General features: G+C 44.5%; 3 protein-coding genes, 1 non-coding gene and 1 pseudogene across 5 annotated transcripts in view; 2 read left to right on the forward strand and 3 right to left on the reverse strand.

Annotated features, from left to right (window-relative positions):
* Nucleotides 1-16,568: 16,568 nt before the first annotated feature.
* Nucleotides 16,569-43,625, reverse strand: Ttc5 (tetratricopeptide repeat domain 5). Of its 2 annotated transcripts, XM_057786423.1 has the most exons (10): nucleotides 43,538-43,625; nucleotides 38,640-38,772; nucleotides 32,062-32,273; nucleotides 31,699-31,849; nucleotides 29,504-29,595; nucleotides 27,903-27,959; nucleotides 26,414-26,560; nucleotides 26,095-26,309; nucleotides 19,237-19,381; nucleotides 16,569-17,174 (listed from the first exon to the last, which is right to left on the reverse strand). In XM_057786423.1, exons 1-10 carry the CDS (start codon nucleotides 43,589-43,591, stop codon nucleotides 17,055-17,057), a joined length of 1,326 nt encoding a protein of 441 aa, XP_057642406.1. In that variant the 5' UTR covers nucleotides 43,592-43,625; the 3' UTR covers nucleotides 16,569-17,054. The 2 variants fall into 2 exon arrangements, with proteins under 2 accessions (XP_057642406.1, XP_057642407.1); XM_057786424.1 differs by lacking the exons at nucleotides 29,504-29,595; nucleotides 38,640-38,772; nucleotides 43,538-43,625 and having other exon boundaries at nucleotides 32,062-32,105.
* On the forward strand, nucleotides 35,972-37,610 carry LOC130885044 (leucine-rich repeat flightless-interacting protein 2-like; annotated as a pseudogene).
* Nucleotides 43,626-47,093: 3,468 nt separating the features above from the next.
* Ccnb1ip1 (cyclin B1 interacting protein 1) lies at nucleotides 47,094-53,271 on the reverse strand. The gene is made up of 3 exons (XM_057786835.1): nucleotides 52,975-53,271; nucleotides 49,742-50,075; nucleotides 47,094-47,293 (listed from the first exon to the last, which is right to left on the reverse strand). Exons 1-3 carry the CDS (start codon nucleotides 53,269-53,271, stop codon nucleotides 47,094-47,096), a joined length of 831 nt encoding a protein of 276 aa, XP_057642818.1.
* A 6,297-nt stretch (nucleotides 53,272-59,568) lies between these two features.
* Nucleotides 59,569-59,645, reverse strand: LOC130885407 (small nucleolar RNA SNORD126). The gene has a single exon (XR_009058168.1). It is a non-coding gene; the product is annotated as a small nucleolar RNA SNORD126 (small nucleolar RNA).
* An 11,295-nt stretch (nucleotides 59,646-70,940) lies between these two features.
* Nucleotides 70,941-71,721, forward strand: part of Parp2 (poly(ADP-ribose) polymerase 2) — a 12,795-nt gene continuing 12,014 nt past the window's right edge. The window contains exon 1 of the mRNA XM_057786297.1: nucleotides 70,941-71,016. Within this exon, the coding sequence (XP_057642280.1) occupies nucleotides 70,977-71,016 (40 nt within the window). The 5' untranslated portion in view covers nucleotides 70,941-70,976. The remainder of the gene's footprint in view (nucleotides 71,017-71,721) is intronic.

Here is a 71,721-nt window from a genome sequence, read left to right on the forward strand (position 1 = left end):
CAGCTCTAGCTGACCAGACACCACAGATTCTCAACACAAACTTCACACACAACACCCCAGTACAATCTTTGCTTCCCACAAAAACTTCAGAAGCTAGGCCTACATTGCTCTCAATGTGCTTATCTTTCAGGTTCCCAAAGAAGAGTCTACTGAGATCTGAGCACCATAATCCTCCTATAAACACATGATCAGTCAGGTCTCTCCTAACAATAACCTACAACCTAGTACCAACTGACTTAGTTAGGGTTTCTAATACACTGTGACCAAAAGAAATTTGAGGAGGAAATGGTTTATTTCAGCATACAACTTACCATCCACCATGAAGGAACATTAGGGCAGAAACTCAAGGCAGGGACCTGGAGGCGAGAACTGAAAGAGAGGTCATTGAAATGATGCTTACTGTCTTAGTAGTCCCCATAGCTTTCTTATACAAGCCCAGAGCCACCTACCCAGGGGTAGCAATACCTACAATGGACCAAGCATCAATTCCATTCAATCACTAATTAAGAAAATGTTCCTCCAGATTGTCCCATGGGTCAGTCTAGCAGGGGCATTTTCTCCATTGATGTCTTCTCTTCCCAAATGACCCTAGCCTTTGTCAAGTTGGTGAAGAAACCAGTCAGCACAGGCATCAATGGTGTTATCAAATGTTGAGTCTTCCATGCCACAATACTGACCTGCCAAGCAAGATGTTCTCCATGGGCACAACCGTGATATGAATGTTAGGGGTAACCAACCATTTCTTAACTGAAGCCTGCCCCACAGGAGGATGCTCATTCCTGGTATTGTATGAGGCCATCGGCCACAGTGGGAACCTATGACTGTGCTTTCGTCATTAGAGTCACCAATTCTGGCTTGGCCTGAGCTGAAGTATCTAAAAGTCTAGAGAGTTCCTCGGGGTGTTAAGGACAACCATGTGGGGCCACATCTCTGTTCCCTTGACACTAACATTTCTGGGGGGAACTCATACCTGGATCCATCCTGCAGAGTTGATGAGTTGTTTATCACTTGCTAGAAGAACTTACATCTTACCTCTGTTCTTTTGCTTCTGTTTTGTTTTTTGTTGTTGTTGTTGTTGTTGTTTTCTGAATAGATATACTTAATGCTTGATAAATGCCACTGGTACTAAAGATAGAGACCCTCTAGACTCAGCCATGCCATGTTCCTGGGTCAAATGAAACAGGATGTGGATTTCCAGGGTGCTATCATCAGAAGGATTGATCTCCAGATGACCTAAGCCATTCTCTTACCTCCCAGAGAGAACTGAGACACAGCGAGAAAGTTATACCCGCATAGCAGCGCATTCAGGGTCCAAAAGCAATAAACTGGAAATAAGCGCCTCAGCCGCTTCTCGCAATCCGAAATCTTAAAAGTTCTCTCTCTTGGGCTGGCTTAGCAGTGAAGAGCTCTGGCTGCTCTCTCACAGGACCCAGATTCAGCTTGCAGCATCTGACCATCTGTAAATCCAGTCCCAGGGGACCTAATACCCCTTCTAGCCCCCATGGACACCTGACCCAAAAGTGATTCACAGCATGCATGCAGGCAGAACACCACTCACACAAAATAAAAACATAAAAAAGAGCTTCTTTCCCTGCCTGTCTTCTTCACTCTCCATAAAGACAAATTCTGCCAGCTTCTGTTTCTAGAACACTCTGAAAAAGAAGCTGACTTCTATTACTTATAAGGCCAGAATAGATGAATGCAGACCTCAGTTGCTGTACATATCTATGCCTTTAAACTTTATGCTGGTGCTGGACAGGCAGATAGTGCCTGACCACGAAATCTATATTTTTTATTCCTTTCCTTATTCCTTTAGAAAAAAAATGGAAAACACAACTTAGTCTAAGTATCAATGAAAAGGATGAAAGTTTTGGTCTAAAGTCACAGTTAGGAAGACATTTTCACCAGTAAAGACACGCCTCTTCTTCCTGCTCTTCATAAAGTCTTCAGGAAGGCTTGGCCTTAAGTCTACATGACAAACACCACCTTTCTGACATTTTGTGCTAGAAATCTTGTCGCAACTCAAGGAAACAGGCTAGAAGCTTCTTCACAGCTGGTGTTCCAGGAACACCTAGGGTTCACGGACCTTGTCGTTTGTGTCTATGACGGTTTTCCCCACATGTTGTTCTGTGTCCAAACTTACAGCCAGCTCAGACTTTCTTATTATGTGCCGTTGTTTTCATGTGTTTGTGTTGTAATATGAGCGGCAGGGCTGCCTCCCTGGCACCCGGCCGCCCGCATGGCTAGCTTATGCCCCGAAATAATTACACCGGAATTGCATTCTTTTAATCACTGCCTGGCCCATTAGTTCCAGCCTCGTATTGGCTAGCTCTTACATATTGATCTAACCCATTTTTAATATTCTGTGTAGCACCATGAGCTGGCTTACCAGGGAAGATCTTAACCTGCATCTGTCTGGAGTGGGAGAATCATGGCGACTTACTGATTCTTTCTCCCAGCATTCTGTTCTGTCTACTCCACCCACCTAAGGGTTGGCCTAACAAATGGGCCTATGCAGTTTCTTTATTAATTAACCAATGAAAGCAACAGATTAATACAAGACCCACCTCCATCATTTTTGGAGGGGTGTTTGGAATTAAAGTGCACATGTGCATATTTGTAAATGTGTTTTCATGATATGTTAAAGTGCACAGTGCATATCTGAAAATGCGTTTTTCACGATATGTTAAGCAGCCGGATAAGTACAAAGTGCATTATAAACATGGGTACCCAACTTCTTAAAACCTGTTGCAACAATATGTTTGTGCCTAGTGTCTCATAAAACCTTAAAACACTATTTACACAAATATGTAAATTCCTAGTGTTATAAGATAAAGCTGTCATTAAGCTATTAAAATCTTTTCTTCTTTGAAGTTTTATACACATATTTTTATTCTTTTTTAATTAAAATTTCCACCTGCTCCCTGTTTCCCATTTCCCTCCCCCTCCTCTCCTATATTGCCCCCTCCCCCCGCTCCCCTCCCCCTATCCCCACTCCTCTTCTCCTCCCCCCACTCCATTCCCCCTCCCTCTTGATACTGAAGAGCAGTCCAAATTCCCTGCCCTGCGGTAAGACCAAGGTCCTCCCACTTCTATCTAGGTCCAGGAAGGTGAGCGTCCAAACAGGCTAAGCTCCCACAAAGCCAGTTCATGTATTAGGATCGAAACCTAGTGCCACTGTCCTTGGCTTCTCATCAGCCTTCATTGTTCGTCATGTTCAAAGAGTCCAGTTTCAACCCATGCTTATTCAGTCCCAGTCCAGCTGGCCTTGTGGGCTCCCAATAGATCAGTTCCACTGTCACAGTGGGTGGGTGCACCCCTCGTGGTCCTGATTTCCTTGCTCATGTTTTCCCTCCTTCTGCTCCTCATTTGGACCTTAAGAGCTCAGACCATTGCTCCAAATTGAGTCTCTATCTCGATCCATCGCCAGATGAAGGTTCTAAGGTGATATGTAAGATATTCATCAGTATAGGATAGGGTCATTTCAGGTTCCCTCTCCTCAGTTGCCCAAGGTACCAGCTGGGGACATCTCCCTGGACACCTGCGAACCCCTCTAGAGTCAAGTCTCTTGCCAACCCTAAGATGGCTCCCTTAGTTAGGATACATACTTCGCTGCTCCCGTATCCACCCTTCCTATATCCCAACCATCCACCCCAAGATCCAGTAATATCACTCTTGGGATTATACTCAAGAGATGCCTTATCATATGACAAAAGTATCTGTTCAACTATGTTCATAGCAGCATTGTTTGTAATAGCCAGAACCTGGAAACAACCTAGATGCCCTTCAATGGAGGAATGGATGAAGAAAGTGTGGAATATATACATATTAGAGTACTACTCAGCAGTAAAAAACAATGACTTCTCGAATTTTGCGTGCAAATGGATGGAAATAGAAAACACTATCCTGAGTGAAGTAAGCCAGACCCAAAAAGAGGACCATGGGATGTACTCACTCATAATTGGTTTCTAGCCATAAATAAAGGACATTGAGCCTATAATTTGTGATCCTAGAGAAGCTAAATAAGAAAGTGAACCCAAAGAAAATCGTATAGTCATCTGCCTGGATAGGGGAAGTAGACAAGATTGCCAGGCAAAAACTGGGAACTTGCGGGTGAGGTGGCATGGGGCTAAGGGGAAATGGGGTGAGAAACATGAGAAGGGGAGGATGGGGGGAGCTTGGGGGAATAATTAAAATTTTTAATGTCACTAATAAACGGTGGCTCCCTACAATCTGCACTTCCATATTCTTTATATCGTGCTGTATTTGCAGAATGTGCAAAATTTTGCTGGGTTATTCCTCAGTGATCAAATGTCTACTCCTAGTTCTGATAATACAAGTAAAGACTGGGCAGCAGTGGCCCACACCTTTAGTCCCAGCACTGGGAAGGCAGAGGCAGGTGGATCTCTGTGAGTCTGAGGCCAGCCTGGTCCACAGAGAGAGTTTCAGGACAGCTAATACTACACAGAGAAAACCTGCCGAACAAGAAAGAATACAGGTGAAGATAATATTAGGTATTTCTGGTATGTTTTCTCAGACCCCGGATTCATCAATATTGACTTGCAGGGATTCATACTTAAACTCTTCTGATATGAACTAGAGCACCTACCTCCTCAATCTGCCGCCTTTGCTTCTTTAAAACATAGTTTGCTGTTTTAATAGCAAATATTATCCTTCTGTGCTGCATCTATTTTTAAAACATCAAGCTACATCCATGTTGTTAAAACTCCAACCAGAAACCTGGCACTAGAATCCACAATGATGACCCCAGCTAAGACCCTAAGCAACAGAGGAGAGGGTGCCCGATCTGGCCTTGCCCTGTAGTCAGATTGATGAATATCTTAAATATCACCATAGAACCTTCATCTAGCAACAGATGGAAGCAGAGGCAAAGATCCACAGTGGAGCACTGGGCTGAGCTCCCAAAGTCCAGTTGAAGAGTGGGAGGAGTGAGCAAGGAGGTCAAGACCATGAAGGGGACACCCACTGACACAGTCTACCTGAGCTACTGGGAGCTCACCAACTCCAGCTGGACAGGGAAGGAACCAGCACAGGATCAAACTAGTCCCTCTGAATGTGGGTGACAGTTACACGGCTGGGGCAGACGGAGGGGCCACTGGCAGTGGCACCAGGGTTTATCCCTACTTGTACGGGATGTTTGGGATCCTATTCTCTTTGGATGGATACCTTGCTCAGCCTAGATATAGTAGGGAGGGCCTTGGACCTTCTGCAAAGCAGTGTGCCTTACCCTCTCTGTGGAATGGCTGGGGGTGGGGGGGTAAGTGGAGGGAATGGGAGGAGGGGAGGGAGTGGGAATTGGGATTGGTGTGTAAAATGAAGAAAAAAAGATAATCCGGTGCTGCAGTGAGGATTGTTTTTGGAAACACTTGCTCCTGTTGAAAGAGCAGATTCTGGAAGAAGTCTGCGGTGTAGAAGGAGAGCAGGGACAGATTTGCAAAATCCTTGGCATGTTTAAGTCTGCAGAGCCAGCCTTACAGAAGGTCACGTGACGCTGGTGTGTGTAGCAGATGGCCTCAGTGAGACCAGGAGTGGTAGGGGTGGTTACAGGTGGGTGGGACAGGGAGGGAGGGAGGCTTCGTATCAAGGACCAGTGATGATGTTTTGATTATTTATTTCCTGCTACTGAAATTTGAATCTGAATGAGATGCCCCTATTTCTGATTATGTTGATACTGTAAAACGACAGATTCATAAAGTATGAATCTACAGCCTCCCTGCCCTCCTGCCTCCAGTCCTAGAACCTGTCACCACTGTGTGATCCAGCCCTGGCTCTGGCTGTGGCCAACAGAGCCCAGTGAAGGGTTCCATGTCTTCAGGCTTCCTTTCTTTGTCTTTTCCGACTCTGTTGCCAGCGTTTGCTGATTTCTGGTGTATACTCTGTAGTCTCAGTCGGTGTTTCATTTCATTTCATGGGAATAAAAAGTATGTTGTACATGCTTCCCAAGAATTGTCTTGCAAGTTAAGGCTTCCCACTTTACTATAAGAATATAAATAAAAACTTATTTTATCCTTAAAAATAAAACATAAAAAAGTCACAGGTCCAAAGCCATTACACACCTGGGTATGTTGTTGTATGAGAGGTCATTTATTTGTTCCTGGCTTCCCAGACCCAGAATAATCACTCAGAAACTATATCATTTGAATCACTGCTTGGCCAATAGCTTAAGCATATTTTTAGCTAGCTCTTACATATTAATTTAACCCATTTCTAGTAATCTGTGTATCACCACGAGACTATGACTTACCAGGTAAAGTTCTGGCGTCTGTCTCCATCAGGGCTACATGGCTTCTCCCTAAATTCTGCCTTCTTTCTCCCAGTATTCAGTTTAGTTTTCCCTGCCTACCTCTATTCCACCCTATCACAGGCCTAAAACAGTTTTTTTTTTTTTAATTAACCAACGGTATTCACAGCATACAAAGGGGAATCCCACATCAGGTATGTGACATCTTTTGTGACCAAAACACAAAACTATCTAAGGGGATTAACTTTAAAGAAATCTGTAACAACCCTATTACAGTGTATCTGTACTCTCCTTACACCTTCCCTACAACAGCCTCTGAAACAGGGGTTCTCAACCTTCCTAACGCTGTGACCCTTTAACACAGTTTCTCACATTGTGGTGACCCCCAGCCAGTAAATTGTTTTCACTGCTGCGTCATAGCTGTGATTTTTCTACTGTCATAAATCGTATTGTAAGTACTTGTTTTCCAATGGTCTTAGGTGACCCAAGGGAAAAGGTTGTTAGACCCCCAAAGGGATCAGGAACCACGAGTTGTGAACTGCTGATCTAGAATGATTTTTCTACTATCATAAATCGTATTATAAGTACTTGTTTTCCAATGGTATTAGGTGAGCCAAGATAAAAGGTTGTTAGACCCCCCCCCCCAAAGGGATCAGGAACCACGGTTTGAGAACTGCTGATCTAGAATGATCGTTGAACATTGATGAAACTATGTAGAGACAGGCAGATCTGTTCAAGGTCAGCCTGGTCTACAAAGCAAGTTCCAAGATAGCCAGGGCTGTTACACAGAGAAATCCTGTCTCGAAAGAGAGAGGGAGATAGATAGAGAGAGAGAGAGAGAGAGAGAGAGAGAGAGAGAGAGAGAGAGAGAATCATAATAGAAGTTTGTGTCTTTTAAGAATATAATTCAAGAATCAACCAGCAAATATTTTGTACTCTGTGACTACAACTTCATATTCTATGAGAATATAAAGTGGTGAAGGATTAGGAAGGAGAAATGGCTAAGCAGGTGGGACGCAAAAGATTTTAGACAGTGAAACCATGTTTTGTGCCACTGCAGTCATGAAACCTTTCAGCACACATTTATAATGCCCATAAAATATCCATGAAGGGCATAAATTGCAGACTTGAAGTGACCAAGCTCTGTCAGTATTATTAAAAATGATCCACTCTGGTACTGGATGCCAATTGGAGAGGCTGGGAATTCAGCAGGAAGGTAGACACACAGGAATACTATATTCCATTCCATGTTGCTGTGACTCTAAACCTGCTCTAAAACATAAAGTCTATTTTAAAAACATGTTAATATAATCAAATTATTGGCCAAAGCTTCAAAACTCCTATTCACTCTTCTCTGGGCAATGACAAACAGAAGTCAGTAAAGTTCCTCACAAGGTCTTTGCCAACAGAAGCGACATATGGGCCACAATGCCAAGGCTCAGAGATTTGCCTTTCCACCTACTCATTTCTCCCGCCATTCAACTTGCTCACTGTGAACACCTCAGTCGGAATCCATCTCCCCTCTCTGCTAACAAGAACAAAACCACATGTGCAGTTGGCAATCGCTGAAAGAGCCTGGCAGCATTCAAGCTGCCCCTGAAGACAACACCCAAAGGAATCCTCTTCTCTCAGGCCCAATCCAAAGTTGTTTTAACAAATTAGAAAAGAAACTTAATGCAGAAAGTGGCATCAGAAGAACCCAGGGTCCCCAGGCACAAGTCTGGAGCTCCCTACAGCAGTTCTGCTTGCTTGGCACAGGAGTGGGGGACCCCAGAGAACTAATTAGAGGAGGAAATGAGGGTGAAGAGAGTAAAGTGATTATAGTAACTCCCAATTAAAAGTGCACTGGGTCCCACAGCACTGAGGAACAGTGACTCACACAATTGCATCAGTATTGACTCCCTAAACAGAAAGAGAAAGCAATGGACCCGGGGGGGGGGGGGGCATACTTTGGCAAGCTTCCAATTCCTCTTCCAAGTGAAGCCACGTTTGGCAATTAAGATAAAAACGATTAGCCAGGGTCTCAGTTTCCTATTGCTGTGGTAAACACAGTAGCCAAAAGCGATGTGCAGAGGGCAGGGTCTACTCCAGTAACTCTCAGGCCAACCCCATCACTGAGCAGAAGCCATGGAGGGACACTGCTTACTGGCTTGCTCCCCTAACTTGCTCAGCCCGCTTTCTTATGCCACCCAGGATCACATGTCCAGGGGTGGTGCCACCCCAACCAGCTGGGTCCTCTCACATCAATCATTGATCAAGAAAATGCTCCAAAGACTTGCCTACAGGACAAACTTATAGAGGCATTTTCTCAGTGATACATTTAGGTTTCTGTCAAATTGCCAAAAACCAACCTAGAGTAGTCATAAAGAAAACTCCATCATGTAATAAGAGAGATGTTTTTCATTGGCTCCATGTAAATTTATTGAGAACTTCTGTCACATAGGCATCCAGGAACTATGACTCCAAAGATGAGAATACTTCAAAAGGCCCACAGCCCAAAGGAGCAAGCAGATGATAAAAATAGTTACTGGTGCTCCAAGAGGATGGAGCGGCATCAAAATCTCCAGCACGTCAGCAGCCACCATCCCATACTGTCCAAGCTGGAAACTGGGAAGCCGCCTGGGATGATTGCTTCAGCACCAAAACCAAGTCTGCCGTCAGACACACTGATTTCATCTCCTATATCTCTGGCTGTGAATCCAGCCTTCATCAGTTGAGCCACGTCTGCAGCCACTGGATTCTGTCTTCTAAACACCCCATGGACTCCCTTCCATTCTCAGCACAGTGGCTCAGCATTTCCCATCCTTTCCCTATAGCTAAAACTTTCTCCAATTTTTTAAAGATTTCTTTTTATTTGTGTGTAGATCTGTGTTTATGTGCATGCCTATGCTGTGGAGGCCAGAAGAGGGAGTCGAGTGCCCTGGAGCTGGAGTTACAGGTGGATGTGAGGATCTGGGGTCTGCAAGCATAGAACAAGCCGTAACCAGCCCTACTTCTCCTTTCTAACAATGATGAGCACTATCTGTTGTAAACCAATGAGCAGCAAAGCCAGGCTCTGCAGCCTTAACTGTTCCAAAGGCTAGGACTTCTGTTGTTTTGTTGCAGTTGATGGGGGTTGGACCCAGGCGCTCACACTTACTAAGGGAGAACACTGCCATTGCTCCACATCCCCAGCCCCTGGGGCTTTCTTGTATAGACTAGTTAAAGTGGCAAGGATACATTTCCAATAAGTAATATGCTAATGCAGCATGACTCAAACATTTTAAACTTCAGCTTGCCCAGCAGTGAGGGAGCCTTACAGGAAGAATGAGGCAACACAAGAAGAGAAAAGGCTGCTGGGCAGTCAGGGAATACAAAAAGCAGGAAGAAAGCTGGCCCACGACTAACTGACACTTATCAAATTAGGCCCCTCTCCTCCAAGAGGCTGGGAGACAGGGAACCTCAGGAGAGACAGGCAAGCAGCAGACTCCTGCCACAGTCTTGAGTTTTCTCAGTGGGACTTTCAAGGAGACTGGCAAACAGCAGACACAATCTTTCCTCACATGCATATCCGGCATTTTATGTCACATGCATATATGGGGAGAGGTATGGATGTACGTATCAATACTAGAGAGGAATTGCAGAAGGAATCTGAGTGGGGAGGAGAGAGAATACATGGGATATGGCAGCTAGAGAGACGGTTCAGTGGCTGTACAAATAGGGGTAACAGACCCAGAAGCTAGACATATACTAATTGAATCTTTGGCTTTTGAGAATGCCAACTTAGAACACTAAAAGATACTTGGGCCTTTAAAGGTCAGATCAGCACCAATCGATAAATGGATCTTGCATACAATGAATGTTGAGACACTTGGGTAGAAGCAATTTCCAATGATATGAGGGAACATCAAAATACCAAATGTTTTAATTGTGGTAGAATAGGATATCTGAGAAGGGATTGTACACAGGAATTCCTAGGAATAATGTCTCCTCTGGGAATGGCAAGAATAGGAAGACTCAGCCTTCGGGTATATGTAGGAGGTGTGGCAAAGGCTGACATTGGACCAATGACCAATAGGTCAACAGAAGACAGACAAGGCAACCCAATATCATGGAGAAACTCCTTGGGGGCATCTCACAGGCCTCCATGACAAATGTGGTTCAATCATTCCCAGTTACATGTCTCACCAGGAGAATTAAAAAATCCAGTGCCTACTGAAAAAAAAAAAAAAAAAAACATACTGGTCTGGATGATAGAATAGATGTGGAGGACAAATCAAACACTCCAGTAGGACATAGGAAACGTATATTCTGGAAGACTTCTATAAATGATCAAAGACCAAAGCTAAGAGTGTGTATAAATGGCATTTTTTATTGAAGTCTTATTAGACACAGGTGCAGATGTAAGTATCACTACTCCAGAATCTTGGCATCCAAATTGGCCTCTTCAAGAGGTAGATGTTCAGATCCTAGGAGTTGGAACTCTATCTCAAGTGAAACAAAGTATGGGATGGGTTGAATGTATAGGGCCAGAAGAACAGAGAGGGAGGCTGAGGCCATATGTAGCTAATATTGCAGTGAATTTGTGGGGTTGTGACCTATTGCAGCAATGGAATACCTAGATTAATATTCCTGCAGCCCAAAAAACTTATGTTTCTGGGGAAGATATTAGAAGACATTATAAACAACGGTCACCAGCCTTTCAGGCTGTACAAGAACACAAAGCAATTGGCAAACCTTCAGAGGTAGTAATGGCGCTGTCTTTAAAACGGTTAACTGAGAAAATGGGTTAAACAATGGCCTGTAACAGAAGAAAAGCTGCAGGCTTTAGAACAGCTCACCATATTAAAGAATCTATCAGCCCTTGGAATTCTCCTGTATGTATTGTTAAAAAAAATCTGGAAAATGGAGAATGGTGACAGATCTTAGAGCTATCAACGAGGTTATTCAACCTATGGGCCCTCTACAATCTGGAATTCCTCTGCCTTCTCTGTTACCAAAAGCATGACCTCTCATTGTTATTGACTTAAGAGATTGTTTCTTCAATATACCTTTACAATAAAAGGATAGAGAAAAATTTGTCTTCACAGTTCCTACTTAAAATAATTCTCAGCCTACTAGGAGATATCAGTGGACCATTCTCCCACAGGGAATGCTCAATAGACCCGCCCTTTGCCAATACTTTGTCAGTCAGCCATTGGAAATAATATGTAAGCAATTTCCTAAGTCTATAATCTACTATTACATGAATGACATTTTGTTATCTGATTCAAATGCAGATACTTTAGAAAGAATGTTTGAAAAAGTAAAGAAAGTTTTGCCTAAATGGGGATTACAAATTGCTCCTAAAAAGATTCAAAGAGGAGATTCTGTTAATTATCTAGGCTACAGAATAGGTTTACAGAAAATTATAACACAAAAAGGCACAAATTAGGAGAAACCAGTTGCGGACACTTAATGACTTTCAAAGATTTTTCAGAGACATTTCCAGTCTATGACGAGCTTGGGATAACACCTGATCTAATAATTCATTTAAACAAAACCTTAGATGGTGATAAAGACTTGAATAGTCCCAGAGAATTAACAGCTGAAGCAGAAAAGGAATTGACAATTGTTAGAGAGAAATTACAGGAGGCACATGTGGATAGGGTAAATCCAAATCTTAATTGTATTCTAGTCATATTGCTTCCAGAATTTCTCCTACAGGAATTTTAATGCAGAGGAATAATATTATCTTAAAATGGATATTTTTACCCATATAAACCAAATAAAAAATTAAAAACTTATGTGGAAAGTCTCTGAATTAATTATAAAAGGTAAATTGAGACTTTGTCAATTAGCATTATAATGCCTTTTACTACTGATAAGATAAAAAAGTTATAGGAAGACAATGAACCATGGCAAAGAGCTTGTGCTAATTTTTTGGGAGAAATTAATAGCAATTATCCCAAAAGTGATAGACTCAATCTTATAAAGAGAACTTCTTGGATTCCTCCCTGAATTGTACATGATGCACCAATAACTGGACTCAGTACATTCTATACTGATGCAGATAAATCAGGGAAGAAGGCTACAAATCGAAAGAATTAAGTAAAGTGGAACAAAGCCCTTATAATCCTGTCCAGTAGGCAGAATTATGTGTTATTCTTATGGTACTAATGGATTTTAAAGAACCTCTCAATATAGTTACTAATTCACAATATGCAAAAGAGTTGTCTTGCATATTGAAACTACTGAATTTATAGCAGATGATACAGAATTGACTTCATTATTTATTCAGGTGCAAGACATAAGCAGGAATAGGCTTTGTCCTATATACATAACACACATCTGATCCCATATGGGTCTACCAGGTTCTCTAGCACAAGGTAATGCAGAAATTGAACAATTATTGATTGGAAGTGTGTTTCAGACCTCAGAATTTCATAAAAAACATCATGTCAATAGCAAAGGTTTAAAGAAAGAGTTTTCTATTACATGACTACAAGCTAAGGAGATTATAAAGAGATGTCCTTGCTCTTTCTATAACCAAACACCACTACCTACAGGGACTAACCCAAAGGTTACTCAAAGAAATGAGATCTGGCAAATGGATGTGTTCCACTTTACAGAATTTGGAAAATTAAAATATATGCACCATACCATAGACATATATTCAGGCCTTCAATGGGCAACTGCTTTAAGTTCAGAAAAGGCTGACCCAGTAAATCACACATCTATTAGAAGTTATGGCATCATGGGTGTACCTGCATAAATAAAGACAATGATCCAGCAAATATATCTATGAAAATAAAATTTTTTGTGTAGTATAATATAAAGCATATTACAGGTATACCAAATAATCTTACAGGTCAGAGAGTTATAGAAAGGTCAAATCGTACTATAAAGGATATGCTAAACAAACAGAAAGGGACAGAAAATATCCCCAGAAATAGATTGCATAAAGCTTTACTAACCTTGAATTTTCTTAACACTAATGAGAAAGGAACAACAGCGGCAGAGAGACATTGGATAATGAAAAAAACCTCTGAATTGAATCAACCAGTATATTTCAAGGATGTGTTGACCTCACAATGGAAATCAGATGTGCTATGTAGGGGAAGGGGTTTTGCTCTTGTTTCCACAGAAGAAAAACTATGGATACCATCAAAACCATCAAAACTAATAAAGATTCACTTTGAAAAAGAGAAACCTCTTGAGAAAGAGAAATGACAGCTCATCCACAATGGTGACAACCATACAGGTGGTAAGGAAACTATATCAGGTTGGGGCAGGGTTCTGCTCGTCTTTACAGGAAAATTCACATCGAGAAAATTCACATCGAGAAAAAGGAGTATGACTTATGAGGACAGGTGATCAAAATAAATACATTTAAATATATATTTATGAATATATAGAGCTGGCTTTAAAGTTGTACAATGGCTCTGTACTTCTCTAAATCCAAGCATGTTGTTAAAAGGAACATTAAGAGTTTCTGTCTCCTGTGAGGATCCATCTGGTATGGGACAGAAGGAAGACTTTAGGAAAAATTTTACTTTCTCCATGTCGATTTTGTCGATATCGTATTCTTCATTGAATGTATGTCTATATGAATAATGTTTAAGTTTTCCAGGATGAACAATAGAGTTTCCTACAGAACCTTTTACTGCAGTAATCTCTGAAGTTTCCAGGAAGAAGATGGGGCCCCACAGCAACAACTCCACCTGGTTGAGATGACGTCATGATCCTGATAGCGCTACTGTAAGACTGGTTTTTGGGTACCAGCTGCTGAAATAATGCACATTCTAATGACATTCTGGGAAAAACCCTATCAACTGCTCGGAAATCATTTGCAACTATACTAGACAGTAATCTTGAAATTTAACCATCACTTTACTTTTGCAGGATTCCATAAAGAGAACATCGCCCCCATGACAGCGGGAAGCAATTCTAGAGGACGATATCCCTGCTCTCAAAAGACTTTGTTCTCATTTAGGGTTTGCTGATTATTACTTGTATCAGGTAGAGAGTTGTGGTGGAAACTATGTATTTCAAAAAAGGGGGGGTATAATAATAGTGGGTAATAGAGTGAATACTTGTGAGCTATTATTCATGGATAATTTACATTGGTATAGTTTTTTTGTATATTGATACAAGTTCAAATTATATGTTATTTCTGTTTACAATACTTATACATAAATGCAAAGTTATTTTGTCATATTGTATACATGCATGTTTCTACCTTTGTTTAGGACATTTTGTATATTGCTATAACTTTAGGATATATTTTCATATTGCATTATCTATTATTCTTACCTCTGATCAAGATACTTACATTGTTTACATTTTGAGGTCATTGTCCTTATTTGCTACACATTTATTTACAGATTATTTAATATTCTGAGATGAAGTCTTAGTCCTTAAGTTATACAGGTATTAAATATTATAGGTCAATAGTTGTTCATGTTTGTTATACATAGTCAGATTAATTAGGTTCTTTAGATACATAAATATTGTATTCTGTCTAGATAGGTAATCTTCAACCACTTCAAGGATCTGCAGAACATGGTATTTAAATAACTTAGGGTTCTGTTGACATGAGACATCTACTCCCAAGAGAATGCTGAGCACTGAAGGCACTACACTCAGAGAGTTTTTTTTTTTTCTTGGCACAATTGGCCTTTGGGCAAGGAACTGCCCATGCCTCAACCACTGACAAAGTACATGGAATCTGGACTGGATAAACAGGAGACAAGGAAAAGGACTGCCAAACCTTGCCAAGACAGGTTCTGAAAAAATTTCCTGCCTCTGAAAATGGTCTGTCAGTTACACTAGGCCTTAGCCAAAGTTGGATGCTTCAATGCTGCAAATGAAACTTTGGGTGATTGCCCAGGTAGCCATCACCGCCTGGCTTTGTCTCCATCATATACTGCTCGACTCTTAAGTAATATTATCTCACTTCTCAGGCTTTTGATGGGGTTGAAGATTAGACAGTCGTAATTACCTTCCTTTTATGATTTAGCCAAGCTTATTTCCGATGCAAGACTTAAGACTTTTTGGAATAGAATGTTTATTAAAAAATTTGTCATGTGTTCCTTGCTTGATATTGTTTATGTTGATTGTAATTTTATACTTGATATTTGTTCCTATTGTATATAGTTTTGTATTGGATTGCACTTGTTTAGACAAAAGGGGGAGGTGATGGGGAAGCTTTGTTAACCAATTATCTTTGAGAGGTGGGACCAAGTTAGGGCGTGGCTTTCTGGACCCAGAGAAAAACGGTTGCATGGCCCAGGTGCACTCTCTGTGGCTCCCTTGCAGCACGGCTGAGCTTGGACTTCTTGTTCCTGTTTTGTGAGCTTTCCCCTTATAATAAATAAAAATATAATTGTTTATCTTTTAGCTAGCCTGGTTATTTCCCAAATCAAGCTAACTTCTACAGTTAATGAATAAAGAAACTGTCTTGGCCTGCTGATAGGGCAGAGTAGAACTAGGTGGGGAAAACTGGACTGAATGCTGGGAGAAAGGAGGTAGAGTCAGGGAGAAGCCATGGAGCCACCACCCAGAGACAGACATACCAAAACTTTGCTGGTAGGCCACAACCTCGTGGTGATGCACAGATTAATGAAGATGGGTTAAGATGTAAGAATTAGTCAATAAGAAGCTAGAGCTATCGGCCAAACAGTGTTGCAAATAATATGGTTTCTGTGTGATTATTTCAGGGCTGTGCAGCCAGGAACAAACAAGCAGTCCTCCTTACAAGGAAGAGAGGAAGGGAGGGAAGGAAGGACGAAAGAACATACAAACAAACAAACAAATGAAGATACAACAGTGCCAAGAGAGCTTGCTCTCAAACATGAGAACCCGTGTTCAAATCCCCACCATCCATGTAACAGCCTGGCACAGACGCATGTGCCTGGAACTCTAGCACTGAATTGGTAGACACGGGTAGATCTGAATAGTCTGATGGCCCAAGTAGCCAAAATAGCAAGTTTTGGGTTCAGCGAGAGACACTACCTCAAGGCAATAAAGCAGGGGAAGATGTCCACACCCTTCTCTGGCTTCTTCCTCTTCACTCACGCATAATCATGTGTCACACATACATCTGCACGTCCAGCTGCACATATGTCAAACAGCACACACACACAAAATAAAAAATAAAAATTTTAAGCCTGGGTAGTTGGTTCAGCAGTTAAGATTCGCATAAAGGATCTGAGTTCAGTCCCCAGCACCAGCGGCTCTCAATGGCCTGTCCAACAGACTTTAGAGATCTTAAAACCAAGAACCCTTAGAACCCTTATAAAAGGAGAAAATAAGGAGACAAAACTATAATGTAAATTTTTTCCCAAACAATTTTAATTTTGTTCCAGCCCTAAAGAAGAGAAATAACTTTTTGAGACAGGGTCTCACTAATGTAGTCCTAGCTAGCCTGGAACTCCCTATGCAGGATCAGGCTGGCCTTGAACTCACAGAGATCTACCTTCCTCTGCCTCCCACCACACCCATCAGAACTTAAATCTAAAAATTAAAAAAAAAAAAAGCTCGAAAATGAAGCCATAAAAAAGTTGAGTCCCTCGGCAATAAATAGTAAACATATATACATACATATGAGACTCAGAAAGGAGGCAAGAACAGGGGTCTTGGGAACTGCCAAAACACCTCAGGACTTGGGGAAAGTCTCCCCTAACAGGGTCCATCAGTGCTCGTTCTTCCTGTAGTCAGCACAGCTGAAGAGGCAGGGGAATAAACATGTGTGGTAATGGCTCTGAAAAGGGCTGAAATACCACAGGGAGAAGAAAGAGAAGTCTCTGTTCACAGCACTCCCTCCACCAGGTCATTCACACTGTGGCCTCGAAGCCACGGTGGCGGTGGCTTGGCTGCTGGAGTTCTGTGGCTTTCCGTTCACCACCAACAGGAGGGGCGTTTCCACGCGAACACTGGAGAAGGAGTAGTTCTAGAAAAGACAGACCAGGTCAGCAAAGCAGCCTATGCCGTCTACCCCACCCCCAGGCATGTGTGCCCCTTAGCTCTGTCTTACACTGGAGAAAACTGAATCAACAAAGGAGACAGCTTGAGACAGACAGGGCATCAATAATGTGATTACAAGAATATGACAGAAAGAGTGAACTGTCTGCACTGCCTGAGAAAAGGGACCATCAGCTCTCTGAGAATCTGCCCTTCTCTTTCTAGACAGAGATAGTAGCCAGCCAGAACCACTATTTGGGAATTTGCTAGCCTGTAAAGCCCCATATTAACCTGCCAAATACAAATTAAGTGATGGAGGAAGGTCATTGGTTAAATAATAAAGAAACTGCTTGGCCCTCATAGGTTAGAACATAGGTGGGTGGAGTAAACAGAACAGAATGCGGGGAGGAAGAGGAAGTGAGCTTAGATGCCATTTCCTCTCCTCTCTGGGGCAGATGCAATGAAGCAAGCCGCCAGGTCAGACATGCTGAATCTTTCCCGGTAAGACTGATGCTACACAGATTATTAGAGATGGGTTGATCGGGATATGAGAACTAGCCAGTAAGGGCTAGAGCTAATGGGCCAAGCAGTGTTTAAAAGAATACGGTTTGTGTGTTGTTATTTCGGGGCATAAGCTAGCCAGGCAGCCATGAGCCGGGCTGTGGGAAGAGGCCCACAGCTCCTACTACAATTAAGAATACTTCTTTTATGTTAATGAGGAACGAACTATGTGAAGGAATTTTGTTTTTTGAGACAGGGTTTCTCTGTAGCTTTGGAGCCTGTCCTGGAACTTGCTCTGTAGACCAGGCTGACCTCGAACTCACAGAGATCCACCTGCCTCTGCCCCCCTAGTGCTGAGATTAAAGGTGTGTGCCACCACCGCCCAGCTATGTAAAAGAATTTAAGCCTTGTCCTAATAACAGGAAAGGTACCAGCTCCGAAGAATGCTGAGCTGTATGCCCTACTGGAGACACCTCCTCAGGAAACAGTTGATTGACATTGTGGAACACACTCTTTTAAGCCACAGGAAAATTCTCACAAGTATTATTTTTTTTACAAAGTCCCAACAAGAATACGGGCAAGTATAGGGGGTATTAAAAGCAATTCATATGTGAACATAATAAATAAACTTATAGTAAAATGCATGTAAAAATCAAATGAATACATTTTTGGTGCTATTATCTTCCAACCAGTTTGTCACTAACTATGTTTCAGTGTTCAGAAGAAAATTACAGGGCTGGAGATGTACAGCAGGTAAAGCTCTCACTGCTCTTCCAGAGGAAACAACATCAGGCAGCTCACAGCTGTCTACAACTCCAGTTCCAGGGCCTCCAAGGGTACCAAGCACATGCATGATGCAATACATACATGTAGGCAAAGCATCCATCCACATTAAAATACAGTAATAAATGATATATATATATATATTAGTCAGGCGTGGTGGCACACACCTGTAACCCCAGCACTCGGGAGGCAGAGGCAGAACCTCTGTGAGTTCAGCTTAGTCTATATAGTGAGTTCTAGGAAGCCAGGGCTATGTAGAGAGATCCTGTCTCAAAAAAAAAAAAAAAAACTAATAAACTGAGATGTGTTCACTGGTTATCACTAGAATACCCAGGAGATATTTCAGCCCATTCTTTAATTCCTTTTTGCATACGAGTAGTTTCCTTTACAGTAAACACAGATATATCTGTGTGTAATCTATTTGCATATTTATATATGTAAATAGATGTATATGTTTATATATACATATTTATGTGTAAGTACAAATACATATTACACATGCAAGCATACATGTGTGTAAATAACACACATGAAAGCACACATATGTGTAAATAATATACACATATATACGGGTAAAGCATATATCATATACATGTAAATAACATACATATCACACATGTGTAGATAATATATACAAACTATACACATGCATTACTTTTACTTCTAATGGTTTTTTTTTGGGGGGGAGTTGGAGACAGGGCTTCTACTTCTGTTTTAAAAAGAATTCCAGGGCCTGTGAGTTACACCAATTCCTGGACATCACTCACCTTTCCCTTGTGCTGAATTTGGTGATGCCGCAGGTTGGGCTCCGGAATGGCGACGGAGTCCCCAATGAGCACGCCCCAGCTCTGCACCACATTATACACCATCACCGCATAGCAAGGCCCGTCTGAGTCTACCAGGCCAAATGTGCTTCCAGGTTGATGTGGGATAGAGAGGAGAGAAAAACATTTCAAGGTTTGTGGGCCGGAAAGAATAGAAACAGTGGTTTTAAAATAGAGCAAAATAATGAATGCGTTCATGGTCACTTACTTAGAAAAATCTACAAGTCCTATTATCCACTACACACATGCGAATCCTCATTTATCTTAGGTTTTATGCCTTTAGGAAACAATAACAAGGCTCAATAATCACTTCCCTCCACTATGAACTCAGGACACGTATGCACTGAGGTCATTCAATAAACATTAATAATGAACTGACCCAAAACCCTGCAGCTGAATCATTCTTCCTGGTCTATCAATTTAACTAACACATACTTAACCAAACCCTCTGCAGTCACTATCAATGTAGGTTGAGTTCACAAACTTTGATTACTACATATCAAGCACTGTTAGCAGTAAGATCCTAATCCAGCCATAAATGACCCATAAATAATCTAGCAGGAGTCAGATAACACCACCGCTTGTGTTGGTTAGTAGCTGGGTGGGAAGAGGCTTGATGCCTCTGGGACACACCTACAATTCCAGTGTGCAGAAAGCTCAGCTAAGAAGATCCCGAGTTCAAGGTCAGCTTGAAAAATATAGAATTTACAATCAACCTGGACTATGTAGTAAAACCACATTCCAAAAAGCAAAAGGGAAAATAAGGAAATATGGGGAGAAAAATGGAAAACCAGCTGGTTAAAACAGGAAAGCTAAACTCAGTGTGGTAGCACAAGTGATCCCAGCATTGGTGAGTTGGAGGCAGGATCCTGAAGGTCAGTTAGACTCTGTCTAACAAGACTGGGTGGTTCGGTGATTCACGTGCTTGCTGCGCCAGCATGAGGACTAGAATTCAGAGCCTCAGAATCACACGATTGTGAGGTCTACACTGCCCACTGGTAACTCCAGCCAAGGAACACGCTGATAAACATCTAGACTAGCTACAACAGTCAGCTCAGGGTTCAATCAAGAAACCTGTCCCCGTGAATAAGGTGGCGGGCAACTGAGGAAGACATTTAACACCAACCTCAACACCCTACACACACATGCATGCGCACACATGCACACACACACACACACACACACAAACACCCCCCCCCCCCACATACCTATAAAGAAACTTACACACCAAGAGACATATGCACAACAAGGCAGGGGAACTGGGAAGACACCTCAGCTGACACAGAGCTGACCACGCAAGCATAAAGACCTGAATTCAGGCCCTTAACCATTTACGTATGCTGGGGAGTGGAAGAGAGGAGGGTCCCAGGGCCTTTCTGGCCTGCTGGTCTTGTTCTGCACATGAACTGCAGATTCAGTGTGAGAGCCTGTCTAAGAATGCCAGGGCTGGGGGCATGCACCTTTGATCTTGGGACTCAGGAGACAGATACAGGAGGATCCCTGTGAGTTCCAGGCCAGCCAAAGATACATGGTGAGTGTCTGTCTTAAAAAAATGAAGGAAGGGAGGGGAGGGGAAGGGAGAGAGAAGGGGAAAGGAAGAGAGAAGAAGAGAAGGGAGGGGAGGGGAGGGGAGGGGGAGGGGAGGGGAGGGGAGGGGAGCTGGAGAGATACCTCAGCCATTAAGAACACTTGTTTTTGTCATTTGATGTGGCATCTCTTGGGTATATTCCCAATAGTGGTATTACTGGATCTTGGGGTAGGTTGATCCCAAATTTCCTGAGAAATCGCCACACTGATTTCCAAAGTGGTTGCACAAGTTTGCATTCCCACCAGCAATGAATGAGTGTGCCTCTTTCTCCACAACCTCTCCAGCAAAGGCTATCATTGGTGTTCTTGATTTTAGCCATTCTGACAGGTGTAAGATGGTATCTCAAAGTTGTTTTAATTTGCATTTCCCTTATCGCTAAGGAGGTTGAGCATGACCTTAGGTGTCTTTTGGCCATTTGAATTTCTTCTAGCAGCATTGTTTGTAATAGCCAAAACCTGGAAACAACCTAGATGCCCTTCAATGGAGGAATGGATGAAGAAAGTGTGGAATATATACATATTAGAGTACTACTCAGCAGTAAAAAACAATGACTTCTCGAATTTTGCGTGCAAATGGATGGAAATAGAAAACACTATCCTGAGTGAGGTATCCCAGACTCAAAAAGAGGAACATGGGATGTACTCACTCATAATCGGTTTCTAGCCATAAAATAAAAGACATTAAGCATATAATGTGTGATCCTATAGAAGCTAAATAAGAAAGTGAACCCAAAGAAAATCATATAGTCATCCGCATGGAGAGGGGGAAGTAGACAAGATTCCAGGGCAAAAACTGGGAACTTGCGGGTGAGGTGGCATGGGGCAAAGGGGAAATGGGATGAGAAATATGAGAAGGGGAGGATGGGAGGAGCTCGGAGGATTGGGATGGTTGGGATATAGGAAGGATGGATACGGGAGCAGCGAAGTATATATCCTATCTAAGGGAGCCATCTTAGGGTTGGCAAGAGACTTGACTCTTGAGGGGTTCGCAGGTGTCCAGGAATATGTCCCCAGCTGGTACCTTGGGCAACTAAGGAGAGGGAACCTGAAATGACCCTATCCTATACTGATGAATATCTTGCATATCACCTTAGAACCTTCATCTGGCGATGGATCGAGGTAGAGACAGAGTCTCAATTTGGAGCAACGGTCTGAGCTCTTAAGGTCCAAATGAGGAGCAGAAGGAGGGAGAACATGAGCAAAAAATCAGGACCACGAGGGATGCACCCACCCACTGTGACAGTGGAACTGATTTATTGGGAGCCCACCAAGGCCAGCTGGTCTGGGACTGAATAAGCATGGGTTGATTCCGGACTCTCTGAGCATGGCGGTCAATGAAGACTGATGAGAAGCCAAGGACAATGGCACTAGGTTTCGATCCTAATACATGAACTGGCTTTGTGGGAGCTTAGCCTGTTTGGACGCTCACCTTTCTGGACGTAGATAGAAGGACCTTGGTCTTCCCGCAGGGCAGGGAATTTGGACTGCTCTTCAGTATCGAGAGGGAGGGGGAATGGAGTGGGGGGAGGAGAAGAGGAGTGGGGATAGGGGGAGGGAAGTGGGGGGAGGGCAATATTTGGGAGGAGGGGAGGGAAATGGGAAATGGGGAGCAGGTGGAAATTTTAATTAAAAAAGAATAAAAATAAATAAATAAGTAAAAAAAAAAAAAAAAAAAAGAACACTTGTTTTTGCAGACGACCTGGGTTCAGTTCCCAGCACCCACAAGGTAGCTCACAGCCATCAGAAACTCTAACTCCAGATCTGATGCCCTCTTCTGACCTCTGAGAGCACTAAGCACACACACGCCGGAACACGTGCAGGGCAGAGAACTGGCGTGGTCCTCCCAATTGCTGCACCCCTCCTAGCTGAAACACGTCCTCCAAGAGGGAAGGGAAGGCTCCCCAGCCTCAAAGTGTCACATGTGCAGGAGACTGTGAAAGGCGGAAGCGTCTGAGGGCCACTGCCGTCACTGTAAAGGGAGTGAACAGTGCGGGGTGGACCAAGCACACTCCGAACGGGCGTTTCCTCTGAATGCTGCTGCTGCACAGCCAGCGCCAGCCACCTCAGGGTGGTCACGCCTGTTCCTGTAAGCAATCCCTCACCCATGCTCCTGTTTCTGAGTGCAACAGAACAGAAACTCGTTGGTTCATGAAACTGGACATTGGAGCGATCGCTATTTTGGTCGGTCCTGTGCTCCCTTTCTGGTGTAAGTAGACATAAATGTTGTGTCTTGCTAGAAAAGAAAATCTGTCACACAAGTACCAACTCCAAAAAGTCGTCCTCTGACCTTCACATGCATGCCATAGCATATATGCACGTATGATCACATGTACACACATAATAATAAGTTATAAAACGGGGGGCTAATTTAAAAGAGAAATGAGGCCCAGCATTCTGGTGCACATCCAACACTTGAGAGGCAGAGGTAGGTGGCCCTCGTGAGGGCACAGTCAGCCTGCTCTCACAGTGAGCTCCGGGACAGCCGCGGCTGGCACAGAGAGATCTGCCTCCAAAAGGAAGATGGTAACTGAGGATGCTACAGAGCCACATAGCGGGAGCATGGGCACAGCGGTAGTCCACTTCATAGATTGCAGGCCTGTGGTCCAGCACCTGGGAAGCAAAGACGGGGGTGGGGATGGGGGTTATCACTGTAGGGCTGAGGCTAGCCCAAATAAACAAACTACTGCAGTAGAAAAAAGAAACTCAACCAGGGACCAAGAAGTGTGTGAAAAACCAAGCAAGCACAGTACTCACCAAATCCTGGTTTTCAGGATCTAACATTTTCCTGGGCTGGGAAGATGGTTCAGTGAGTAAAGCACCTGCCACTGTGGCTGCCAATCCGAGTTCAAACCCCAGGATGCACACGGTGGGAGAGAGAAACACATGCTCCATGGCCTGTGCACACCCACACATGCTTCTCGGCCTGTGCACACCCACACAAGCTCCACGGCATGTGAACACCCACACAAGCTCCACAGCATGTGCAGACCCACACGTGCTCCTCGGCCTGTGCACACCCACACAAGCTCCACGGCATGTGCACACCCACACGTGCTCCTCGGCCTGTGCACACCCACACAAGCTCTACGGCATGTGCACACCTACACAAGCTCCACGGCATGTGCACACCCACACAAGCTCCTAGGCCTGTGCACACCCACACAAGCTCCACGGCATGTGCACACCCACACAAGCTCCACAGCATGTGCACACCCACACGTGCTCCTTGGCCTGTGCACACCCACACAAGCTCCACGGCATGTGCACACCCACACAAGCTCCACAGCCTGTGCACACCCACACGTGCTCCTCGGCCTGTGCACACCCACACGTGCTCCTCGGCCTGTGCACACCTACACGTGCTCCTCGGCCTGTGCACACCCACACGTGCTCCTCGGCCTGTGCACACCCACACGTGCTCCTAGGCCTGTGCACACCTACACGTGCTCTTCGGCCTGTGCACACCCGCACGTGCTCTTCGGCCTGGGCACACCCACACGTGCTCTTCGGCCTGGGCACACCCACACGTGCTGCACAGCATATGCACGCCCACACATGTTCCTTGGCCTGTGCACGCCTACACATGTTCCACGGCCTGTGCACACCCACACATGCTCCTCGGCCTGTGCACACCCACACTTGCACATGAGTTATAAATGCCTTTAAATTCTTTCTAAGTAAATAGCCTAACTCTCTCCTTTGCTGGGCTGTGTCCTTTATATTTTTTTTTCTCACTCCATAAACACTTATGCCAAAACCCAAATAAATAAACAATAAATACAAACCCTCTGCTCAAAAAGTTCCCTGCCTGAAAAGACAATTCTTGAACTACAGATAGGAGACTACAGAGTCGGTCTTGTTCTGCCACACAAAACAAAGTGGCAGTAAGCCAGGAAACAAGCTGTGTGTTTATAGATATGAATACAGATAGAGATGTAGATAGGTATAGAAAGAAAGGACGGAAGAGGAGAAAGAGAGAGACCCTGAAAGCAAAAGATCCCAACCATGCCCCTACTCTAACCCAAAGCTCACTTCCTACAACTATCTAGAAACAGAATCTAAATTTGTCTTTCTTCAACTCTATGATTCTGAACACTCAAAGAAGAGGGAGAATTTTAAAGTTTCTCCATCTTACTTTAAAAACAACATGCCAAGGGGGTTGGAGAAATGACTTATGGAGCAAGAGAGCTTGTTGATCTTGTAGAGGTCCCAGGTTCATTTCCCAGGATCCACATGGTTGCTCACAACCATCCATAACTCCAGTTCCAGAGAATCTGAAGCCTTCTGAACTTCACACACAGCACAGAGACGTGCACACACTCACACACAGCACAGATATGTACACACTCACACACAGCACAGACATGCACACTCACACACAGCACACAGATGTGCACACACACAGCACAGATATGTACACACTCACACACAGCACAGACATGCACACTCACACACAGCACACAGATATGTACACACTCACACACAGCACAGACATGCACACTCACACACAGCACACAGACGTGCACACACTCACACAGCACAGATGTGCACACATTCACACAGCACAGATATGTACACACTCACACACAGCACACAGACATGCACACTCACACACAGCACACAGACATGCACACTCACACACAGCACACAGACATGCACTCACACACAGCACAGATATGTACACACTCACACACAGCACACAGACATGCACACTCACACACAGCACACAGACATGCACACAAACACTCATGCACATTTTTTTAAAATGACCTGTGAGTTTCAGGTATGAATTTAGGAACTGACAAAGCAGCGAACTCAGGGGAAAACAACAGGCAGTGGCAGAACCCACAAATGCCTCTACCGTGAGACTGCTGGAGGCCAGCAAGGTAGCTCAGTGGGTTAAATCTCCTGCTGCCAAGTCTGGTGGCCACATCTGATGGGACCCACACGCTGGAAGAAACGGTCCTTCTCTGAATGCCACATGAAGACAGGTACACGTGCACTGTCACACACATACATAAGATAAATAAATATAACAGAACTGTACTACTGTAAAATAACAATAATAATAATAAAAGAGATCGCTTGCTATCTCCTAGACAGGCCTGCACATGGAGCAGGTCCCATTAGCAGTGAAAGTCGACGATGTGTATAATCTCTTTACCAGACAGGAAGTGAGAACAATTAGTTAATGGGGAAGGAAATGAAACTCACAAGGGGACTTTCTCCTCTGCGGTCAGGCTGAACACCACCTTCCCCAGGACCACAGCACCGCTGTTCACCCCGGGCTGCAGCGAGCTCAGGGGCTTGCACTCCAAGGTCACCTTCTGCCCAGTGGCTGACTGATAGCGCCCATCACCACAAGGGCCCAGATGGGCTGGACGCAAGCTTCCCAGCATGCTCTGGAGCTTTTTGGGTTTTGTCTTTCCCTGTAATAGAAGGGGAAATAGACCAGCTGAAGCTGGCACACTGGCCGAATCACCTGCCCACTACCACCTAAACGTACTCCTTTTGTATGTAACTGGCAGCTCACCTTGCTCTCCAGGAGGCTGGTTAGCCTAGTGAGGAATTCCATGAGTTGTTGCTCTCGTTGCCGGGGCTCTGGCCACGCAGGGTCCAGTGCAGCCGCCTGGGAGAAACCCTCAAGGGCCTCCCCGTAATTCTCTTCATATTTATGTAACTGTAGGAAAGTAACCCAGATTATCAGGATAGACAAACAACCTACACGGAAGAAACATTACAGTGGAGAACTGTACACTCTCAGTCAGGTTCCCGTCAGACGACAACTGTATACTCTCAGTCAGGTTCCCGTCAGACGACAACTGTACACTCTCAGTCAGGTTCCCGTCAGAGGACAACTGTATACTCTCAGTCAGGTTCCCGTCAGAGGACAACTGTATACTCTCAGTCAGGTTCCCGTCAAAGGACAACTGTACACTCTCAGTCAGGTTCCCGTCAGAGGACAACTGTATACTCTCAGTCAGGTTCCCGTCAGAGGACAACTGTATACTCTAAGTCATGTTCCCGTCAGAAGATAACTGTATACTCTAAGTCATGTTCCCGTCAGAAGATAACTGTACACTCTCAGTCAGGTTCCCGTCAGAGGACAACTGTATACTCTCAGTCAGGTTCCTGTTGTGGACAACTGTATACTCTCAGTCATGTTCCTGTTGTGGACAACTGTATACTCTCAGTCATGTTCCCGTCAGAAGATAACTGTACACTCTCAGTCAGGTTCCCGTCAGAGGACAACTGTATACTCTCAGTCAGGTTCCCGTCAGAGGACAACTGTATACTCTCAGTCATGTTCCCTTCAGAGGACAACTGTATACTCTCAGTCATGTTCCTGTCAGAGGACAACTGTATACTCTCAGTCATGTTCCCGTCAGAAGATAACTGTATACTCTCAGTCATGTTCCCGTCAGAAGACAACTGTATACTCTCAGTCATGTTCCCGTCAGAGGACAACTGTATACTCTCAGTCATGCTCCCATGCTATACTGGGCCCTGTTCTTCTGGGCCAAGGTGAAGACAGTGCAAAGACAAACTCATTTCCAGGACACAACTCACAAGTTCTGAAACTGTGGAGCATGCTGGGTCATGTCATTCTATTCATACTTAAAACCGGAACTCTCCTAGGCCACCTCCCCATCCGCCTCAGTCCCTTCCTTCCCTCACGTGACTCCTGGGGTCACACTGAGGTCGGACTCAGCTAGCTCTTCCTAAGCAGAATCGGGCTTTCCTCTCATGGCCTGTGCCCAGCCTTGTCCCTGTGTAACTCAGTCAGTTACCTCAGAAGCTAAGGCTCGGCTGTCTTTTTTTAAGACATTTTATTTTATAAGTGTTTTGCCTGTGTGTATGTGTGTGTGCCATGGGTATGCTCGGGTTCCCTAGAACTGAAGTTAGAGCCGCACAGGGCTAGGCACCAAACCAGGTCCTCTGTCAGAGCCTCCCGGCCATCTCTGCGGGCCCTGTGTGTCCTTTGTATTTTACCTGCAGATAACCCCACCCCCAGGTCTTACCGTCGCCCTGTTGAGATGAAGGTCAGGATTGCTAGATGCTTTCCTGTCAACCTTCTCCTGTAACGGGATTAAAAAGATCAATGACATCCTGACTCAATTTTAAGGGCGCCCGAGCTCAATACATTGCGGACTTCATCTCCTCAGAAGAGACTGAGGTTCTTCCAAGCCGAAATGCTATCTGCACCCATGTTGCTGCTTAGCTCATCGGTAACTAAGCGTATGGAGCACCACTCCCTTTTGAAGCCTCGGAGATACAAAGCTGACTGAATGTGTACAACTTTAACACATACTAACCCACACAGTATTACAAAAATAGATAAAAGATAAAAGTATGAACAAATTCTGACTTTTCAGAATTAAGTCATAACACAGGTACAAACGAGGAAAGGCTAAGGCATGACTCTGAGGCAGTCATGGTGCTGTCCAGCTCCTTCAGAGACACAGTAAGTCACTTCTGACTCTGAAGGAAGGACTCAGCTCTGACATCGCAGAGAAACGCGGGGGAAACCACAATGCTGATGTTTCTAACTATGTTCACTACTTAGGCACAGCATAAGCAAATCAACACAAACTAAGACCACTCAAACAGCTGTTTCAAAGATGTTTTTAAATGCAGAAGACCAAGTTAAGAATCAAAAACAACTATGTGCCGGGCAGTGGAGGCACACACCTTTATTCTTAGCTCTTGGGAGGCCACAGCAGGTAGATCTCTGTGAATCTGAGGCCACCCTGATCTATAGAGAGAGTTCCAGGACAGCCAGGGCTACACAGAGAACCCCTAACTAGAAAAACTAAACAAAAACAATACGGCAGAGGACAAACACAGAATTCTGAAGGCATGTTCCTGAAAATGTAAACATTCACAAAACTTTACAATTAGCATAGAAGGCCGGACATCTATAACACCAGCCCCTCAAGGCAGAGACAGGGGTCTCAAGTTTGAGGCCAGTCGGGTTTCACATTGAGACCCAGTTTATAAAATAATAAATGCACAGTTTGGGGTAAACCTCTGGGCAGTCTCTGCATCATGGGTCTGAACTAACAATAACTGCTTTCTTTCTCTCCAGAAGGGGCAGAGAGCTGAGGAAGGTCAACAGCCACTGTGTAAAGAACCTGAACGCAAAGGATGGGATGAACAGGAAGGCTACATAAACAGCACTCTGAAAGTCAGAGTGAGCCTTCTAACAGGGAAGAGAGGGCATTCTAAGCCTCAGAGAGCCAACCCCCAAGCGAGTGTCCTCAGCATAGCACAGCTTAGAACACAGAGCATGTGTGAGCTCCACTGTGTGGCTCCCTGCAAACATGAAGCCTAACCGCGGGAGACCCGAAGCCACTATCTAATCTTCGGAGCTTCCCTTCCCTTTAACATTACGCAAGTATTATTCTACTAAGCTTTTTGCCCTACTAAGAAGAGATGAGCATGCCAGAACAGGCTCCATGCTTCCACTACAGATGCCTGTAAGAAACCGAGGAAACTCAAGGCCCCATCCCTAACATCTAAAGTCCCCATGCAGACATGTGAGCTGCGAGCCATCTCTGCCAGCACTACTCCTGATTCAGTCGCTGCCTCTGCGTCCGCCCTGGGCATCCCAAGTACTTACTGCTTGAGCATAGGCACTGAGGGCTTGCTGGGAGATCTTAGGGTTCTGGCCAGTATTGAAATAAAGAGAAAGGTATGCGTTCCCCAGGATATCTGCAAGAGCAACAGCAGTGCACCATCTCAGAGCCCAGTCCAAGATGCAGCCAGCAGCTCTCGGGAGTCTGCATGTTTAACGTGTTTGTTAGCATGCATTATTGCATCTAATAATCCATATATGCATAGAATATGTTTTATTGTATGTATGTCCTTCATTATCCCTCTCCTATCCCACTTCCACGTCCATTGATCCCCCTTCTTTCCTATCAACACCTCTTCTTCAATCTGCTTATTTTAACCTACTGGGGTATGGGAACCTTACCAGTGGTCACAACACAGAAGAAAATGTCTCTCCCTTCACCAACAACCATTAACTACTATACATGCTCAGGGAGGGGTAGGGGCCTGTAAGGTTTTGTGCTTCCAAACTTTTCTTTAAAAAAAATTCACTTAGCCGGGCGGTGGTGGCACACGCCTTTAATCCCAGCACTCGGGAGGCAGAGGCAGGCGGATCTCTGTGAGTTCAAGGCCAGCCTGGTCTACAAGAGCTAGTTCCAGGACAGGAACCAAAAGCTACAGAGAAACCCTGTCTCGAAAATCCAAAAAAAAAAAAAAAATTACTTATTTTTACTGTCTGTGCATGCGAGTTTCGCCTGTGTGAATGTCAATGCACTACACCACGCAACACGTGGAGGTCAGAGGACATCAGATCCTGCGCAACCGGAGCTACAGATAGTTGTGAGTTGTAATACAGGTGCTGGGAATTGAACCTGGATCCTTTCAAAGACCAACCAGTGCTCTTAACCACTAAGCCATGTTGCCAGCCATTTCCCCCCTAAGTCAGGATCTCATCAATGTGGCCCTGGTTGGCCTCAAACTAGCAAAGATCCACCTGCCTCTACCTCCTGAGCACGGAGACTCAGAAGTCTCATTTCTGAAAAGCCTTACCTCTCACCCAAACCAGGTATTACACTGTATTGATTAGTTCAAATTCCACTGAGATAAACTGAAACTTGAACTCCCAATGATTTTACAAAATCCCTGTGTGCTAGTTTTAGTTGGGGGAAAGGGTGGTGCTTATGTTGATTTTTTGTTTGTTTGGTTTGGGGGAAATCACTTGACAGAAGCTAGGGTCATCTGAAAGGGAGAATCTTAATAATTCATCTTCAATAAGATGCCTCCATCCAATTGAACTGCAGGTATGTGTGCGGGCCATTTTCTTGATTAATGATTGATGTGGGAGGTGTGCCAACCTACTGTGGCAGCACCACACCTGGACAGGTAGGTGCTTAACCGTGACCCTGGAAAGCAAACCAGGAAGCAGTCTTCCTGCTTCCTGTCTCAGGTTCCTGCCTCGAGTTCCTGCCTGGCCTCCCTTTACAGAGGAAGGTGATAAGCTGAAATAAATCCTTTTCTCCCCAAGTAGCTTTTGGTCACGTTTATTGCAGCAACAGAAGGTAAACAAGGACACCTGCACTGCTTAAAGGGAAATGCAAGTCTCCAAGAGCTCCAATAGCAGTTCATCAAAACAAGGGGCTGGGGTCACCTTGGCAGTGAGGAGTGCAAGCTGTAGAATCATAGGGCCAGGTTAGATTCCAGCCAGGCACCCATCAAACATCGGTAACTCCACCTAGGGATACAAGAGCATCTTCTGGTCTCCACGTGTGCATGGGCATTCATACATGCATGGATGTGCACACACACAAAGTTTAAAAAAAAAAGAAAAACAAGCTTAGGGCTTCACAGCTGGCCTCCCAATGATTCTAGTACGTAGCCATGGCTGAGAACCACTACTGTATTCTAGTACATAGCCGTGGCTGAGAACCACTACTGTATTCTAGTACATAGCCACGGCTGAGAACCACTACTGTATTCTAGTACATAGCCACGGCTGAGAACCACTGCTATATTCTAGTATGTAGCCACTGCTGAGAACCACTGCTGTATTCTAGTACATAGCCACGGCTGAGAACCACTACTGTATTCTAGTACATAGCCGTGGCTGAGAACCACTACTGTATTCTGTACATAGCCACGGCTGAGAACCACTGCTGTATTCTAGTACGTAGCCACGGCTGAGAACCACTACTGTATTCTAGTATGCAGCCATGGTTCAGAACCGCTACTGTATAAGCCTGGATGTCTTTTCCTAATACTCACACCAGGAGCGGCCATCAAGGACATCCATCTGCACAGCCAACTTGGCCTGCCGGACGCTGTCCATGACATGACGAGAATGCTCATCTCCGGAGTCGGTCTGCAGCTGCCGAAGCACCATTGACAAGTTCTGCAGGGAGACTTTGTTCTTGCACTGCAAATGGAGAGACACGCACTCAACTGCCCTGATTCTCCCTCCCCTTTCCAGGTCCACACTGACCTCAGTTTTCTCCTCTGATCCTCATCCATCCTCCCTTCTGGTTCTATTCTCAGATTCATTTCCGATCTGCTATTCTTCTTGGAGAGAAATTCAAAGAACCAAAGGAATCCCCTGCTTCCCAACTGTACGGGGAACTGGCAGCTCACATGGGTGAGGGCTCCTGAGAAGCAGGTGTGGGCAGCGGCGACATCCCCTTTCTTCCAGTGCACCTCACCCAGCTGGTTCCAGGCTTCCACCAGCTCAGGCTCCAGCTTCACAGCCTTTGAAAGAAGCACCTCAGCCTGAGGACTATACTCAGGAGTCACATTCAGGGCCTTCCCCTTCAGCATTAGAGCCTGGGCCTCACCCTGGACAGGACCTAGGAAAAAGAGGTAAAGATCAGGTGGTGAAAAACCAGGGAGTGTTTTTCCTTAACAGATACGTGGCTGGAGACACCACCTAGCCTTAGTGTGGACCAACTTTGCTCCTTCCTGGGAATTCTCTTGCCTTCCAGCTCATTCCCATTCCTCTGTCAGCCACCAATACCTAGAAAGACCCCCAGTAGGAGATTTTCACTACCTTCCAGTACCATCTCTGCCCTCCCTGCAGGTGCCCTCCTCCCACCCGACTCCACCTCTGTGTGCAGGCCCAGGGCTTGCCCAGCCACTTCACCCCTCTCTCCAGGGATACTCTTACTCTTCAGGAGCTCCTCCTCTTATCAGACTTCCAACTCCCTGGGGACTCTTGGTGCAGACCTATCCCTTAGCTCATTCCCCTGACCAAATCTACAAATAATAGGAAACCAAGATCAAATGCACAGAAAATATTTTCAATAAAACCATACAAGAAAATTTCCCCAAACTAAAGGAAGTGCCTCCCATAGTACAAGAAACATACAGAAGACTAAATAAACTGCACCCGAGAAGAAATCCTCCACACCACATACGTGCTGGCTTGAATGTAATCAGCCCCTGCAATCTCGTAGGGAGTGGCACAATTAGGAGGTGGGGCTTTGGTGGAATAGCTCTGGCCTTGTTGGAGGAAGTGTGTCACTGTGGAAGTGGCTTTGAGGTCTCATATATGCTCAAGTCACGCCCAGTGAATCAGACCACTTCCTGTTGCCTGTCAAGACATAAGAACTCTCAGCTCCTTCTCCAGCACCATGTCTGTCTGCATTCTGCCTGCTTCCCACCATAACAACAATGGACTAAACCTCTGAACTGTGAGTGAGCCACCACAATCAAAATGTTTTCCTTTATATAGCTGCCATGGTCATGTTGTCTCTTCACAACAACAGAAACCCTAACTAAAACACATAATTATCAAAACATTAAATATACAGAATAAAAAAGAATATCAAAACCACGAGGGAAAAAGACAAAGTAATATACAAAGGCAGGCCCAGTAGAACAAAACCTGACTTCTAAATGGAGTCTCCAAAATCCAGAAGGACCTGGGAGGATATTCTACAAACTTTAAAAGACCATAGATGCCCATCCAGACTACTATCCTCACAAAACTATCAATCACAACACAAGAAAGAAAAACATTCTACAATAAAATCAAATCTAAGCAATATTTATCTACCAATCTAGTTCTACTGAGACACTAGAAGAAAAAACATTAGTCTGTAGAGTGTTTTAACTATACCCCAAAAATTGAAAGGAATAAATAATTTCAGAACAGCAAATCAAAAGAGGAAAACCCACACCATAACAACAAAATACAGGAATCAAAAAGCATTGTTCATTGATGACTCTCATACCAATTCCCTACTAAAAAGACAAAAACTAACAGACTGGATCAGAACACAGGCTCCATCTTACTCCTGCATCGCAGAAGCACACCTTACCATCAAAGAAGACATCACTCAGGAAAAAAGGATGGAAAAATGATATTCCAAGTAAATGGATCCCAAAAGCAAGCAGGTATAACCATTTTAATATCTGACAAAATAGACTTCAAACCAGACTAATCAGACCAGATCGGGAGGGACACTACACACTCATCAGAGGAAAAATCCACCAAAAAGACATTGCAATCCTAAACACGTACGCACCAAACATAAGGGTCATAAAAGAACACTATCACAGCTAAAATTACATAGTGACCTGCACACAGTGATAGCGGGTAAATTCAGTGCCCTACTCTTGCCAAGAGACAGGCCATCTAGACAAAAATTAAATAAATTCTGGAGTTAAATGTCATAAATCAAATGGACCTAGCAGATAATTACAGAACACTCCACCCAAACATTAAAGAATATACCTTCTTCTCAGCACCTCATGAAACTTTCTCCAAAACTGACCACATACTCGGACACAAAGCAAATCTCAATGTATGTAAGAAAACTGAAATAACACCCTGCACCCTATCTGACCACCACAGACTAATGGTGGATAAACAAAAGAAAGTATGGAAACTCACGGACACTGAACAATTCACTATTGAGTGAAAATGGGTCCAGAGAGAATGAAGAAGGAATCAAAGCTGTTAAGGGCTGAGTGAACATGAAAACAAGCGTACTCAAGCTTGTGGGACACAATGAAGGCAGTTCTAAGAGGCGTGCTATAGTACTAAATGCCTATAAAAAACAGTTAGAAAGATCTCATGTTAGAAACAACAAACCTGAAAGCTCTAGAACAAAAAGAATAAATAACACCCAAAAAGAGCAGACAGCAAAAATAATCAAACTCAGGACTGAAATAAACAAAATGAAAACAAAAAAATAAATAAATCACAAAGAATCAATGAATAGTTGGTTCTTTGAAAAAAATCAGTAAGATTGATTAATCATTAGCCAAATTAACTAAAAGACAGAAACAGAAAATCCAAATTAATAAAATTATAGATAAAAAGTGGACAATACAGCTGGGCGGTGGTGGTGTATACCTTTAATCCCAACACCTGGAAGGCAGAGGCAGGCGGATCTCTGTGAGTTCGAGACCAGCCTGGCTACAAGAGCTAGTTCCAGAGCAAGCTCCAATGTTACAGAGAAACCCTGTCTTGAAAAACCAAAATATAAAAGAAAAAAAAAGAAAAAGGAAAAGTGGACATCACAACAGACACCAAAGAAATCCAGATAATCATAAGGACATACTTTAAAACTCTACACTCCATCAAACTGGAAAAGCAAAAGGAAATGGATGAATTTCTTGATATATATAACCTACTAAAGTTAAATGAATATCAGAATAGCAATTTAAATAGAGCGAGGGAATTTCCTAGATAAATAGAAGCAGTAATTAAAAGTCCTCAGCAAGCCGGGTGGTGGGTGCCTTTAATCCCAGCAGTTGAGAGAGGCAGAGGCAAGCGGATCTCTGTGAGTTCAAGGCCAGCCTGGTCTACAGAGTGAGTTCCAGGATAGCCAAAGCTGTTACACAGAGAACCCTGTCTCAGGAGAAAAGGAAAAAAAGTCCTCAGCAAACAAAACTTCAGAGCTGAGTTTAGGAAACAGACAGCAGGGACCGCGTGCCATGGCAAGGGTTAGACTTCAGCCAATCAGCAGTCAGAATCTTCAAGAACACCTGAGCATCCAGGTGCGGTGGCACACACCTGTAATCCCAGCCCTGGGGGGCAGAGGCAGTAGACTTAAAAGTGATTTCAAAGCCAGCCTGGTCTAAATTCAAATTCTAAGACAGCCAGGGCAACATAGTAAGACCTTGTCTCAAAGAAAGGAGAAAAAAAAAAATAGAGGCAGAAGAATCAGTTAAGCATATTAAGATTATTACAAAAGGTATATTCTTGGCCCCTCTGCCCTGCCACCGCCGCTGCTGCAGCCGCCGCTCGGGCTGCGGCTCATCCCGGGTCGCGTTCGCCGTCCCGGCCGCGAAGGGCACCCTGAGTGTGGCTGCGTGACCGGCCGCGGCGCGAGGAGCCCTTCTTCTGCCTCCCTGCGGCGGCGCGGTGGACGGTGTCGGGACGAGTGTGGCCGCTGCGCCCCTCACCCTGCTCCCGGCCTCAGCCCGCTCCACGCGCAGATGTGGGAAGACAAATGAAGGGTTTAGATGCCAAATAAATGTCAGTGGAAAGGAGAGCTACCGACACTAAGGGCTGAACACAAGTAAACTCCTTTTTCAGAGTTAAAGAATTATTTAAAAAAAAAAAAAAAAAACAAGATGGGGACGCCTGGTTCTGGAAGGAAAAGAACACCCGTGAAAGATCGATTTTCTGCAGAAGACGAGGCTTTGAGTAACATCGCTAGAGAGGCAGAAGCAAGGCTAGCAGCAAAGCGGGCCGCCCGGGCCGAAGCGAGAGACATCCGCATGAGGGAACTGGAAGGACAGCAAAGAGAGTTGGATGAAAAATCAAACAGCATGCTGAGAATTACACAAGACCTTCATCTCGAAATTCTGCCTCAGCCACAACACCTCTAAGCGGAAACTCATCCAGACGGGGCAGCGGGGACACCAGCAGCTTAATAGACCCAGACACCTCGTTAAGTGAACTGCGGGAGTCTTTGTCTGAAGTAGAAGAGAAATACAAGAAAGCCATGGTGTCCATTGCACAGCTCGACAACGAGAAGAACAACCTGATCCACCAGGTGGACACCCTCAAAGACGTTATAGAAGAGCAGGAGGAGCAGATGGCAGAGTTTTACAGAGAAAATGAAGAGAAATCAAAGGAGTTAGAAAGGCAGAAACATATGTGCAGTGTGTTGCAGCATAAAATGGATGAACTCAAAGAAGGCCTTCGGCAGAGAGACGAGCTCATTGAGAAACATGGCTTAGTTACAATCCCAGACAGCACTCCCAATGGAGATGTCAATCATGAACCTGCGGTTGGAGCCATTACTGCTGTGTCTCAGGAAGCGGCTGGGGTCTTGGAGTCAGCAGGAGAAGGGCCACTAGATGTGAGACTACGGAAACTTGCTGGAGAAAAGGAGGAGCTCCTGCCACAGGTTAGAAGACGGAAGCTGCAGACAGAGGAAGAACGGCGGAAGTCTTCAAGAAATGACGGCACATCTGGGGACCTGGCGGGACTGCAGAATGGCTCAGATTTGCAGTTCATCGAGATGCAGAGAGATGCCAATAGACAAATTAGTGAATACAAATTCAAGCTTTCCAAAGCAGAACAGGACATAACCACCTTGGAACAAAGTGTCAGCCGGCTTGAGGGCCAGGGGCTGCGCTACAGAACTGTGGCTGAGAATGCAGAGAAAATCGAAGATGAGCTGAAAGCAGAAAAGAGGAAGCTGCCGCGAGAGCTACGGGCAGCGCTGAACAAGACTGAGGGGATGGAGATGATCAATAGCCACCTGGCGAAGCGGCTGGAGAAGATGAAGGCAACAGGACGGCCCTTCTAGCCCAGCAGTGGGGGACGGACCTTCTGCCTGGGTGCCGCTCCGAGGGCCCTGCCCAGAGATACTGACTCTTTGTATATTGACACAAAGCCTTTCGAGTACTGTTTGAGTCTTGTCATTAAACAGCCCCTTTGTATTTTATAATTTATGAGAATGAAGCAGGTCTAATTGTCATGAATTTGGATTTTGTTTGTAGTTCACTTCTAGCGCGAGAACTAGTCTGTGCTGTTCTATTTTTAATTTTCAACACCCTAGAATCATGTTTTCTCACCATCTTCCTCCAACTGCCTCACTGACTGGGCCCGTGGGGGCCCGTGGTGTGGGTCTGGAGGATGCCGTGCTGAGTGCTGAGACACTTGTTGGAGACCTCAAAACACAGGTGCCTTCTCCACGTGTGATCCAAGCTTCAGAGACCGAGTGGCCAAGATTCCTACTCTTCTCCCAGAGCTTTTATATTTCAGTGAGGAAGTATTCAGGGGTGGGAGTCTGTGTTTCGATCAAATTTATGTTTGGAGAAAAAGGCCTTTTTTTGTAAGATACTTAAATTTATATAAAAATGTTAGAAAAAGATATGGGGAGTGTATATTAAACTTGATTGCATGGGGCAGAGGAAGTCTAGACTTTTACTCTTAAAATTAAGAGTAGGGTCCTTAGTCCCCGTATCCGCTGTGCTGTTCCTTGTAGTTTCATCTGCTGCCGATTTGTGAAATGAAACCTCAGACAAGCTTGAGGGGTGAGGGAGGGGCAGTACAGGCAGGTAGGGAATCTGCCTGAAGAACTATTAAACACACCCTCTGCCAACCAGGATTGGCGGACACAGTCATTGTTACCGAAGCTTTTTAGGACAAATCATGGCAACCATGTACAGTCTTGTCTTGCCTTCTTCTTTTCTCAAGACGAGATAATCCAGAACATAGAACTTTTTAAGTTTTTTGAGAGACAGCATCTATGTAGCCCAGGTTGGCCTCCACCTCATAGTTGTCATCCATGGGCCTTTTGGGTGCTGGGATTCCATTCATTGCCTGGCTCTAGAATAAACATGCCTAAGAACTTGCATTTCATCTTTAAAGAGACCAGTTCAAGATATCTCCCTCCCCTACCACAGCCACTTCACAGGGTTTGTGATTCTCTTTTGTCAGAATCAAGGTGGTTTCATGGGAATGATTACTGTAGCTCAAAGTGTTTACAAAGAAACTATATTGAGGAAAAGTCTAATGAATCAAAGCCTCTTAATAAATCTAGACTTGGGACTAGATAATAAAGTTAACTAAAAAGTGAAAAAAAAAGGTATATCCTTTTATGCCCTTTGCTATAATCAAACCTTTGCAGTGGGAGAGCACCATCCCACACAGGAACATGGCAGCACTCTGGTCTAACCCACAGCCCCACACAGGACACCACACTGTGAAGGGCAGGGGGCTGGATGCTCTCTGGCGCTCATACCCAGTACTTCCTCCATCTGCTGCAGGGTCTTCTCCATCTCGTCCTGCACATCCTGCTGCTTCCGTCCTGCATCCTCAACACTGTGTGTCTCAAAATAGCTGTCTCGAAATGAGTAGAGTCGATCCACCAGCTCCTGGAAAACAGAAAAAAGAAACAACAGAATCGTTAAATAGAAAGATTTTACATCAACTGCACAGCCTCTGGCCTAGCCTCTTATCTCACACGAGGCACAGCACAACAAGAAGGTCCCCAGTCCTATCGAACGCTACAGATCAGAAGGAAGGGCCAGGACCTCAGGATCTCACAGCTCACATCCCAGAAGGGAGAGACACCTGGAGACCTGAAATAAACCAAAACCAACATCATTCTAGCTTATTCTTGTCCCCAAAACTTTGCAATTTAGCATTAAAGCTGGGCTTCTGAGTAGGGAGAAGGCCTCGTGGGTAAAGGCTAGTATCTGCTGACAAGTCTGACGACCTGAGCTCAGCTCCCAGAACCCACATGGTAAAGGGAGACAGCCAGCTTCTGCAAGCTGTCCTCTGACCTCTACACACGTGTCCTGGCATGCATCCCAATACACAATTTTTTAAAATTTATCTTATTATTTCTGTATGAGTGTTTTGATGTTGGATTTTCCTGTGTGCTGTGATTGCCATTAATAAATAAAGAACTGCTTTGGACCTATAGCAGGGCAGAACCTAGCTAGGCAGAGAAAACTAAACTGAAAGCTGGGGAAAGGAAGGCAGAGATGGAGAGAAGCCATGTAGCCCCACCAGAGCCAGAAAGAACTTTACTCGTTAAGCCACAGCCACGTGGCGATACACAGATTACTAGAAATGGGTTGAATTAAGATATAAGTGTTAGCCAATAAGAAGCTAAAGCTAATGGGCCAAGCAGTGATTTAATTAATATAGTTTCTGTGTGATTATTCCAGTTCTGAGCAGCTGGGAACAAACTAGCGGCCTTCTCTCTACAGTGTTTGGCCTGCAGGCATATATGTGGACCACAGGTGTGTGCAGGCTGTATGTGGATCACAGGTGTGTGCAGGCATATATGTGGACCACAGGTGTTTGCAGGCATGTATGTGGATCACAGGTGTGTGCAGGCATATATGTGGATCACGGGTGTGTGCAGGCATGTATGTGGATCACGGGTATGTGCAGGCTGTATGTGGACAACAGGTGTGTGCAGGCATCACAGGTGTGTGCAGGCATCACAGGTGTGTGCAGGCATGTATGTGGATCACAGGTGTGTGCAGGCATATATGTGGATCACGGGTGTGTGCAGGCATGTATGTGGACCACAGGTATGTGCAGGCTGTATGTGGATCACAGGTGTGTGCAGGCATCACAGGTGCGTGAAAGCATGTATGTGGACCACAGGTGTGTGCAGGCTGTATGTGGACCACAGGTGCGTGCAGGCATGTATGTGGACCACAGGTGCATGCAGGCATGTATGTGGACTACAGCTGTGTCTGGTGCCTAAGGAGGTGGGAGCCTCCATGCGAGTGCTAGGAATTGAACCTGGGTCCTTTCCAAGAACAGTAAGTCCTCTTAACCATTGAGCCAACTCTCCAGGCCCCATAAAAATTTTTAAAATTGTTTTAAATCTCATTCATGGGGCTGGAGAGATGGCTCAGAGGTTAAGAGCATTGCCTGCTCTTCCAAAGGTCCTGAGTTCAATTCCCAGCAACCACGTGGTGGCTCACAACCATCTGTAATGGGGTCTGGTGCCCTCTTCTGGCCTGCAGGCATACACACAGACCGAATATTGTATACATAATAAATAAATAAATAAATAAATAAATAAATAAATAATCTCAGTCATGGTGCACTCCAATACAGACAGGGCTACAGTTTCAAAAAAACAACAAAGCTGGGAGAGTATGGTTTCAAAAGGAATGGGCGCCACAGGCTCAGACTGAAATGCCTGGTCACCATTTGAAAGGGCCTTGTTGGGGGAAGTGTGTCTTTGGGGGGTGAGCTCTTAGGTTTCAAGAGTCTCTCTCCTCCTGCCTCCTGGAGATCCAGAAGCAGAACTCTCAGCCACTCCTCCAGCACCATGTCTGCCTGAGTGCCCACGCTCCCTGCGAGGATGATAAAGAACTAAACCTCTGCAACTGTAAGCCAGCCCCAATTAAGTGCTCTCCTTTATAAGAGTTGCAGTGGTGATGGTGTCTTCTTCACAGCAACAAAACACTAAGGGGCGGGGGGGGGGTTCCAATAAAATATACTTTTAAGCACTGTTTACTCATGGCTACAGATAGCACACATAAGGCTCTCTGGCTCTCATCCCCAGAAACACACACACACACACGGAAGAAACAAAAGAAAAACAAAACACTCCCAAAATAAAACTGCACTTGTTTAAAATACCGATTATCCATTATTCTTTCACGTGTTGATATATGAAAATGTATGGCCTTGCTTTCCACCACAAACCAACCAATTTGAACTTGGTAACCTTGGAGGGTTTGGGGAGATTTTGTTTATTTGGGGCGTCCTTCTTGCATTTTCTCGTTGAGTAAACGTTAAACGTGTCTAAGTCCTCCTGTCATGCCAGAAAACTGTTTCACTGCCTTTCCTGAAGGCAAATAGCAGAAGGCCCACAGTCCAACACACAGTTCAATCCCATTTAATCTATCAGCTATCACCCTGAGGTCACCCGCCTGGCTTTATTATCACAGTCTAGACTAAACCAGCTTCCTTATGGGACCGACTACGGCAAGAACTTCTCAGCTGGTCAGTATGCTTCTCCTCCCCCAAAACTCGCGAGGAATTCACCACTGCAGACAATAAAATCTCTCCTCCGGTACCCCCACAGCCATGGCACCAGACTCCACCTCTCACCCTCCTTGCCCCCCCTCCCCCCCACCCCCCCACCTTCCTCCCTTGGGATAGGAGCTTAACCTCCAAATTCTCAGAAAGACTATCCCTAATTATCTGTCCCGTTTGCTTTCCATTTGTATGATAAAAAAGAGAAAAAAAGACTAAAACCAACTTGGGGAGGAAAGGAAAGCTTGTAAATTACCGTGAACCTTCAGGGGAAGCCACAGCATCAAATCAAGGCCAAGGCCTGGAGGCAGGAATTGAAGGAGAGACCCTGGAGGTGAGCTGCTCACTGACTGGCTTTCCAGACCCAGTCCAGGACCAGTTGCCTGAAGCAGGCACTGCCCATAGGGGGCTGGTCCCTCCCACTTCAATGTGAACCCCCACAGCCTTGCCTACAGGCCAAATGAGACATTTCCTCAACTGAGGCTCCCCCTTCCCAGGTGATCCAACTCATGTCTGATTGACAAAAAAAAAAAAAAAAAAAACAGCACACTACCTAAACCACAGCAGCGCTCCCCCTCCCCACAATTAGTCACTCCTACTTCCCTTCAAGGTGCCAAGCATTTTAAATTACATGACCTATTCAATCATTCCTCCTGGCATCACCACTGTGGGTTCCACAAGGGAGGGGTGTAAGCATTAGAACAGGGCTGAATCACAACAGGCTCTCATTAAATAGGGCGATTAAACTAATTAACATAGCACTGTGGTACCAACGAATCCATATCTGCTGTGTGTAATTCAAGTGACTCCTTCTTTCTGCAGTGCTTTTAAACCCAGGAAACACAGGTCCTGCAGAGACTGGTCTGAGCACATATATAAAGCCAGAATTTTCAACAAGTCCTAGAGTAAAAGTGGTCAAATGGTCTCTGAAACACAAGTTTGGAATTAAAAAAAAAAAAAAGAGTTCTAAGCAAAAGTCACAACCAACTGTCACGCAATGAGCATGGCTGCAAATTCAGAATGAGGTCTCACTGTTTTTTAGTTGATTTGGTTTTTCGGGACTGAGTAGCTTTCTGTGATGGCAACAGCAATATAAATAAGTTGTTACATGCAAGTAACATGTGAAAAGAGAAAGTGATTCATAACCACTCCAAATAGCCTCAAGAAACACTATTTGTCATAACACTTTGTTTGTGTTTTGTTTTGTTTTTCTGTACCACCAAATGTACTTAGTGTGTCTAAAGTCTCTCTGAGGATAGGATCAAGAATCTGGTTTCTAGCCAGGTGTTGGTGGTGCACATCTTTAATCCCAGCACTCAGGAAGCAGATGCAGAGGCAGGCAGATCTCCGGCAGTTCTAGGCTAGCCTTGTCTACAGTGAATTCCAGGACTGCCCAGGATACCCACAGAAACCTGTCTCGGGGAGAAAAAAATCTGATTTCTGCCAACCACACTAAGGAATAAGGTTAATCAAGTCCATGCTGAGTGTTATTTTAACACACCCAAGAAACACAGAAACCTGATCAATGCTTTAAAAGTTGTTAGAAATAGCCCAGTATGGTGGCTCACGGCAGCCTGACCTACAAAGCCAGTTCCAGAAGAACTAGAGTTACAAAAAAAGAAAGACCCTGTCTCAATAAAAGGAAAAAGTATTTAAGGATAGTTCTAGTTTAAATTTCAGGATGTCTTAGAGCACCAACTGAGTTTCTAAGGTTTAAGGAAAATACTGATCATTAAAACAAAAGTAAAGACAGAAACTTGACGAAAAGTCCTTTCAGCTTTTCTACAACAGCTACCTGGGGAGGGGGTGGGGTTAGGAGATTAACAGTAAATCCTAAAGCTAACACCAGGGCGTCCGCTCTGCAGTGCATCACCGAGTGCGGCCAAGTCCAAAGCAGAAAGATGCTAAAGAAATGGCTGCTGTGGAGACCAAAGCAACTCCCTTAACAGTCAGGCGACCCGCCACTCCATTTACACGCGACTTGTGACCGAGGAATCCCGAGTGGGCGGACTTCCTCCGGCTCCCAACGAGCCGTCTACGGGGAGCCCCGCTCACCGCAGCCTGCTCTGACCGCGGCGCTCCGCCTTCCAGAGCAACCAGGAAAGTTTTAACTCACAGCCTCACCTGCAGTTTCTGCAAGACGTGCTTCTTCTCTTCTTCCTCTTCATCAGCCATCATTCCAGCCACCGTCGGCTTCTCCTCCCCCAACTTTATAACCACAGAGTCCCAGCCATTCTCGCGATGAAACCAACAGCGACATCTAGGGCTGTGGAGGCCCACCTGCCCTCGGAGACGAGGCTGCTGCCAGCTTACCCAAAATTGTGAGGCTCCAAGACGTCCTAGACGTTTTTGTTTTGCTTCGTTTTTGTTTGTTGTTGTTGTTGGTGGTGGTTGTTGTTGTTGTTATTCTTTGGTGGTGGCGGTGGCGGTGGCGGTGGTGTTTTTGTCTGTCTGTCAGTCTGTCTGTCTGTCTGAAGCCGGATCTCACCACACGCATCAGACTGCCCTCATTGTGGTTATGTAGTCCAGGCTGGCTTGGATAGCTCGATCCTTTGGCCTCAGCCTCCCATTTGGGATAACAAGCACATACTGACCTTGTAATCACTTTGTTTCATAAACTTCCTTCCCAAATTCCGAAATCACAATCTTCTTAGATTAATTATAATCAAATTTTTGTTTCGTGTATTCTTGCCCTTGCTTCTACCGCTCTTGAAAACCGAGAGCGGTTGTGAGAGCACACGTACGTGTTGGGTGTGTTGGGAGGGAAGGTACTACAAGGCTAACTTGTCTGAATATTTTCCGACTTTGAAGATTTCTGCATTATCCTAATAATTCTACTACATTTGGGATGGCATGCCACCATAATGTTCTCCAAAAGGAAACATAAGATACAGTCTGACAAGAGAAATGGGTGGGCCAAGAAAACTCTTTTCACTGTATTTTCCATTTTTTATTAAAATTTTATTTAAGATGTTTATTCAAAAATAAACATTTTAAATCGTCTGCCTTTTTGAGACAGGGTCTCAGGTATCTCAAACTGGCCTGGAACTTGCTCTGTAGCCAAAAATGAACTTGAATTCCCGATCTTCCAGCCTCCACTTCCCAAGTGTTGGAACTGCAGCCATTCATTACTATACCTGACATTTATTTTAATTTTTTTTAAATATTTATTTATTTATTATTATACAATATTCTGTCTGTGTGTATGCCTGCAGGCCAGAAGAGGGCACCAGACCCCATTACAGATGGTTGTAAGCCACCATGTGGTTGCTGGGAATTGAACTCAGGACCTTTGGAAGAGCAGGCAATGCTCTTAACCTCTGAGCCATCTCTCCAGCCTTTATTTTAATTTTTAAGACAGGATCTACCTATATAGGCTCAGCTGGTCTGGTAGTCTATGTAGACCAGGGTGGCCTCAAACTCATTGAAACCCCCATCTCTGCCTTCTAAGTACTGGGATTACAGACACGCATCACCACATCCAGCTGCAATGAAAAAAAAATTTTAATCATTTGCTAAAAGACAATCTCTGCAAAGAGGTATTAGACACTTCCAACAGTAATTGCTTCCAAAGAGGCTGAGCAGCAGAAACAAAGAAGGGATAATTTCTCTCTCCTTTTTTCCTACCTTTTAAAGGAAAAAAAAAAAAAGCCTACTAAGGGATGGTAGAAATGGCTCAGTGGTTAAGAGCACTCACTGGCTGTTCTTCTAGAGGACCCTGGTTCAATTCCCAGCATTCAAATTGCTCCTCACACCTATCTGTAACTCCAGTTCTAAGGTATCTGACACCTCACAGACATACATACAGACAGAACACCAATGCACAGAAAATAAGAAATACATCATAAAAATAAAAAGCCTACCATGCAAATTAAACTCTTGAACAGTTTTAAAGAAACAATATTCCTGAAAGTGGTGGTGGAATGGTGACACAAGCCAGGTAGTGGTGGAATGGTGACACATGCCTTTGATCCCAGCCTTCCAGAAGTAGAGGCAGGCAGATCTCTGTGAGTTTGAGGATAGACTGATGTACAGAGTGAGTTCTGGGAAAGTCAAGGCTACACAAAGAAATCTAGCCTTAAACACACACACACACTGGTCTATTGTTCTAAGGAAGCATGTAATCTCAGGACTTGGGAAGTAGAAGCAGGACAGTCTGTTCACAAAAACAGGCTAGCCTACCATGAGACTGAGAAGAATCAAAGACAGTAAACTCCGTTGTGTAAAGCAATAGTATTTTCTACAGTGACTAAACATGAAAATTCCTCAAGCGACTTCAATGTGACTCTTACTACCTCAACAGCAATCTGACTTAGCACTTAGGATAATTCTGTAATTCATCCCAGGAAAAGTGTTGGAGATTATGTTACTTACTATATCATAACTCTTAAGGTCAGTAGCACTGGCATGGCTTCTGAGAAATGCTGTTTCAAGTTTGCCTTCACAAATCAAACCTTCACCTAATCTGTAATCAAGTTCACACTTTGAGATCACTTATAACCATGCACCCACTCTAGCTACACTCTACATCCACCCTGTGCAGAATTGACTGACCTAAGAAAACACTGTGATCCATCTTACTATACTCTGGATTTCCAGCATAACTCCAAACACTGGGATCCATCTTACTGTACTCTGAACTTCCAGCATAACTCTAAACACTGTAATCTATGTTACTATACTCTGGACTTCCAGCATAACTCCAAGCTCAGCAGAACTGGCAATTTTGATGCTGTTCTTTCTCAGCAGAGCCAAAAAAAAACATTTTCTCCCTTAGGAGATTCACATAAAAGATTAAGACAAAAGCTCCTGATTGTAGTCCTGGCTGTCCTGGAACTTGCTCTGTAGACCAGGCTAACCTAGAACTCATAGATCCGCCTGCCTCTGCCTCCCGAGCGCTGGGATTAAAGGTGTGCGCCACCACAGCCAGCTCCTCATTCATTTATATTACCACATTCGCTGTGCAGTTCAGCAAAGACGACCTTTGTTCAACATTTTAGATTAGGTGATTAGAACAGTGGAGATCAAGTCTTTGAATTCTTGTGCACATGCCCACACAGAGACATACAAAATTACAAATAAATATAAATCTCATTAAAAAGAAAATGCATTCCCAAATAAACATGTCAACAACTGTTAAAAAGGCTAAGAAGCAGCTTTATTTTAAAACAAATACCAATTAAATCAGCAAATAACTTTTATCAAGGTAAATTCTTTTTAAATAGAAACTGAACACATATGTATCAAATTGCACGTTCATTCACTGGCATAAACACACTTCCAAAACAAGTTAACACAATGAAAACACATGACTGTGTATAATACAAGCAAATAGCACGACACCATTTTCCAAGACCATAATTTTTACATAAATATACTGGTAAGTAGAGAAAATCAATGCACACACTTAGCATATGCGTACTAGAATCCAAAGCACCCTGTAAATACAACACTGGCACTCACAGAAGCGTAAACAAGCTTGGTCTGATAGGGATTGATGACAGTCAGGGTTGCGCCTGTGTGAGCAGAGATGAACTAGAGATGAGGTTCACAGAACAAATGGATGAAACCAAACCAGAAGGCACACACCCACAGCAAGCCAGCTCCCCTAAGGTGAACTCAGGAATGCCAGTCACTTCAGTATGCAAACAGGGACGACTGGAATGTGACCCGAGCTAGACTAGACTCTCTTGGCTTTAAAGGCCCTGCTGCAGGCCTGCTGCTCTGCTTCCTGGTTCTGAGAAGCAAAATTAAAGAAGCTGTTAGTGGGTTCCGGGGCTGCGGGGGAATCCACAAAGAATGGCCTGAACTGAACATCTTCATCTCCACCACCTCGGCTTCCAACTGGTGTGCGGTCCAAAGGAAACTTTGAGCTGTTCACTAGGGGAGAGAATTAGGGAAGAATGTAAGAATATTTCCTAATAGATCTTTAGGTACAAAATAACAGTCACTGAATAAATATTTAACACAATTTAACTCCTATGAGGTGGATAAAATAATTATCTTAAACTCATCTCCTGTGATAAGATAAATAAGACCTAACCCAAGAGCAAAGACTGTCACTCAGCTCTTCCCTACCACAGAATACATGATAGCTTCTGTGAAAAGCAAACAGATTGAATAAATATCTGGCTAATCCTACCAGACCCTTCCTTGGTTTTAACAGACTTCATTAAAGAGGAAAAACCTGATTGTATCCACCTAAAAATAAGAGAGATCAAAAGCTAAGTACAGGGCTAGAGAGAAGCTCGGTGGTTAGGAGCAGTACTGGTCCTGCAGAAGACCCAGGTTTGGTTCCTACCACTCACATCGTGGGTCACATCCATCCAGTTCCATAGAATCCAACACCCTCTTCTGGCTTCCATAATCAGTACACAAGTGGTACGCATACTTACACAGGCAACACATATACATAAAAAGGGAATCTTTTTTTAAAATATACAAAAAGAATAAAGAAACACATACAAGGACAAGGAAACTATGTACAACAGCCATTTGGAATGACTAAATTATTGTGGAATAATCTTTTTGTACACTGTGAAGATGTGTCTTTGCCAAGGCACCTTCTGATTGGCTAGTCAAGAAGAGGTTAGACAGGACTTCTGGGCAGAGAGAAAGGAAGAAGAGATGAATCTAGGCTGGGGTGGGGAGTGGAGACCTAGAAGTACAAGATGTACAATATGGAAGAGAGGTAAAAAGCCATGAGGCAAAACATAGATTAATATAACTGGGTTAATTTAAATTATAAGAGTTAGTAGGATAAGCCTAAGCTATAGCCGAGCTTTCATAATTAATCACGAGTCTCCGTGTCATTACTGAGGAGCTGGCATACAGAGAAAGACTCACTACAAAAAACTGTCATTTATAAATAAAGAAGCTAAGCAGAAAAAACTCATTTTTTTCTGAAACTAGTTTGTAGACCAGCTGGTCTCAAACTCACAGAAATCCACCTGGCTCAGCCTCCTGAGTCCTGGGTGTAAAGGTGCACAACCGCAGTGCCAGGCAGGAACTGAGTCCCAGGTCTAACGGTGCACAAACGCAGTGCCAGGCAGGAACATTCCTTATTTATTTGCTCTTTGCCAGACAGGGTCCCACTATGTAACTTTGGCTGTCCTGGAACTCAGAGATCCATCTGCCTTTGCCTCCCATGGACTGGACTAAAGGTTCGCACCACTAGACCTGGCCACGTGACATTTTGTTCGTGTGTTCTTATCACCTCATCCCCATTCTAGAACATTACTTTCTCTCACTGAACATTTTTCCTTAGCCTATAATTAACGTCAAAATCTGAGTACTCGGAAAAGTCTACCAGCAGAGACTTCAATGTTTGCCAATTTATACAATTATATTAATACTGAGGAAAAAACTACCGGATTCTATTACTATCAAGGCAAGAAGTGGGAATGAGTCACCCACCTATCGAAAAAGATCCTGAGTCAGCCTAGATTTTAAATTGCCTACTTGAACCATAGTGGCATCCTCACTACTTAAGAATCATGCCCAAGAGTCAGGCACAGGAAATATATTCGGTAATTACGTGATGACTGAATAAGCAATTAAATGATCAAAGGGCAGAAACAACAACTGTGCAGTCTGGACCACGAAGACGGTTCAGTGAGTAAGAGCACTTGCTACCTAGCCTGACAACTTGAGTTCAATCCCCAGGACCCACTTGGTGCGCGGAGATTCATGCACGTTGTCCTCTGGCCTGTCCATGCGTATTGTGGTACGTATGTATACAGTGCCCCACAGACACACGCACAGACACACACACACAAAGTAAATAAATGTAATGAAATAAAAACACATTTTGGCATGTGAGAGAAACTAAAACACGGCCTTATTGGTTAATGACAGAGCTGGTTAAAGGAATCACATGAAAACACGAAACAGCAGTGCTTAGCACCCCCAACGAAAAGTTATAGCTCATATTAATTACTACCACCAAATAGTTATAGCTCATATTAATTACCACCACCAAATAGCTAGCAGTGCACAACTCGAACATTTGTTTTACAGAGATTAATTAATTCTGCTCAAACTGACAATAATTTAAACTAGACATGTAGCACACTGCTTTAATCCCAGGATTCGAGAGCCAGAGGCAGGCAGATCTGTGAGTTTGAGGACAGTGATCCACACAGTGAAATCCAAAACATTCAGAGACCTTGTCTCAAATTAAAAAAAGTAAATAGATAATTTAAAAATAGCAAATACAACTGAGAGCAAAAGTGTGCAGAGTAAGCAAGGAATCCACGGCTCACCACCCTCAAAGTATGTAAAATCATAGTTTAAAAACTAGGTGTTGGGTATCAAATCCCTTCTTACCTAATGGAAAGCCAAAGACACCGGACTGTGTGATCATAGCTTGTTCCTGGGAACCCTCTTGGCTAGCAATAGTGATATTTCGTAGCCTAAGGCTATCATAAAGGCCTTGGAGCTTTTGATACTGGCGATTGCGCTCCATAAGTTTTTCAGAGATATCACTAAACTTTTTCTTGTATTCTTCTAGAACTTTCTTCATGGAGGTGACCTCTCCTTTCATAGAGGTCAATTCTACATCCTTGCTCTGTATTTGCTGAGTATATATCTTTTCCATCTGCTTCAGATGGCCCTCAGCCTTGCTGAAATTATACTCTTGATAGAGACGTTCCTGGTGCACCTGTGAATGAAGGAGAAGCAGTACAGCGTCATAGACTTTAACCCCATTTGAGCTCAGGTGAAAAGGATGCTTAAATAGGGATATGATTTTTACAATATTTAAAGCCAGGTTAGAAACATAATCATGCTGGGCAGTGTGGTACACATTTTAATCCCAGTACTTGGAGGCAGAGGCAGGCGGATCTCTATGGGTTCGAGGCCAGCCTGGTCTACAGAGTGAGTCAGTACAGTTAGGACTACACAGAGAAACCCTATCTCAAAAAAACAAACAACAAACAAAAAAACCCACAATCACAACATACAGTGAGGTGATTACAGAAAATGGGCTACTCAGAAAACCGTATCAAAATAAGTATGCCTTATCTGTGAGTAACATATATCCTGAAAGTTCTAAAGAAATGTAACAGAAGTTAGGTGTGAAGGTTTATGCATGTAGTAGTCACAGACGTAGGAACTGTGCAGGAGGATCACTTCAAGGTAAGCCATCTCAGCCATCTGGGCAACAGGAGCCAAAGCCAAGAAAAAAATACATGTTTACATGATACATGCACACATATGAAGTCCAATTTCCAAATAATCCAGACTTATAAAAATAAGACCCCCTATATCCTTATAGGAAATATTCTTGTTTCCTAGAATGTATATACGTTTAACCCATGTTGGGCAGAACCTGTAACTAGAACATAGCAAACAAAACAGGAGGTCACTTCTCTAGTACATAAGACCGCAAAGTCTATCTTCCTTGGAGATGCCCTTCCTTGCTGACTGGAAAAAGCAGTCATGATGGGAAAAACTAGAATGGGAGCAATTGCAAAATACTGAGGCCCCACAAGATTAAGTCAGAATGAATCAGACCTGAATACAAACTGCAAACCAACTTGTAAGCGATAACACAAGGGAGAGCGGGCGGGCCGTGGTGGCGCACGCCTTTAATCCCAGCACTTGGGAGGCAGAGACAGGTGGATCTCTGTGAGTTCGAGGCCAGCCTGGACTACAAGAGCTAGTTCCAGGACAGGCTCCAAAGCTACAGAGAAACCTTGTCTCGAAAAAACAAAAAAAACAAAACAAAACAACAACAACAAAAAAAACACCACAAGGGAGATCCAGACACTTTGAAGCTGGCCATAACATTTACATTATCTATGTTTCTGTTGCCTGAATGTGTGAGTGATGTGGGATTCCCCTCTTTATGCTGTGAATACCACTGGTTAATAAAGAAGCTGCTTTGGGTCCATTGCAGCGCAGAACAGGGCAAGGTGGGAATTCCAAGCAGATAGAAGAGGAGAGAGTAGACGGAGTTAAAGAGACGAGATGCCAGAACTTTACCTGTAAGCCACAGCTATGTGGCGATACACAGTTTAATAGAAATGAATTCATTTAAGATGTAAGAGCAACCTAGGAATATGCAGTCATTGGCCAAGCAGTGTTGCAATTAATATAAAATCACACAATTTTATTATATATTTATAGTATATAAATCACACAATTTCTGTGTGATTATTTCGGGTCTGGGCGGCTGAGAAAGGAACAAGCAGTCTCTGCCTACATATGTGCACCAGTCAGAAGAGCTAGAGCTAGGCATGGCTGGGAGACAACACCAAAAAAGTCACTGGTAAGATGTCAATAAAATAAAAATCTGTACTCCATGAAAGGCACTGTTGTAAGAAAAAGACGAATTACAGACTGGGAGAACACATTTGTAAAAGATCTGAAATGGGCTGCTACCCAAAATAAGAAAGATCATTTGAATGGCAATAACAACAAAACCACTATATAAATGGGCAAAGTCAGGGTATGGTAGCTTCTGCCTTTAATTCCAATGCTCAGAAGCACACTCTGTGTGCTTGAAGCCAGCCTAGCTGACATAGGTAATTCCAAACCAGCTACGGGTACATGAGACCTGTCCCAAAATTAAAATGAAAGCCCGAAGACTCCTCAGTTCAACATCAAGACTGCATATGATGGAGAGACCCAGTTCCCACGACTTGTTATCTGACCTATGGACCAGAGCATGCACGCACAATAATAAATGTAAAAATAGGCAGAAAATGAGCATAGGTTCCTGTCACATTTCAAGAAAATGGAAAGTGATTCCACTCAACCTCATTAAAATGGTCAAAATGATAGCCTGTCATTTTGGGCAGGAATGCGAAGTAGTAGTGCAGGCACTTTGGAAAACAGTTGGCAGTTTCCTACAAAAACCAGGGTCATCGCTGAAGAAGTGCTTGGCTAGCATATGCAAGACCTGGTTTGATCGTTAGCATACAAAAACATTCTCACCTGGCGGTGGTGGTGCACGCCTTTAATCCCAGCACTCAGGAGGCACGGGCAGGTGGATCTCTGTGAATTCGAGGCCAGCCTGGTCTACAGAGTTCCAGGACAGGCTCCAAAGCTACATGGAGAAACCCTGTCTTGAAAGACAAAAAAAAAAAATCTCAAGCTAAAGTTGAACAAATGTGTAGGTAACTGCCACACAATATAGACAATAAAACCAAAGTATGAGTATAGACAATTTACTCGCAAAATATAAAAACAAAAATATCTACTTAGCACATGATAAATACTTGCAATAAAAATTAGGTGAGACTATTTAAACAAAGTTTTCTGTACATTCATGTGTTTATAAGAAATATAAATATAACAGTGAAAGGACATTTTAAGGGAATCCCTCAGAAGGGAGTAGGGATTTAGCACAATGGTAAAGCACTTACCTTTTAAGCACAAAACCTTAGATTCGGCACCACCCCACACCAAGAGAGAAAAGATCATACACAGGCCTCAGATCATACTTCAGTGTACATGTGAGTTTGTGCACATGGAGACAGACGTCTGCCATGAGGCATCTTCCCTCCAGGTGAGAGCCCCACTCTCCGCCCAGTCTCCCAGCCCCGAGCTCTAACCTGGTACGTCCAGAAGGCCAATGCTCGGGAGCTGATGTCCAGCACAACCTCTGGTCGAAGCCCCGCCAGCACCATCGCTTTATACTCCTCTGACGGACTGAGTTCTGTGCGGACAATGTCTAGCTTTCCAGAAAGGGTGCTGTTGCAGGCAGGGCAGAGAGCTGGTGAACGACTGAACTCACCGCTGCCGTGCTCGTCACAGAAGATGTGAGAGCAGGCAGTAACCCAAGCATAGCCAGAGAGCTTGAGTCGACATTTTCGATAATTGCAAAGCAACATGTCTTCGTACAAAGACATGGTAATAGTCTCCAGAAGAAGAATCCTAGCAAGGAATAAATGAAAAAAGTCAAATTGTAATGAATATGAAATTTTTTATATGTACTTTTATTTTGACCAAAAATGGACATTTTTGTATTTATTAAAATATTAGCTGGGTGGTTGTGGCACACGCCTTTAATCCCAGCACTTGAGAGGCAGAAGCAGGTGGATCTCTATGAGTTCCAGGCCAGCCTGGTCTACAGAGCAAGTTCCAGGATAGCCAGGGCTACACTGAGAAATCCTGTCTCGAAAAACCAAAACCAAAAAAAAAAAATTATATTGATCTCAGCCTCAATATTGTGCTCTTTCCTTATACAAAGGCTGAGGATTCAGTTATACACAGATAATTCCAACTCTTACCAATACCAAGAATACGATTAACATGACAATGCTTAGAAACATCACAAATAAATAAAAACGAAATCACCCGTTGTGTCATTTCCAACACCAGAACAGAAGCACTCTACTTGTAAGGCAGCACTTGAGGCAGGAGCAGGCCGATCTCACAGCGAGTCCCAAGACAGTCAGAGCTGGTACTTCATGCTTGGCAAATATGAGGCTACACATGACTGCAGTAAAAATTTTAACTGACACTCTTAGGTTTTTTTGTACATCTTGATTTCTCATATTCCTTAACTGAACTGCCTAGATTTTAAAAGACTAGCTGCCTGATAAAATTATATAAAAGCTAAGCTAATTCATCTATGACGAAGCCTGAAAATCTACATTAAAATGTTTGCTTAATAAAAAACAAAAGAGTTTGTTAATTTCATTATCAGTTAAATAATATATCTATCAGTATTGTTATAGTTTAACACATTTGCAGCTAATTCTTACTTTTCAGTATAGGGAGTAATTGCATTAGTAAGTCATGTATTGCATAAAAGCGGTGATGTTTCCTTAGCGGTGATAGCCACACCTCTAATTCCAGCGCTCAGGAGACTAAAGTAGCACGTACATTGTTCGAGGCCAGCCTGGGCTACAAGCAAGCTCCTGATTCAAAGGCAAAACGTATTCCCCACGCTGGGATGCCTCGCCCAGCCTTGGCCCTACCTCAGCTCGATGTGCCAGGCTTTGTTGCCGCCATGGGAGGCCTGCCCCTCTCTGAACCGAGGAGCGCGATGGGGAGGGGGGACTGTGGTTGGTATGCAAAATAAATTTTAAAAATTTAACTTAAAAAATCTCCCCCAAAACAAAACACCAAACAAAAACAAACAAACAAACAATCCTATGTCGCCTTAAAGCCGGGTAACGTCTGTGCCGTCTGTCCCGCCTGTGTGCCCGCCCCGGGCGGCCCAGGGTCGTCCTCGGGTCCTCCGGTGGGGAGCCCGGCTTCCGAGGGACAGACGCCCGAGCTCCCAGACACCTGTCCTTCGTTCAGAGCAGACCCGCACAGCTCTCAGTTCCCACAGAGGAACGACAGACAATACCTGCTGCACGGAGAGCTAAAGGGCAGGCCTTCCACAGCGAGACACGCGGGATGCCGAGGCCACGCTGTCAGGGCGCATGCGTGGTGCCCTCAGGGCCTGCTGGGTAGCGCGAAGGGGCTGCTGGGAAGCGCGAGGTAGGCATGAGGCAGGCACGAGGCAGGGTGCTGGCAGGCACGAGGCAGGCACGAGGGGGCTGCTGGGAGGCACGAGGCAGGCACGAGGGGGCAGACCTGTCTGTCGATGTTGAGGATGGCCGGCTGCTCTAGCCAGCAGTAACTGCTAAGACGGCCCTCCGGCCCCAGGAGTTGTAACCAGATGTCTTTTCTGGTAGGATTCAAATAGTTAAGCGGATTATTTTGTTTGTTTTCAAGATTTATGTAATTTATGTACGCATCTGCATGTACATCTGCACACCAGAAGAGGACACAGAAGCCGATGGAATTGGCTGTGAGCCACCACAAGATGCTGGGAACTGAACTCAGGACCTCTGGAAGAGGAGCAGTCAGTGCTTTTAACTGCAGAGACATCTCTCCAGCTCCTAAATACTGCTATCACTTTGCCCTTCGGAGGTTACCTGGGTGGTTTCTGTGTCTGTCAATACTTTTTCTAACTGAAAGTTAATAAAGCTGGGAAGAGGGACAGAAGGTAGCTAGGATGCAAACCACACTTCTTTCTCGCAGCCACCTTCTCAGAAGAGAAGACCCTGTTGAACTATATCTACACAATGGACTCCAACCAGTGGATTTTCTAAGTTACGAAAGCCCGGCCTTAGCTTGGCTTGTTTCTGGCCAGTTTTTCTTATGTTAACACATCTACCTTTTTCTTCTGGGCTTTTACGTTTATTTCTGTATACCTTTCTTTACTTCTTTCTCCGTGGCTTGCCACACTCCAAGTCGCTGGCTGACCGGCCCTGAAGTCCTCCTCTCCTTGTTCTATTGTTCTTTCCTTCTTTCCTCCCAAGATTTCTCCTTTTATTTATCCTCTCTGCCTGCCAGCCCTCTTATCCTTCCCCTGCTTCGTTATTGGCCATTCAGGTATTAGACCATCAGGTCTTTTAGACAGGCACAATAATTAACACAGCTTCAGAGTTAAACAAATGAAGCGTAAACAAAAGCAACATTCCCCAATAGGAGTGTGTGCTGGAGATACAGAACCTGGTTTTTATACATGTTAATAACTAGGCTACAGCCATTAAACCTTCTCCCTTCAATTAAAGAAATAGCTCTAGCAATTGTTCCCCCAGCAACTCAACCCTACTGGGACAAATTAAGGGAAACTGGAGAAGAAAGGAAAAGTAAATGTTAAGTTTGTGGGAAGAAATAAAAGGTGAGAAGGTAGCAGCCTCAAACTACAGTGGGCTGCACTCAACAACGAGCCGTGGCATCTCTAGTTCCAGCAGCTACTCAGCGACCGGGATGCAGATTAAATGCTTCAAGACTGGACAAGTGGAGCTGTTTCCCTTAAACAAGCTGGTTCTGAAATTGAGGGCCTGTAATCTTACACTGAGTGTCTGGGGTTGGGGTCAGCTTTACTCCTGTACTGGAAGCTTCCTGCTTCCTGGAATTCAGTTTAGGGCCTTAGCTTGGGGACAGGGTTCCTTTAAAGAGGGTCATGGGTAAGCCATACACTACCTACCATGTTTAAGGTAACTGAGCCTTTCGAATGTCTGCTTTTAACTGTTCCAAGTACAGAGTACAGATAAAGTACAACCTCACTTAAATCTCAGAGTGCAAACACCCAGGTTTTGACATTTTGTGAACTTACTTCCGAGTCACTCTTATCAAACCTTTCTCGGACATGCATCCAGTAATACATGTGTTCACTTCTCCAACAGGCGTGTACTAAAACACAGTCTTATTTATTCTTAGTAGACGTTGGTCCTAGGCTTTTATAATTAAAAACACTACTGACCTAAGCTAAGCCTCTGTGTATGTCTCCTTGACTGGACATGTAAAAAATTACTATAGAATACGAAGGAGCTGTGTTAACATAAAATTAGTATACTATGCTGAGCCACGAATTCCCTGACAAAGGAGAGCTCACTCAGCAGTATGTAGTGCTATCAAGGTTTGCTTTGTGCTCTTTTCAAATGATATGCAAGTTGATTCTGTGGCTCTGTTCTGCCAAGCCAGCTTTCATCTTTGAGTATGCTCTACCTCAAGTGTGAAGAGTTTACCTGCTTTGAAACATATTTATCAACTGGGCCAGATCGTGGCAGCACATCCCTTTAATCCCAGCACTTGGGAGGCAGAGGCAAGCAGATCTGAGTTGTAGGCCAGCCTGGTCTACCGAGCAAGGACTACATAGAAAACCCCATCTCTGAAAGAAGGAAGGAAAGAGAATGGGGCAGTGTTTAAGAGCACTCTTAAACAAGATTGCTGCTCTTGCAGGACCTGAGCTCGATTTCCAGCATTCAGGTGGTCACTCACTACTGCTCAGTTACCCTGATACCCTCTCTCCTGGCCTCCACCAGGAATTTAACTGGTTACCAGACATACATCCAAGCAACACACACAAATTAAATTTTTTTTAAAAAAGAAATTTATTTGGAAAACAAATCATTTAAATCCCAGGCTCAATCACTACAGTCCCGTGGAATAAGCACTACTGCGGACAGCCAGCCCATCCTCATGAAGCTCCGAGAAGACAAGCCAGTTTTATAGACAGACTCAGGCTCTTAGCAGTGGGGGACAAAGCTGGCCTGCAACCATATTATGAATCATTTAGAAGACTCTGATAAGTCAGGGATCAGGCACATGGAACTCAAATTACCTTACAAAATGATGACAGACAAGTTACTGCCAAACCAAGATTAATCCACTAAGAAAATATTACTTAATTGTATAGGGATACACAATATATTCATTCCACACTGTGCTTAATTTTAGAATTAAATTAGGCTTTGGGAGCCAATAGTAGTGGCAATCCAGAGTAGGCCACTTGGCAGGAACAGAATTTATTTTAACTGTGTGTATGGGTCTTTTGCCTCCTCAGTTTGTTTAGGAAAAGCACAGGCCCCCACGTATAAAAAGAAACATGGAATATCAAGTTGCAGTAAGACTAAGCATCTCCCCTTGTATTAAGGCAGGACAAGGTGACCCAGTATGAGTAAGGTCCTAAAAGCCAGCAAGAGTCAGAGACAGGCCCTGCTCCCACCCAACTGCCCCATACAGAGAGGGCCAACTCAATCCCGTGCAGGTCTTGTTGTCAGTTCAGACAGCGTAGTCAATTCTGTGGGTTTTCCTGACATGCTTGACCCCTCTGGCTCCTACAATCCTTTCCTCCAGCAGGATTTCCCACGCTCAGTCTAATGTATGTCTGTGGGTCTCTGCATCTGTTTCCATCAGTTGCTGGAGGAAGCCTCTCTGAGGACAGCTGAGTTAGGCATCAATCTGTAAGTATAGCAGAATATCATTAGGCATCTCCAGTTGTGTTTGGCTATCCTAGGTTTCTGGGCCATTCAGCCAGTGGTGGGGTGGGCTCTCATGGCTCTCAGGCTGAACCAGTCACTGGTTGGCATGACAGACTGTAGGTCAAAGGTTGATGTCCCAGTCCCTCCACCAGGAGTCTTGCCTGGTCAGAGCTGGCCAGTTCAGGCTACAGCTGGAGTCATTACTTTGGATTCCTGAGAACCCCTTACACTGGACTTCTACCCGATCCTGACATGACCCCATCCCTTTCCAGTCGGCTTTCAGTCCTCTCCCTCCTCTCTACACCCCCATCTGAACCCCCACATTCCCATCCCACCTCACCACCAATCCACCCTCAGTGAGATCTAGGTGCCCCCTTTGAGCCCCCCTTGTTACTTAGCCTCCCTGGGTCTGCAGACTGTAGCCTGGTTATCCTTTACTTTACAGCTAATACGTACTTGTCGTATACCGTTATCAAGATATGACACCAGGAAACGTGCTGTTAAGTGACAGGGCACACGCTTAAACCCAGTGCAGCTAGACGCCTGCTGTGCATGCCAGAACCACACCGTACTCTTCCACCTCGGGATCTTTTGACTTTGTTTAAAAACTAAAATTCAAGCAGCTGACCACAAATTACAAAGCAGTGTTTTTAGACTTTGTGTATTTGTCAAAATCTGTCTCTGGCTGGAGAGGTGGCTCAGAGGTTGAGTGCTGGCTACTCTTTCAAAGTTCATGAATTCAATTCCCAGCATCCACATCGTGGCTCACAACCATCTATAATGAGATCGGGTGCCCTCTTCTGGCCTGCAGGCACAATACATGAAGGCAGAACACTGCACTCTTTAAGAAAAAAATCTCAGTCTCAGTCCTTACCATAAAAGAATGTAGATGCTCATCATCTGTTGTACACCCATGACTCACAGCATGAAGGAGACCAGAATCCCGCCCTTAGTTTCTGGAGGGAATAAAAACGCAGGGGGTGGGGGAGAAATACTGTTCATAAGTTGTGTGTTCTTCTGAATGACGGGGAGACTAGAGAGCTACACGGTGTCTCTGAGGAACACGGCTGCTCTTCCAGAGCCCAGGCTCAGTTCCCAGCAGCACACGGTGGCTCACAGCTGTCTGTCAGCTCGTTACAGGGGATCCAATGCCCCTTTCTGGCCTGTGGGCACTGGCCTTGGCACACAGGAAGGCAAAGTACCAATAAACGTAGAACAAAAATTTGAAATGAAACTGTCAGAGTCTAGCTAATAGAATCACACCAGCTCGCGGTGCTTTTTCTGTAGTGATTCAGGTAGGATCAATAGATTTATCTCACATGATTACAAAGATCAAAACACAAAATGTTGATAGTATAAATCCTTTAAATTATGAATTCCCTGGGAGGGAAGGGTTGAAGCCAAGTAAGCAATCTGTAGCTGAATTCATTTACGTGTTTGCTCAGCACATGTATATAATCAGTGTGATCAGCTGAAACACGGACTTGACATGTACTTCATCACGGCAAACTGAATGACTGAGGGAAGGCAGACTGTTGATGCCACTCAAGCCAGGAAATCCTCAAAGGCCTTTGCAACTAAACTTCAGCCTCTAATAACACTGTATCCTTTATCTTTCATGGTAAATATAATTATTATAATATTTACCTGTTATCAAATGAATCTAGCTTTAATCTTGGAATCCACGCTGAAACCAGAATTACTTAGCATCATCCCTGGAAAATAAAGATACACAGAGGTTACACATTACACTCACATAAAGCATACCAACACACTCCGTGTGCCAAGTCGCGAGGACTGATTAAGTGCTCACCTTTACCTGGCCCACTGTTCAGTGCGAAGAAAGGCCACGTGCGGCACACACCTGCCACCATAGCAAGTGGTCAGTTAGCTTAGGCTACAAAGAAGGACCTGCAAAATATAAATTTTTCAACAAAACCCTAAACCAACAATAAATTGGGGAAGGACCTCTACACACAGGATTAAGAATTAAGATGGAGTTAGAGAGATACTGTTAGAGCACTTGCTGACATTCCGAAAGCCCCGAGCTCTGCTCCCAATGCTCACATCAGGCAGCCCACAGAAGTTTCACCAGCTCCAGTGAGTCCAGCATCCCCTTCTGGCAGCACACTCATAGGACGGCAGGGTAAGGAGGCTTTAACTTCCTCTGCCATAAGTAAGAGCTTTCTTGTAATGAAAATAAAGTTCATTACCACAAATAACCTCCAACCTTCCTATCCTTCACCTAATTATGAACTAGAATTTTCCACATATCTACAATGAGATCTGGTGCCCTCTTCTGGCCTGCAGGCATACACGGAGGCAGAAAACTGTGCACATAATAAATATTTTTTAAATTGCATGTGCAGGAGCTGGAGAGATCGCTCAGAAGTTAGAGCACTGGGTTCAATTCCCAGCACCCACACGGCAACTCAGTGCTTGCCTTCACACCAATGCACACAAAAATAAAGTAAGTTATTTAAAAAAAGAAAATTGCATGTGTAACTAAGCATTCACACACTGCAAGACCACTTAATTAAAATTAAGTTTCTTCTCAGAGCTGTAATCCCAACACTTTACTTGGGAGGCAGAGGCAGGAGAATGAAGTTCCAGGCCAGCCTATCTCAAAGACCCTATCTCAAACCTGCTCCACCAAGCAGTAAGAGTTGATTGTTCACTGATTCTGTATTGCAATCCTGAACAACACAGTATGGAACATTTACATCCCTGCAGAAACTCCACTGGAAATCAGGACCCAAGGGCTCATCTGACTAAGTTGATAAGTTGACAGAAAAAAAGGGGTTCTCCCTTTAAAACTCCTACTGTAAGTACAGCCAAATGTGGTGGCAAACACCTGTGACCAACACACAGGGGGCAAATCAGGAATACAAATCCAACCTGGCTACATAATCTGAAAAAAAATTCCACAATCCCATCTCTACACAGAAATCTCTGCTTCCGCTAATTCCCTCAGGTATATAACAATTCTGACTGAACGCCATGCTGTCCACTTTCACGTGGAATAGTTACACGAAGGCTTCAGACTGTGAAAACGGCACATTGGTTCTGTGGGCGAGGAACGCAGTGGTTAAGGACCTCAGACACACATACATGTCCCTCCCATCACATAAAAATGAGATAAGGGAATTCAGGAAGACACTGCACTGTTTCTACAGTTTGAACAATGCCTATCACCTCCAAATGCTTTTAAATACCTTTAAATGCTTTTCACACTGTTTGAAAGGAACAATCACTATCTCTTAACCCCCAAATTCCAAGGTCTTTCCTGGTGTTAAATACCGCCTTCCACAGTACATGGTCTCTCTCAAGCATGCGTGTGCGCACACACCAAAACACATTATCTCCTAAGAATTCTATAAATATGCCGTGACCAAAGACTGTTGGGTGTCGTGGAGCATGCCTTAATCCCAGCATTCAGGAGGCAGAGGCAGGGTTTTAGGCCAGCCTGGTCTACATGCTAATGAAAGAGTATCATATTGTCTTAGTTAGGGTTTCTATTGCTGTGACAAAATACCATGACCAAAAACCAAGTTAGAAAGTTTATCTGGTCTGCGCTGGAGGAAGTCAGACCAGAAACTCAAGCAGGGCCAGAACCTGAGGCAGGACCTAAAGCAGAGGCCATGGAGGGTGCTGCTTACTGGCTTGCTCAGCCTGCTTTGGAAACCCAGAACCACAGTCCAGGGATGGCAACACCCACAATAGGCTAGGACCTCCTCTGCCCTGCAGCTGGAACTCATGGTGGCATTTCTTCACCTGGGGCTCCTTCCTCCGATGACTCTAGCTTGTGTCAAGTTGACACGCAAAACCAGTCAGTACGGGTATGGACCTATAATACCAGCCTGAGGTCAGCAAGTTTAAAACAAGCTTGGATAATCTAGATTCTGTTTCAAACAACTGTTTACAGAGCTAGAAAGAATTGCAGCTCAGTCAGTACCCAGTGTCATGGGAAGGGGACAGGGGAGCAGCACAGACGCACAATGCAGAAAATCCGGGTCAAAAGAGCACCTGCCTTCATAATCCCATCAGCCTTGACACCTTCCTCCGGAGAAGGTCCAAATCCAAGGCCACTTTCTAGATCGTCTGGGGCATCTGGACGTCTAAGTCGGCACACGGAGTGCTCCAGCCCATTTCTTTCCTGGAGGCATTTCATCTTCAACCTGAAACCAGGACAGAAGAAAGTAAACACTGAGTTCCAGTTCCTACCCACTGCCAGCCACTGGGCACAAGAAACCTTGCTTTACCAGGGAGAGAATACGCAGGAGCACATCTGAGCAGCTAGGCAGCCATTGCTGGAACTCCCCGCTGCTAACTTGCTATTTCCCCTTCCATCAGTTGACCGCCTTAGGGTTTACAATCTACTTTCTATAGATTACCTCATTTTCCAAGGACTTTTTAAAAATATGCAAGTAAGGTTTAGAGAAAGCAAGGTAAGCTTGATGGTTAAGGAAACAAATTGTTGCTCTTTCCCCAGACTTTATTAAAGTCTAATCGACAAACAAATTGCATAGTTGAATGGCCAAGTGTTTTGATCAGAGGCAACTGTCACCACCACCCTCTGTGGAGGAAGATGTGGTGAGCAACTTAAGTTCAGACATGCTGAACTTCCCCCACTGGGTCTGGGTTCGACAGTTTAGGCTCTACACACAAGTAAGATCAAAAACTGTCCTTTAGTGTGTGGTTCATTTCCCTTGGAAAACATCCCCTGGTTTCGAGGCTGAGTAGTATTCCAATGTATGTACCACCTTAATCTGCAAATTAAAACAGTATGTCTATTTTAGCCATTGCTAATGAGGCTTTAATGAACGTGGGAATAGTTTTTCTATGTTTGCACATTCCATAATATAATGTTTTTGTTGTAGATTTTTCTTTAGATAATGGTATCAAGGAGCCCATACTAGCCTTAAACTCATTGGGGAGCCAATGGTGATCTTAAACTTTTCATAGAATTTTTTTGTTTGTTTTTAAGACAAGTCTAGCTTTTTTTAGGCCATGTTGGCCTTAGAGACCAGAAAGGGCTGTGATCAGGGGTGTCACCACTCAAGACAAATCTTGTAAGAATCAGACACTGTGCCATTGTGGAGACAAACCCTAGATAGGCAAGCATTCTAGAAGCTGACTTACGTACCCTGCCCAGACAGTGGGTTCTGAAGGCAGACAGACTACCTTTAATCAAGCTATTAAGACAAAGCCGCCTCAACTAAGCATTTCTTTAAAGATCAACGAGGTGACACATACTTTACACTGCAGCTGCGTGGAGATAAATGTTTGATGTGGCTGTCACTCGTAAGATATTCTCCACGAGCCGGGCGGTGGTGGCACACGCCTTTAATCCCAGCACTTGGGAGGCAGAGGCAGGCGGATCTTTGTGAGTTCGAGACCAGCCTGGTCTACAAGAGCTAGTTCCAGGACAGACTCCAAAACCACAGAGAAACCCTGTCTCGAAAAACCAAAAAAAAAAAAAAAAAAAAAAAAAAAAAAGATATTCTCCACGAAAAACGCCATTGTTCACAGGAACTCTGAAATCAGAAAGAAGACCCTCTAGCTTTAAGATCTTGTCTTTTAGGATTAAGGAACCCAAATTTGCACCTCCTTTTCTGCTATCCCCTACTTAACACAAACGCATTCCTCCATGCTGGGATGGCAGGCACATGCAGCCACGTCTGGCTTTTGTGGATTTAAATTTAGGCTTGGTCCTCTTACCCACTAAACCTGCTTTCTAATCCCCAATGTCCTCCCTTCTTCTGTTTCTGAGATAAGGTCTCACCATTTAAGCCCTGGCTATCTTAGAAAAAGGCCCAAAGTCGTCTTCCTTATGTGGTTAGTCTACTTTTCCTTAGTCCTAAAATATGACTAACACCAGAATTATCAATTCTCCAGTAACTAAGAAAGCATGCCCCTTCTGCCCCTTCTACCACGCAAGAAGCACATGGTTATTCTGAGTCCCTTCCCAACATTAATGTGCTCACAAGATAACCTGTCACCACCCCACCTGAACTCGGGCTAAGTAAGGATTGTCAGCATGGTCTTTACCTATGGCATGAAACTCATTACTGCTAGCTAGGACTGGCTCCAAGGCAGCACCATGTACAAAATAAATAGAAATAGGAAGCACTATAATATCTAGATATCATAGAAATCTTTTAATACTTATTTGTGTATGAATGGTTTGTCTGCATGCATATATGTGCACCATGTGTGTTCCTGGTCTCCAGATCCCCTAGAACTGGGTCGCTGATAGTTGAGACACTGTATAAAGGCTGGGAACTGAATGCAGGTCCTCTTTCTGCACGTGCTCCTAACTGCTGAGCAGTCTCACCAGATCTCAGACATCTCGAACCCTCTCAAACAGAATACACTAAATGCCACACACACCACATACACCAACTGACTTAGTGACTCATTTGGGGGGAACAGTAAGACCATAAGCTATTTAAATAACTATCAGTAAAAACAATAAATTATGGCACAGACACATGTGACAAGCATGCAGATGCTCTTTATGAATATGGAGCAAAGTGTGGGGCATCGTTCTGTACAGAAAGGAGAAGCGGGTATGAGCACACACAACATCGTTAGCTACACAAGCCCTGGAAGACGTAAAAGCCTTCACTGTGCACTCAAACTATTCAGTCCCCAGCATTCACATGGCTGGTGTCTCAAAGCAGTCAGTAACTACAGTTCCAAGGAATTCATGTCCTCTCCTGGACTCTGCAGGAAGCAGGCACACATACACACATGCATTGTGTGTGTAATTATGGACTTAAAGACAAATGAGGCCAAGTATAAGGACATCGGAGTCACCAATGCCGATTAGTACGTTAGTTAGGCTAGGATTTCTCTTTCTCACCTTTCCTGCCTATAGCAGCAACCAATGGGCCAGGCTTGATGCCACAGGCCTTGGATACCCAGCGCTCAAGACAGTTATAGAGGATCGAGAGTTGAGGCCACCCTGGTCCACATAGAAAGTTCCAGGACAGCAAGAGCTACCTACATGAGACTCCGTCTCAAAAACTTAATACAATTCAGCAAGGATGCAGAGATGGATCAGCAGTTAAGAATGCTTACCACAGAGGACCTGAGTTCAGTTCCCAGCACCCATGTTGGGCAGCTCACTGCTGTAGGTAACACAGTTCCAGGGATCTAAAAAAGCCTCTTCTGGCTCAGAGAATACCTACATACTGTCTGCACAAACCATCCCCACACACGTACATACATAATTAAAAATAAACCCGTAAAAAATAACCAAGTTTACATTCTGACTAGCATTAAAAAAAAAAAAAAAGCAAACCTAGTGAGATCACACAGAAAGTCATGAGAAAAAGTAGCCACAGTATGTACTGTAAAGCCGCGTCTTACTTTACAAGGTTTACCAGTTACTGTACACCAACAAGGGGCTGGACTTTATATTTTTGTTGGCTCTTCGAAAAGGATGCCCAGAATGGCCCAGATATTCTCCGACGTAAGCGGAGCTGTCTCACCAGAACGGACCCCGTGGCGCTGCAATTTCAATGTGCACCAAGCTGAGATCCCTGGTCCTTCTCAATATGGCTTATGTCTTATCCTCATAGGGCTAATTAAATCACCTGTCCTCGGAGTTTACTATCTAGTCTCATACATGCTCTGAGCAAATTCTACAGCAAACACTTCAAAAAGGATTTTCAAATCGGCCAAGGTCGTGGCCCCCAGAGACATTCACCAGAAAAGTAAAACACGAACTCAACTCACCCTCCCGGGGTCGCCCGAACAGATGAGCCAACAGCGCTGGGGTTATAACGGTGCCTAGCAAGCAAAACGAAGTCAGGATTTCCCGAGAATCAGGCACTCTGTGCACGCAGGAGAATGTATTTCTGGGTCACCAGGTCTCCGGACCCAAGACTGCCGAGGCCCACGTGGAGACAAGCCAGGTAGTTCACCTTGCTGCCGGCCCCTAACCTCCCAAAACAGAAATCAATTTCCTCGGAACTCACAGGCTTCAGTGTCGACCTGAAATAAAAGCCTGGCCCCTGGGTAGACCGCTCAAAGGAAAGAGAACTTGAAAACCAGAGACTCAAATTGCTTGCGCACTCACCAGCCCACCAGACAGGAGAGGTAGAGAAAGAATAAGGCGAGGAAGCGGCCTAAGTAATGGACCTCCGAGTTTGATTGGTTGGGTGCAGGGAGTGGCCCCTCCTCCCTGACCTTAAAGGGTGCTGCCGGGCTACAACTCTTTCTAGGTGAGAGCACAAAACACAAGCTATAAATACTTTATAACCGTCCACGTTTGAAGCTGCATTCAAGTTAATATACAAGCTAACAAACAATAATTAACATTTTTTAACGGGTGGTTTAGTGTTTATTCTTTTTTTTTTTTTTTTTCGAGACAGGGTTTCTCTGTAGCTTTGGAGCCTGTCCTGGAACTCGCTGGCCCTGAACTCACAGAGATCCGCCTGCCTCTGTCTCCGGAGAGCAGGGATTAAAGGCGTGTGCCCCACCGTCTGGTTTAGTGTTTATTCTTTAAATTAATATTTGAATACTTGTACACATCTAAGCCGCCATTCCCTTGGGTTAAATTATTGTGAACGCCAAGAGAGAGGATTAACTGAATCACAAGTTGCCCTTGAAGTTAGGTTTGCCCTGGATGGAAAGCTTTATTTACGTGCAGTCTAGACAGAGTCATTCAGACAAAACAGCAGCCTACAGAATGTCTAAGATTCAAGACCATGCTGGTCTACAAGAGCTAGTTCCAGGACAGGGTCCAAAGCTACAGAGAAACCCTATCTCAAACCTTCCCCTCCCAAAAAAAAGATTAGGAAAGATCTTCACCAGCACATCCAATTGAGGATTCATGTCTAAAATACACTGAAAACTAAAAAAAAAAAAAAAGACATCAAAAAAAAATCTAAACAAAGAATTCTTAAAATGCTAATGGCTAAGAATCACGTAAACAATGTTCAACATCCCTAGTTCTCAGGGAAACACAAATCAAAACTTCCTTAAGATTTCTTCTGGGCAGTGGTGGCGCACGCCTTTAATCCCAGCACTCGGGAGGCAGAGGCAGGTGGATCTCTGTGAGTTCGAGACCAGCCTGGTCTACAAGAGCTAGTTCCAGGACGGGCTCCAAAGCTACAGAGAAACCCTGTCTCGAAAAACCACAAAAACAAAAAAAAAAAAAGATTTCTTCTTACTGCAGTTGGAGTCAGCCAAGATCAATAAAACAAGAGTTCATACTGGCAAGGATGTGTTGTTGGCGGGAGTGCACACTTGCACAGCCACTATGGAAATCAGTGTGTGGTTCCTCAGGAAGCTGGGAAGCATATGCCCAAAGGCCACTTCATCCTACTACAGAGACACTTGGCCATCCATGGTCATAACAGCTAGGAATTAGAAACAGCCTAGATATCCATCAGCAGATGATGGGTGTGTGTGGAGGGGAGTGGTACTATACAATGGATTATTAGTCATCTGTTTAAAAAAGGAAGACATTACAAACCAGCAGGTATGTATGGTGGCACATACCTGTAAACCCAGCACTCAGGACAAAGAGGCAGGTGGAACCTGAGTTTGAGGCCTGGGCTACAGAGTTAGTTCCAGGAAAAACCAGGACTCCACAGAGAAACCCTGGGAAGAAGAAGGAGGAAGAAGAGGAAGAGGAGAATAATTATGAAATTCACAAGTAAATGATGGAACTAGAAAAAAAAATCATCTGGAGTGAGGTAACCCAGACCTAAAAAGACAAATATGTAATATGTGTAATATGTCTTCTCTTATATGTGGATGTTAGCTTTTGTAGCTCAGGCTGGCCTCAGACTCAGAAATCCACCTGACTCTGCCTCCAGAGCGCTGTGGTTAAAGGCATGCACCACCACCCAGCACGGATATTAGGTTTTGAGCTTTCAAGAGTCATACTACAATGCGTACAACCACAGAGGTTAGTGACTCGGAGTGGGAGGATCCCCAAGGAAAGGGAGATAGAATATATACGGAGAAACAAAAACTGGAACAAGAGGATTAAAGGGGAGGGGGTGGAAGAGAGAGGTAAAGAGGGAATATGGGGGGGGGCAAGCAACTAGGGGGCATATGAAGACCTACTATTGTAGACGCTTCTTAAAGTGCATGCATGTATGAAAGAAATCTAAATGGAGTTACCAAATAACAGGGGTGAGACATCTCTCGCAACCAAGAGAAACCTCCAGTGCCAGGAATGGGTTACATGTAACCGAGTCCTTGGCCAAAGGGAAACCCCAAACAACCAAGTCTATTGCCAAGTATTGGTTGCTTTCTGCAAACAGATGCTAAGGCCCTATTGCTAAAAGTACTTAGATACGGCACTGAATAAAGAGGAGTGAGCTAGTGCTCAGCTTAAGGCGTGCATCCTACTAACTTCTTTCCATGGTACCAGAAGGCACTCTGCACGCCCACCATTGCAGGTTAGGGGTTCTGAAATGGTGGTCCTGGGGCCTTGATCAGGCGCGCTTTCTCTGCTAGTTAAAGAAAGGCAAGAGAACCTGAAGTCTAACAGGCAGCAGCAGAGACGTCTCCAGCTCCGCAGACAGAGTCAGCAACTGAAGAGAAGCAGAGGGGGGACTCGAAAAGTAAAAAATGTAATCTCTTCCCTAGGGCGGGGAGTTTTAAATCTTGTGAAGAGTTTTCTTCCCCTAATTTAGGGTTGGTCAGTTTGAAGAAAGCCAGAATGATTGACTGGCTCAGAACTGCTGTGTGGCATGTCTTGACGAGGTCTTGAACGTATTAAGCCAGCCCAACATCATGGAGCCTACTGGTGGGAAACAGAAGCCTACAGAGCACTTGTTTTAAGGTACCAGGCTTTTGTGTCAAGCCAGGAGGGTAAGGAAGAAGCTAGCCATTCTTAAAATTTTACCATATTTATTGCCTAACCACGCTCCCTCTCTATCTTCCTGCCTAATAGTGAGTCTCACTCCTAGTCTCTCAGTACCAGAGGAGAGAGGTGACGAACCCAGCTACAAACCTTTCAGTTACAATAGTGATCTCCATGATAAACGCTTCAGTTACAATAGTGATCTCCATGATGTGCTGGTGCAACAGTGGCACAAGAGACGTTGGCGTAGCCAACCACTCTCTGGCTGATACAGCTGATACAGGGCCACTGCACCGGGCAGACCCATGCCTAACACTGCTTAGATGGTCAAGAACTGACACTAGATCTAAGACCTAGGGGAAAACCAAATGCCATTGTTCTCCTAAAGGAATATAACAACAAACAACTAATGACATTCTAGTATACCCATATATCAGTGTCTCCTTCTGCCAACATCAGAGACGGGAAATAATTCAGAAACACGCACCTGGACAATGTGCAGAGACTGTAGAACATCCAGTCCTAAGTGGGGGATCTTCATCAAACTCCTCCCCTCAGAGTCAGGGCACTATGTGGAAGAGGAAACAGAAAGACTGAAAAAGCCAGTGGAGATGGAAGACACCAAAGAAACAGCAGGACCAGTGCACACAGGAGCTCACAGAGACCAGGGCAGGATGCGCAGGGCCAGGCCAGAGGGGGTCTCAGCTCAGGACACAAGCTCCCACCCCTAACCAACAGGGTGTCTGTAATGACACCGCTTACTGGGTATAATTGACCACATTTGAGGGCAGGCCCTGTGCCCAGCAGTAGATGTCCACAACACAAAACAAACTGGTATTCTGGGGGCCTTTTCTGGTCTCATATTGCTTTGTTTGGCCCCTTTTCACTTTACTGGTCTTTTGTATGTTATTGTTTCCAACTTTGTGTTTAATGGGGTTTGTTTTTGTATGTGACTTTGCGTGTATATGTCTCTTGTGCTTTTTCTTCCTTTATTTTTTATTCTGTTTTGTTTTGAGAGGGTCTGTCTCTGTAGCCCTGGCTGTCCTGGAGGTAGGCATGCCTCTTCCTCCCGGACCACTACGCCCGACCTTTCTCTTTTTAAAGAAGTTTTTGGGTTTGTGTGTGTTTCTTTGGCATGTGTACATGTCACTTGTGCCTTTTAATTATTTATTTATCTTTCTAAGTCAAGAGCGAGGAGACATGGAGTTGGATGGGAGGGGAGGTGGGAAGGAAAACCTGGCTATCTAAGCGTTCCTAGCTTGGTGAATTCCCCAGCCTGTTCTTCTGTGACTACAAGCTTAACTACGAGCTTTTCCTGAGTCCTTGTTCCATTCCAGCTACAGGCCCTAGTTCCATTCCACCAGCTACAGGCTCATTTCTGCTTTTGTAAAGATAGAGATATGGAACTACATCTATTTTGGTAAAAAAATAAATAAATAAAAAATAATAATGAAAAAAAAATGCGGGCGGGGGAGAGTAGTCTGAATTGGGTTATGAGGCGCGTGCCTCACCTCAGCCATTGAACTCGCGTTGCCGGCCGTGAGTCTGTTCCAAGCTCCGGCGAGGGGGGCATCCGCCCGCCATGGGGGTACGGGCCTCTCCTGCCCAGTCTGCCCGAGCGCGGAGCCCTGCTCTCTGGGAACTCACCTCCCCCCTCGGGGAGGGCCCGGTTAGGACCGCGGGGGGCCCCAGTCTCAGACCTTCCCAGGGGCCGGGGAGTGACGAGCACTCAGCGCGTGGCCCCGCTGATGAGCTTCCTCCGCCCGCCGGAGAGACGGGGCGGCGGCAATAAAAGGCTCCGGGGCGGCCCGGACTTATCAGTTATGGTGGCTTCCCACGAGGCGCAGCGCCGTTCATTTGCGTGGCCCCGCCCCAGAGGGAAGCCCGCGCTGCTCATTTGAATGGCCCCGCCCCAGAGGGAAAGCCCGCGCTACTCATTTGTGTGGCCCCGCCCCAGACGGGAAGCCCGCGCTGCTCGGCCGCGGTGCTGACGTCTGCCTCTCGCGCCATGGCGCCTCGGCGGCGGAGAGCGGGCTGCAGGAGGCGAGGTGAGCTGCACCGTAACGGCAGACGCGACTGTCCAGTCCTGTTGGCAGCTGGAGGGCATGCAACTAAAAGCAGGTCTTCGTGACTGAGTCTGGCGCTGCCAAAGGACAAACGCGTACAGCACAGTAGTTAACTGCTTATGTCAGCTTCTTAAGATACATCCGATTTCAGAGAGAAAAATTCGGATCTTGGAATTGTTGGCTGTGGGCTGCATACTGTTACTGTACACGATTTTACTTTTTGTACAACGAACTCCAAGGTCCTGAAGCTCCAGTGAGCAAAGCTGGCTGTAAGCTGGTCCAGACTGTAGGGCTCTTTACTGACCATGATTATATGATCTAGATTGAAGGTATTGAAGACCAGAGGTTACGAAACCCATGCCGCAAGTAATGAACTTTGAACATCTCTGTAAATTTATTTTGGCCTGTTTTATTAATATATGGTCAGGATAGCAATTTAGGAAGGATTGCTCAGTTTATTTCAAGACTGGTGTGACATTTATTTGTAAACGCTTAAAGAAATCTTAAGTTATTTCTTTTAAAAAATTATTTAATTTTTATGTGTAGTTTGTCTGTATGTATAATGTACATCAAATATGTGCCTGGGAGCCAAAAGGGGCCATTGGATATCCTGGAACTGCGGTTACTGACAGTTGTGTTCCATCTTGTGAGAGATGGGACTTGAACCCAAGTCCCCTGGAAGAGTGG

Source organism: Chionomys nivalis, chromosome 12 (genome assembly GCF_950005125.1).
Source record: "Chionomys nivalis chromosome 12, mChiNiv1.1, whole genome shotgun sequence".
Lineage (NCBI taxonomy): Eukaryota > Metazoa > Chordata > Mammalia > Rodentia > Cricetidae > Chionomys > Chionomys nivalis.

What these genes read in the sequence shown, in the direction of transcription:
- Ccnb1ip1 (XM_057786835.1), bottom strand. Translation starts at nt 53,271, where the DNA reads ATGTCTTTGTACGAAGACATGTTGCTTTGCAATTATCGAAAATGTCGA. An exon ending in TGGCCTTCTGGACGTACCAG is followed by an intron (nt 50,076 to 52,974) that starts GTTAGAGCTCGG and finishes CTTCATTCACAG; the next exon opens with GTGCACCAGGAACGTCTCTA. An exon ending in TGTCTTTGGCTTTCCATTAG is followed by an intron (nt 47,294 to 49,741) that starts GTAAGAAGGGAT and finishes TCTCTCCCCTAG; the next exon opens with TGAACAGCTCAAAGTTTCCT.
- Ttc5 (XM_057786423.1), bottom strand. Translation starts at nt 43,591, where the DNA reads ATGATGGCTGATGAAGAGGAAGAAGAGAAGAAGCACGTCTTGCAGAAA. An exon ending in ACGTCTTGCAGAAACTGCAG is followed by an intron (nt 38,773 to 43,537) that starts GTGAGGCTGTGA and finishes TCTGTTTTCCAG; the next exon opens with GAGCTGGTGGATCGACTCTA. An exon ending in TTCATCTCAACAGGGCGACG is followed by an intron (nt 26,561 to 27,902) that starts GTAAGACCTGGG and finishes ACTTTCCTACAG; the next exon opens with TTACATAAATATGAAGAGAA.